The 72,089-nt window shown below is 47.4% G+C and overlaps 1 long non-coding RNA gene across 4 annotated transcripts; it reads right to left on the bottom strand.

The window, feature by feature from the left end:
* Positions 1 to 36,325: 36,325 nt before the first annotated feature.
* Positions 36,326 to 70,241, bottom strand: LOC109570054 (uncharacterized). Of its 4 annotated transcripts, none has more exons than XR_011570923.1 (4): positions 68,532 to 70,241; positions 67,684 to 67,749; positions 63,089 to 63,722; positions 36,326 to 61,909 (listed from the first exon to the last, which is right to left on the bottom strand). It is a non-coding gene; the product is annotated as an uncharacterized lncRNA (long non-coding RNA). The 4 variants fall into 4 exon arrangements; XR_002182423.2 differs by having other exon boundaries at positions 36,326 to 63,269; positions 63,650 to 63,722; positions 68,532 to 69,331; XR_002182424.2 differs by having other exon boundaries at positions 63,650 to 63,722; positions 68,532 to 69,324.
* Positions 70,242 to 72,089: the final 1,848 nt, after the last annotated feature.

Raw genomic sequence — 72,089 nt, 5'->3', positions numbered from 1 at the left:
CGACCCCAGAGAAGGCAGCCCACCCGTCCCTGTGATTCTCCAGGCAAGAACACTGGAGTGGGTTGCCATTTCCTTCTCCAGTGCATGAAAGTGTAAAGTGAAAGTGAAGTAAAGGTTTGTTATCTTAAGATACAGTGTGAGGGGGACTTCCCTAGTGGCCCAGTGGTTAAGACTTTGCCTTCCAATGTGGGGGGTAAGGGTTCAAGCCCACATGCCTCATGGCCAAAAAAACCAAAACATAAAACAGAAGCGATATTGTAACAAATTCAATAAGATTTTTAAAATGGTCCACATGAAAAAAAAAAAAAAGGTGCAGTTTGGGGATATGGTTACACAACAACAGCTAGCTAACACACACTCCCCTCCGCCACCAGCATCCCTGGGTCAAAACAAATGCGGTCGTTTTCTGCTGTCTACCCCTCAGCAAGGCACTAAATTCTTTGGGCCTCAGCTTCTTCAGCAGTAAAAATGATGAGAGAGAGGCTTTCTTCTCAGAGCTGATAGGAAGACCTACAGAGATGAGTTCACGCCTGCATGCTGTGAAAATCTCATATGCAGCTGTCATGCACTTAAAGGTCTCATCCCACAAGGCTTCAGCTGCCACTGTGGACATACAAGTCGTGTCGCAGCAAAGGTGAGCCAGGCAGCCATCTCATTCTGGTTTTCTTTTTTTTAATTAAACTTGGCTTGGCGGCAGTGGTGGTTGTTCTAGAATCACGATATGCTCATAATAGAAAATTAAAGCAGCTCAAAAACTATGACATGAAAAGCCGGTGTCTTCCCTTACTCTCCACTCCAAACTCTGGCCCACTCATAGAGATAACATTATAAAGAGTTCATGTTCTTTTACACAGAACATGTTCCTATGCACAGACAAGCATATCCATTTGTTTATTTTTAACACCAAAGGGATGGTAATATGCATACTGTTTTTAACTTTGCTTTTTCACAATGTGTCTCGAACTTCTTTTCTTATTGGTACATGTGGATCCACCTCATTCTTTTCAATCATTCAACAATTACTTAGTGAGCGCCTGTTCATCAGGCTCTGTTCATTCATCACATATGAAGTAAATGTCTCCTTTGTCCCAGGCACTGTTCTAGCCTAAAGATTCTCGAGCTCAGCACTATCGACATATAGGACCAGAGAATCCTTTGTTCTTGAGAAGAGGTGAACTCGAAAAAAGACACTAAGACGTAATATTCCTAATTTGGGAAGAACCAAGAGAGTGTGATAAGGAGAAAACCATCTTGCAGCCTTATTATATTCCACGGTATGGGGGGACCACAATATATTAGGTCATTTCCTTACTGTTAGACATTTGATTATTCTGATTTTTGCCTAGCATAATTAACACTGTAATGGACATCTTTATTTTTCCATCTCTGCACACAGTTCAGGTATATCCATGGAAGAGATTTCTGGGAGGGAATTTGCCTCCATCAAGGATACATGTCTTTAAATTTTTGACAGATATTGTTAAACTGCCCTAAAAAAATGATGATCAAATTTATACACCCAAAAAGAGTATATAAGACACCCTGTTTTTCCACATGAAGCTAGCAGTTGGTCTTTTTGGAGGGGGAACAAGGTGGGTACAAAGAGGGGATATGTCTGGAGAGAAACAGCAGCCCCACTGACCACTGCCTGGGCCATCAGCTCCTCACAAACGCCCACAGGATCGTCCAGGAGAAGACCTGGGCAAGATGGAGACAGAAAAGGTTACAAGGGAGAGTCTTTTCTGCTGCATCTTCTCACAGCATCAGCACAAGAGAATGATTCCCTCATGTTTGCATTCATTACGCAAATGCTTAGAAGGTTTCTACTTAGGATAAGGCTTCAGGATTCTCAGTTGGATGAATTTGTATCTTAATAGGTAATGAGATAGAATCTTCCCTGCCTTCCTGTTTTTTACACTTCCCAGGGAATCCTCTTTTACCCTCTCAACCACACACACACACACACACACACACACACAACACACACACACACACACGTTTGTGAGGGTCTCTACCACCCACAAGTGAGCTCTGAGCAGGCCAGTATGTCCTTCCAAATGGACGGTCTTGAAATATTTCTGCAGCATTTGTTTAGCGGGGGAGGAGAAAAACCAATTTCATACATGTGAAAAAAATTATTCACCTCTGTTTTGTGTTTAAAACTCATTTATTCATTTATCAATTTCTTCCACAAATATTTGTTGAGCACTTTCCACAGCTAAAGATAAGGAGCGATAGTGTAAGGACAGAGCTAACGTATTTGGACATGTTTACCAAGGCTTGGTCAAAACACGTTTCAAACTCCTTCCTAGCTGTGTGCTAAGCGCAGGGGGCAGAATCATGAGCAAAAACAGATGTAGTCCCTGCTCTCAAGGATGCTGTGATGAAGTAGGGGAGGCAGGCATGACTTAAACAAGCTTAGTAATAAATCCATAGTTAGGACCACTAAGTGCTACGAAGAAGTGCCAGTGTCAGAGCCAGCGGCAGGGGATTTGGCCTAATTGATGGGGGGTCAGGGGAATATGCTGGTTGAGCAAATGTCCAGGCAAGAGGTGAAGGCAGCCTGGGCTAAGTAGGTTTCAGGGGAGATGGGGAGATGGGGGTGGGGTGGGGAAAGGGAGGTGTAGGGGATTGCTGGGTTTCTTTCTCCAAATGGTGGAAAGATTGGAAGAGCCCCAGATTACACGCCCTGAGGGTAACACAATATTTTAACTTATTTGGACTTTTATTCCCCAGCTTTTCCATCACGCAAGTTGCCGAACTTGAGTCACCGTTTCAACGACTAAGGCTAGAGCTAACTTACATGGACATGTTTATAGATTTTTGTTAAAAATATAGTGCAAACTCTTCAATCTGGGCTTTTGTGTCAGCAAAACCTCCCTCTGTTGTTCATACTTCTTGTTCCCCCTTATTTTTCCCAGTTTTCTTTTGCTGTTTTCCCAGACCAGATAACTTCTCGGAAGGCATGGAAATGGTTCCAGGCTTAGATAACAAATTGAATCCATCGCTCCTAGCTTTCAGCACCATGTATGATTCTGTCTCATTGTTTTTCAGTGTTTGTTTATCTGTTTGGCCGTGTCTGGTCTTAGCTGCGGCACGCGGGATCTTTCGAGTGGCACACGGACCCCCTAGCTGTGGCTTGTAGGCTCAGTAGTTCTGTTGTTCAGGCTTTGTTGCTCTGTGGCATGTGGGATCTTAGTCCCCTGACCAGGGATCGAACCCACATCCCCTGCACCCCATGGCAGGTTCTCAACCACAGGACCACCAGGGGAGTCCCCTCTGTTTCAGGTTTGACTCCCTGGAATTGACCACTTCGGGGCAGTATCGGGTGTATGCTTGTGACCTGCCACCAAGTAACACGCAAACAGAGCAGACCCACTCAGCAGAAAGCTCAAGCAAGACGGGAGACCCTTCCTCTCACATCATCCACGTAGACAGGAGGGGGGAACTTAAACTCTGCCAGTCATATACTGAGTCCTCTCTGAAAACTCAAGTTAACCATGTGTCCACTTTATCTTGAGGACATTCATTCCTGTATCCAGCTCCCAGAACAGTGCCTGCACATACGAAGTGTTCAGTAAACATCTGCTGAGTGAATGAACCAGAGGATGTTTTGTTATCTCTCATTTACATCTCAGTCTCCTTGGTCTGGTTCTTCCATCAACAAACATTTGTTGGAAGCAGGCAGCCCTGGACTCACACTTAGCATCACATAATAAAAGACCTTTATGGCCAGGAAAGACAGAGGGAGGAGAGAGCAGAGGGCCAAGGACAGTGATCTGACCATTCAGAGAAACAAGGATGCCTCATCTGTGGGCAGCCAGAGTCCCTAGATTCCAAGACACACATTTTAATAGTGCGGATATCCGATCGGGCTTTCCAATTGATATGCACATATAAAAGGCAGCATTTTTTTTTTTTTTACTCCCCCAAAGAGCTAGGATAAAATCAATGGTTTATCTTACAACTGATGGGAATACTGGGTTGGCCAAAAAGTTTGTTTGGGTTTTTCTATTACATAGTATGGAAAGCCCAAATGAAACTTTTGGCCAACCCAATCAACAGTAGCTTCACTTTTAAAAAACACTATCCCATCAGTCAGCACATCAACTCTACAAGACCTCTTGGTTCCTCACTGAGAATGCAGGTGTGCTGGCCCCAGTGGTCAGCTCCATTGTCTGCTCCCCTGACCACTCTCATGCCAGGCACTTGCCCAGTGGCTCTTGCGTTTCCAAATTCCCTCTTGGCTGCACATGAGTGTTAATAATAAGGGTTTTGGGGGCCTTCGACCCAGACACTGATGGGGTTGCACTCCCCTGTGACCCTGGCCTCCAGCTGTCTTTGCCCACCAGGGACTTCTTGGAGAGGGGCTTTGCTTAGAACTCACTGGGATGCAGCTGAGACTCCCTCATGGTTATCATCTCCAGGAGGGGCCTGAGTCCCTCTAGACCTTAGAAGGCTGTAAAACAGGAAAGGTGGAATGTGCAGTCTCATCAAGGGGGAAGGCGTTCATGAGGGTGTCAAGACTCAAGGCTGTTTTGGAGGCACCAAAGGCCAGCCCTCTACCTTCATCTGCCTATGCATTCAAAGCTTCCCCTTAAGCCTGGGCATATATTTTCACTCAACATCAAATATGACCTTACTGATGGCAGGACCATATGGCTCAGTCTCTAAGTGGTATTGGAATCAAATGACACAATTCAATGGTTCACAATTCATCTAATAGATATTTTCCAAAGCTCACATTTTTTTAAAGGGTACTTAAGAGGAACCAACTCACAAGTTCTGCAAGATACTATTCACGTACAGTTTTGTCTTCCTGCAATTTTGTTTCACACCTGTGTTCAATGGCACTCTTCTCTTAATCCTTCTCCTCCATCTAAGTCCTGGCCTAGACCTAAGGAACTGGCTGAACTCTCACAGACCCTCCTATGTGGTTGGGGAAGGAGAGAAATGTCAGAATCCTCTTCCAACAGCAAAGGCCTGAGGACACTGAAACCACACCAGTCTTTCCTGTTCAATAACAAGGGAGGCTCCCATTCACGGACCCTTGGTGGCTCAATGGTACAGAACTCATCTGCAGGAGACGTGGGTTCGATCCCTGGGTCAGGAAGATTCCCTGGAGAAGGAAATGGCAACCCACTCCAGTATTCTCACCTGGGAAATCCCAAGGACAGAGAAACCTGGCAGGTTACAATCCGTGGGGCCATGAAAGAGCCAGACAGGACTTAGCAACTAAACAACAACAAACATGGCATTGTGCTTAATTTCAGTAACACAACAGCAAAGATAAGAAAACTGCCATTTATTTGTTAAGCATGTGGGCTCCGGAGCCAAACCCTTTGGTGCTGAATCCTGGCCCTGACACTATTTAGCTATAGGAACTTGGACCTCAGTGTCCTGGTCTGTAAACAAGGGCTGATGTTAGCACCTACTTCCAGGTTCGTTGGGAAGATGGAATTCGCTGATACAGGTAACTTGCTCGGGCACTGCCCGGCACCCGGGAGTGCTCCCTCAGACCATTCAAAGCAGCAAAACTAGGAGACAGGTATGATCACCACTGCCATACCCCGTGGCCCAAAGAGGCTAAAAACCTTGCCCAGGTGGACACAGATCACATGTGGGAGGTCTGCACTTAAAACTCACGCAGCTGCAAATGCCCTTCCTTTTGGTGGCTAAGTAATATTCCAAGGTATATATGTACCACATATTCTTTACCCGTTCATCCATCATTGAATTTTTAGATTGTCTCCGTATCCTGGCTATGGTGACTAGCACTGCAATGAACATTGGGGTACATGTGTCCTTTTCAATTATGGCTTTCTCAAGGGATATGCCCAGACATATATACACTACCATGTGTAAAATAGATAGCTAATGGGAACCTGCTATAAAGCACAGGAAGCTCAGCTTGGTGCTCCTTGATGACCTAGATGGGTGGGAAGAGGGTGGGGTGGGAGGGAACCCCGCGAGGGAGGGGACATACGTATGCCTATGGCTGATTCATTTCACTGTATGGCAGAAACTCACACAACATTGTGAAGCAATTATATTCCAATAAAAACAAAACAAAAAACTCCTGTGGCTGACCCCAAGCCCACCTTCTAAACTCTTGCACTCAATGGACAAACTCCCCTTTTACAGATGAGAAAAACAAGGCTCAGAGGAGCCCTGATCACCCCAATGACAGAGTAAGAATGGTCCCCACAGTGCTGATCTGGGCCCTCAGCACCGCTCTGAAGGAGGGCTAAAGGAGCTCTCTGAGAGGTAAGCTGCCCGCTGACCAGAGCGTGATCAGGCGCTGTGGTCCAGGCCCTGACCCTGGACCATGCGGTTCATGGTGACTGTGCCACCTCAGCTTTCTGCGGGGAGGAGGGGTCTCATTCCCACAGCAGTCAGGGTCCCCAGCAGCACCTCCAAGAGCAATCACTGAGCATCTGTGTATGGCCTGGAGTAAGTGGCAGCCGCAGAGGATGACTCATCTTGGGCTGAGAAACCTTTGGCAGATGTCCTCTGGACACTGAAGTATCGGCAGGTCCAGCTGGATGGGACAATGAGACAGAAGCCTGGCAATTGGCCTGGAGAATCTGCCGCCATCTCCCTCTCCTGGCTGGACCAGAGTCTCTTGTACACAGTGCTGGGTGGATGCTGTCTGGGCAAGAACTTCCTTTCTACATGCAAGCGCCTGATGCCCCTCGAGGGAGAGGTGAACCCTACCGTGCTACTTCCAGGAGCTGAGACAGATATCACTATACCATCCAAACTCCCGCCTGCACCATCTTGTAACCAAAGGAATAAAGATGAGCGTGCACAGAAGGCCTACTGTGTGCCAGCCCTGGACTTGTTCATTCCATCCCACCATTGTATCTTGTGATCCTGACCACAGATTGTCAAGGCATGCATTATTATCCCCATTTACCAGAAGGCCAGCCTGAGGCTCAGAGAAGTTGAGTGCCTAGCCCAAGGTCACTCAGCTTCTGATGGCTGAGGCAAGTTTCAAGTGCTATCTTTCCCACTACACTCAAGTGCCTTTTCCTGGGCTAAATCCAAGGCCTGGTCTCTGTGAAGAAACCAGGAGTTGGTTAAGAGGAGCTGGGGGGCCGATGACTGCCTAGCCACCTGGAAGACTATTGCTAAGGGGGATCTTGAAGTCCTGGCTTTTGCTCAGACGCTCCCCTGAAGAAACAACTCTAAATTCCACATCCAAGAGGGACATCTGGGAAGTCTCAGGCCTTGGGGCCTCCTTCTTGTCCAGGCTCTGGTGTGTCTGGCCAGGAAGGGGGCCTGGAGCCGGGGGCTGCTTCTCTTAAACTGATTTCCAATAAAACTCAGCCCCCAGAGAGCCATCAATCTGAGGGAGAAGGAGCATGTGACACTCGGGGGCAGCCCCAGAGCGGATCTGCAAAATCCCAGAGCAGGCCCGAGGCAGTCTGTCCCGAAGCTCCTGCCCCCAGGGGCTACCAGGTGGCACCGACTCTGGCCTTGTATGGGCAAAACTGTCCTGGAAAGCCTGGCTTTGGAGTCGGCTTTGTCGCTATTTTAGTCCCCGGGGTGGTGTCGGTCTCTCCCCTGGGCTCTCATTGGCTCAAACATCCAGCCAGGCCTGCCAGGACCCTGATGCAGCCTGGGGGTGGGGGTGGAGGGGTGTTAGCTTGAGTCCCCAGCCCCAGGGAGGAGGAGAGCACTAAAAATAATAACAACAATAATAGCAACAACTAGCTGTTATTTCCACCAGGCATCATACTGAGAGCTTTCCATGTACTGTCTCTTTAAGGCCGTCAAGCGGGGGGCATCATTGTTATCCCCCTTTAGGAAGCACCTTCTAGCAGGAGTTAGGTAACTTGCCCAAGGTGACAGAGTCAGCTGAGGCGGCAAAGCCAGGCACACGGACTCTCAGCCGCTTGGATGAGCTACATCCAGCTGGCAGGCAGTGCTGGAAGGGGCTTCTGCCTGCCGGCCTTCAAGCCAACCCCTCCTCCCCACAAGGGAGGCTGGGCCTCCACTGTGGCACTTTGGTGGCACATCCAGGCTGAGACCACCCAGGCTCCGAGGCCAGGGCATTGCCCCTTCCCTGAGCTCGTTGTCCCCAAGGTCCAGTCAGGTCCTGGCTCTGCACTGTCCACCCCCACTGAGTCTGGCCCAGTCCTAGGGCCCAGGAGAGACGGTCTGTACACAGAAAGGTGGAAACTCTATGGGCAGCCGGGTGGGTGGGGACCCCAGGCCTCTGCCAGGGTTCAAAGAAAAGATGGGGCAGGGCAGGTGAGGGTGGAGGGGAGCATTCCACAAACTTGAGTGTGAGGACCTGCCCTCCCCTGCTCTTTGGCATTGGGGAGGATTCCACGCCCTGTGGATCTTTGGAAGCAGGTAGGCCGGGGTCCAAGTCCAGCTTCTGGCACTTAGCAGCTGTTTCGCCCTGGAAAATGCTCAACCCCTCTGAGCTTTGGTTTCTCCATCTGTAAAATGGGGTTAGTGGCTCTGCAGTCTCTTCAAGTTGTTGAGAGAATTACATGTAGTGTGAGCATCTGTCCAGGTTTGCTTGGAACTGGTAGGGGGTGGAGGACGGGTTCTGGAAATGCGATAAAACTGGGAGCGTCAGGAATTCCCTGGAGGTCCAGCGGTTGGGACTTGGTGCTTTCACTGCCGGGCCGGGGTTCAATCCCTGGTTGGGGAACTATGATCCTGGAAGCCGTGCGGCGCTGAGAATGTCACAGGGAAATTGGGGTGAGCTGATCACTCATGAAGTCTGGTATACAAAGCACAGAGCACAGACCCTGGCTGGGAACATACCCAACGCATGAAAACTCTTTTGCGTTACCAGGCCCTCTTCTGAGCTGTGGCTCCCTCCACCAGCCTGGCTCATCACAGACAGTCTGCCTCTGAGCCCAGAAGCCCAAGACCCCACCAAAGCCCAGTGCTGCCCTCTGGGCCCTCCTCCCCACTGCAAAACCCTTTGTCCTCAGAACGCTCCCTTCCCCCACCCAAGGCAGGCTGGGTGCCAGCAGTAATTACAGAATCACTTATTCACAGGAGCTGGCACGTGCAAACCCTGATCAGCGGTAATTAGGCAGCAAGGGGCTTTGAAAGCCTGTCAGCCAGTGCTGGGAGCGGGTGCTGAATGGGACAATCAGCTTCGCCAGCTGGGGGCAGGGAAAGATTGGGAGTCTTGGGGAGGCTGCCATTGAAATGGCTTCCCCCCACCCCTTCTCCAGCTGCTGTGTACAATGAAGGGTGGGGGTGCGCTTGCCGAGGACTGAACAGCACAGGGCAGGCTGGCATGAGGGAGACGTGTTGGGCTGGGAGGGACGTCCCCCCCTGGAGGGAAGGGTCTTTGAAGACAAGGCCACCCTCATCACCCCAGTGTGGCCCCATAAAATAGACCTTCTGAACACCCTCCTTTGGGGGTCGACCCTGTGGTATCCCCTCTGGGTTGGGAGGTTGCATTATTTTAAGGGAAAGAACTTCTTTAAGGCAGTGCTTCTCCAGCTCTAAAGTGCTTGCAAATTACTAGAGTTCTTGCTAAAATGTGGATTCTGGTTGGGAGTCCAGGGAGAGGCCTGAAATTCTGCATTTCTAACTAGCTCCCACACCGGTGCCCTTGAGTCAGACCACACTTAGAGCAGTGAGGTTATACATCTCTGGGGAGGGGTGGGTGAAGGGAGAGGAAGACCCTGGGGTCATTTTCCTGCTCTGTGACATTGGGCAAGCCCCTCAATTTCCAGAGCCTCATTATCCTAACGTAGAAAAGAGGGACATCATGCCTGCATCACAGGGCAGAGAATGAATGGGAAACGAGGGCTGTGGACAAGCCCCGCATTTATGGGGAGGGGGCTGGACTTCAGCTTGGCCCAGAAAGCCTCGGGCAATGGGGAGTGAAGGGGTGAGGGGGAGGAGGATAGGAATCAGCCAGAGCTCAAATTTCAGAACAAGATGGTGAAACTGCTTCTCCCACCTGGGGTCTGGATGTAGTTTGGGGGTCCCCCAATGGTTCAGCAAGTAAAGCATCCGCTTACAATGCAAGAGACTCGGGAGACATGCATTTGATCCCTGGGTCAGGCAATCCTCTGGAGGAGGAAATGGCAACCCACTCCAGTATTCTTACCTTCGAAATCCCATGGACAGAGGAGCCTGGCGGCCTACCATCCATGGGGTCACAAAGAGACATGACCGAGCACATGGCACCCAAGGGAGGCACGCAGGTGGGCAGACACCAAGAAGAAGAGACTGGCCCAGAATGGCCTGATCTGGGCCCCGCCCCTGACTGCCCTTCTGCTCTGGGGTCCCTGGGCTCCCAGCCTGGGACACTTTTCCGCCTGCACCCGACTCACTCCTGGGAGCCCTCAGCCTCTTTTCCCCGCCCACCTGCAGACAGCCCCATCCCTGGTTCTCAGCACCAGTCAGAACCAGAGGTTGTAGATAGCTGGGCAGCCTCTGCTCAGGGTCCTGGATGTCTGGTTCTGGTGACCCTGACCCCAGCCTCTCCCAGGAGCCCTACCTTCCTCCTCCATCAGGGAGGAGCTCCCTGCTGCAGGCTGCTGCTCCCGGGGCCAGGGTCTTCCAGGGCAAGGCACTCACCACCTGGCGTGTAACAGGTGCCCCCAGCAGAACCCAGACCCACAGCCCACGGGCAGCAGTCAGGGTCAGAGCTCCCGGAAACTTCCCGGGCTGCCTCTCCATGCTGATTACCTGAAGGGCAGGTGGAAAATCAACAGGGAGAAGCTGGCAATGGCTGAAGAGGCCCTGAGAAGTTCCTTCCAGGGCCCTTCTCTGCCAAATCCCGAAGTTCGTGCTATATTTTAAGTTTTCTCTTTTCTTCTCACTCCTTTTAAAAACAGGTTTCCTAGCCATTGGATTACTTTTCTGCAAAAGTTAATAACATTTAACCATTTACAAACATTTGTTAGTTCACTTGCTCCTTGGAAGAAAAGTTATGACCAACCTAGACAGCATATTCAAAAGCAGAGACATTACTTTGCCAACAAAGATCCATCTAGTCAAAGCTATGGTTTTTCTAGTGATCATGTATGGATGTGAGAGTTGGACTATAAAGAAAGCTGAGTGCTGAAGAATTGATGTTTTTGAACTGTGGTGTTGGAGAAGACTCTGGAGAATCCCTTGGCCTGCAAGGAGATCCAACCAGTCCATCTTAAAGGAAATCAGTCCTGAATATTCATTGGAAGGACTGATGCTGAAGCTGAAACTCCAATACTTTGGCCACCTGATGCAAAGAGCTGACTCATTTGAAAAGACCCTGATGCTGGGAAAGATTGAAGGCAGGAAGAGAAGGGGACGAGAGAATGAGATGGTTGGATGGCATCACTGACTTGATGGACATGAGTTTGAGCAGGCTCCGGGAGCTGGTGATGGACAGGGAGGCCTGGCATGCTTGCAGTCCATGGGGTCACAAAGAGTCGGACACGACTGAGCTACTGAACTGAACTATTTGTTATGAAATAATTCACGTGAACTATAAGGTCTTATCCGTGTACACCCACCCAGCTTATACATCATCGACGCATGCCTCCTGATGCCTGTATGGGGTCACATCTTCTCCTCCCCTGATCCCAGAGGGGCCACCATCACAATGCCCCCATCCGATCCTTCCAGCCCCCAGCAAGGCCATAGCAGCCACGCCCTTTTTATGGAGTCACTTCTCCACCAGGAGCCTAGATGGTGCTTTTTGCATATTATCTCACTTAGTCTCCATGACAAAAGTCACTCTAGGTAAGGTGACTATCCCTTTTACCAGGGAGGATTCTGAGGCTCAGAGCGGTTAAATAGTTTGCCTGATGACACACAGCATTCAGGCCCATGGAAGGTAGGTTCCCAGATAGCCCTTTGCCAGATGCCAGTTAGGTCTAGGAGAGCCCCTCCCACACAAGTAAGGGCAGGGGGAGGGGGTGGTAGCCCTTAGGGAGTGACCACCTGACTACAGTCTCTAAAGTCACTGGCAGTTCCCAAAGTCCAGTCTCTTGGGAAGTGAGCGGTAAAACCATGGGCTGGCCCCAGGGATGACTTTTGGTCTTCCTCAGATCAGATCAGATCAGATCAGTTGCTCAGTCATGTCCAACTCTTTGCGACCCCATGAATCACAGCACGCTAGGCCTCCCTGTCCATCACAAACTCCTGGAGTTCACTCAGACTCATGTCCATCAAGTCAGTGATGCCATCCAGCCATCTCATCCTCTGCCGTCCCCTTCTCCTTCTGCCCCCAATCCCTCCCAGCATCAGAGTCTTTTCCAATGAGTCAACTCTTCGAGTGAGGTGGCCAAAGTACTGGAGTTTCAGCTTTAGCATCATTCCTTCCAAAGAAATCCCAGGGCTGATCTCCTTCAGAATGGACTGGTTGGATCTCCTTGCAGTCCAAGGGACTCTCAAGAGTCTTCTCCAACACCACAGTTCAAAAGTATCAATTCTTCGGTGCTCAGCCTTCTTCACAGTCCAATTCTCACATCCATACATGACCACAGGAAAAACCATAGCCTTGACTAGACTAACCTTTGTTGGCAAAGTAATGTCTCTGCTTTTGAATATGCTATCTAGGTTGGTCATAACTTTCCTTCCAAGGAGTAAGCGTCTTTTAATTTCATGGCTGCAGTCACAATCTGTAGTGATTTTGGAGCCCAACAAAATAAAGTCTGACACTGTTTCCACTGTTTCCCCATCTATTTCCCATGAAGTGATGGGACCGGATGCCATGATCTTCGTTTTCTGAATGTTGAGCTTTAAGCCAACTTTTTCACTCTCCTCTTTCACTTTCATCAAGAGGCTTTTGAGTTCCTCTTCACTTTCTGCCATAAGGGTGGTGTCATCTGCATATCTGAGGTTATTGATATTTCTCCCGGCAATCTTGATTCCAGCTTGTGTTTCTTCCAGTCCAGCATTTCTCATGATGTACTCTGCATATAAGTTAAATAAACAGGGTGACAATATACAGCGTTGATGTACTCCTTTTCCTATTTGGAACCAGTCTGTTGTTCCATGTCCAGTTCTAACTGTTGCTTCCTGACCTGCATACAGGTTTCTCAAGAGGCAGGTCAGGTGGTCTGGTATTCCCATCTCTTGAAGAATTTTCCACAGTTTATTGTGATCCACACAGTCAAAGTCTTTGGCATAGTCAATAAAGCAGAAATAGATGTTTTTCTGGAACTCTCTTGCTTTTTCCATGATCCAGTGGATGTTGGCAATTTGATCTCTGGTTCCTCTGCCTTTTCTAAAACCAGCTTGAACATCTGGAAGTTCATGGTTCACGTATTGCTGAAGCCTGGCTTGGAGAATTTTGAGCATTACTTTACTAGCGTGTGAGACGAGTGCAATTGTGCAGTAGTTTGAGCTTTCTTTGGCATTGCCTTTCTTTGGGATTGGAATGAAAACTGACCTTTTCCAGTCCTGTGGCCACTGCTGAGTTTCCCAAATTTGCTGGCATATTGAGTACAGCCCTTTCACAGCATCATCTTTCAGGATTTGGAATAGCTCAACTGGAATTCCATCACCTCCCACTAGCTTTGTTCGTAGTGATGCTTTCTAAGGCCCACTTGACTTCACATTCCAGGATGTCTGGCTCTAGGTCAGTGATCACACCATCATGATTAACTTGGTCATGAAGATCTTTTTTGTACAGTTCTTCTGTGTATTCTTGCCATCTCTTCTTAATATCTTCTGCTTCTGTTAGGTCCATACCATTTCTGTCCTTTATCGAGCTCATCTTTGCATGAAATGTTCCCTTGGTATCTCTAATTTTCTTGAAGAGATCTCTAGTCTTTCCCATTCTGTTGTTTTCCTCTATTTCTTTGCATTGATCGCTGAAGAAGGCTTTCTTATCTCTTCTTGCTATTCTTTTGAACTCTGCATTCAGATGCTTATATCTTTCCTTTTCTCCTTTCCTTTTCGCTTCTCTTCTTTTCACAGCTATTTGTAAGGCCTCCCCAGACAGCCATTTTGCTTTTTTGCATTTCTTTTCCATGGGAATGGTCTTGATCCCTGTCTCCTGTACAATGTCACGAACCTCATTCCATAGCTCATCAGGCACTCTATCTATCAGATCTAGTCCCTTAAATCTATTTCTCACTTCCACTGTATAATCATAAGGGATTTGATTTAGGTCATACCTGAATGGTCTAGTGGTTTTCCCTACTTTCTTCAATTTAAGTCTGAATTTGGCAATTGGTCTTCCTATGTCAGGACTAATTATAAACTGAAGCCAGAGAGACCCTCACGTCATAAACTTTGCTTGAAAACCATCTGTGCAACTTCTTCCTATAAATGAGTCATTCCTGGGGGTCCTGTGTACTCCACTTGGGTGCAAACAGGCCCGGGGTGGAGGATGGGGGGATGAAGGGTGGGGGGTGGTCTGGGGAGGACTCTGAAGGGATGAGTCTTCAAGGCCAGGTTCAAACAAAGCCCAGAGCAGTGTGGAGAGGCTCCGTCCCCTAGCCTGCCCCAATCTCCTACCTCACTGGAATGCACCCCTGCTCCTGGTGGTCTGGGGTCCAGGACACAGGAGAGAGGAGGAGGAGAGTCTGTGTCACCTTGGCCCAGGAACAGGGACCAAGGAGCAGAGACAAACCTTTCCCTACCTCCTATGCCTGCATATAAAAAACAAACAAACAAACAAAGATGATAATTGCAAACCCATTTCCTTTACCCTGATCAGCTGCTACCAAGGCACCCTTCCTGATCCATTAATACTGGGAACAGCCATTCTGGCCCTGCGAAGACTGTCCTACACCTACCAGGGTGTAGGAGATGCTGAGGAGAAAGGGACTGGGTCCCTCCTAGGCCCTCTCACCCAGGGGATAGGGGAGGGAGCCTGTGGGGAAGCAGGGCTCGGCCTCCTTAAGCACACACATATACTCCTGCTCGCCCCTGTACCTCCACCCGCTCCATCCCACCCCAGCCATGATTCCAAGGCAGAGATTGAGCCTCCGTTTCTATAATTCCTCCTGCCTGTCCTCTTACTGTTTAGATGTATAATTTGGCTCTGGAAGCAGGTGAATAGGATCTCCTATTTTCTTGAATGAATACAGGAATCTATGAATGATTCCCATTGGACAGATGGACAAACTAAGGCTAGACTCTGCCACCAGCAAGTCATCGCAGACGAGGCACCCACTTCCATTCTTTTCTATACAGCTTCACCCCAGAATCTTACAACATTTCCCAATTTTAATAATTTTGATAGTTCTGTTCCATTTTTTTTTTTAATGTGGATCTCTGTTGCTGATGGTAGCATAAGACTGAACAGAAACAGCAGTTAAAAACTGATGGGGAAGCTCAGAAACAAATCACCAGCCAAGGCTGGACAGCTTGGGTGGCTGGGTGTCTTTGTCCCCGGATGCAAGAACAATCCTTGTTTGTTATTTCATTTTTCAGATACAAATAATGAATATCATTTGCCAATCTTTCTTCTGGTAAAATGGTTCCTGGTTTCCACACAGCTCAGCTTTGTGTTTGTTTCTGTCTCCCCCACAAGACTGGGAGCTCCCTGACGGGAGGGAGTGTATTTTATACATGGATCTCTGTGACCCCTGTGACCAGGACAGGCCTTGGCCAAAAACAGGTGATCAGCTAATGTTTGAATAACAAAAATCATGGCGGCTGTTCCTTGAGGAGGCAGCTTAGTTAAGAGTTATAAGGACGAGCTCTAGGATCACGTTTGCCTGGATCTGGGTCCAGACTCGATTTTCTCAAACTCTCCGTGTCTCAGGCTCTTCATCTGTGAAATGGGCTGATAGTACAGTCATCCCCTGATTTCCACAGGAGACTGGGTCCAGGGCTGCCCCACCCCCACCTCCATCCCTGTAGATATCAAATCCCGGGATGCTCAAGTCACTTATATAAGTGGCCCTGTACCTGTGGACTCTGGATCCGAGCATATGGAGAGCCGGCTGCATTTCCTTCACAGAGCTAAGTATAAGACTGAATGGCTGTGGCAAGCCAGCTCGAACCAGGCTCACATCCGTACACCACAGCAGGAGGACACGGTTCCATTCAGTTGCTCAGTCGTGTATGACTGTTTGTGACCCCATGGACTGCAGCACGCCAGGCCTCCCTGTCCATCACCAACTCCCAGAGCTTACTCAAACCCATGTCCATTGAGTCGGTGATGCCATCCAACCATCTCATCCTCTGTCGTCCCCTTCCCCTCCTGCCCTCAATCTTTCCCAGCATCAGGGTCTTTTCCAAGTGAGTTCTTCACATCACGTGGCCAAAGTATTGGAGTTTCAGCTTCAGCATCAGTCCTTCCAATGAGTATTCAGGACTGATTTCCTTTAGGATGGACTGGTTGGGTCTCCTTGCAGTCCAAGGGACTCTCGAGAGTCTTCTCCAACACCACAGTTCACAAGCATCAATTCTTCGGTGCCCAGCTTCCTTTATAGTCCCACTCACATCCACACACGTATTTGTTTAGCCTCTGCCTTGTGACGGTTCCTGGCTAAGCTGTCCACGTACTCCGGTCACTCCACCACCACAACCCCTGTTCAGTGAGGTCTACTGTCGCCCCTTTTGCACATGTGGGGAATTTGAGGTTCAAAACGGTTAAGAAACTGCAGAACGGGATTTAATTCAAGGTTTGCCTAACTCCAAACGCCATGCTTTTAACCAGCATGCAAAGCTGCTGGTGATCTGGTAAGCGAGTAGAGATGCCATTGGATGGCATCCCTGCTGCTGGTGGTCTGGTAAGCGAGTAGACATGCCATTGGATGGCATCCCTGACCCGGCACATCCCATTCCTTTCCCAGTGTCCCCATCCCCACCCTCTGTAGGTGCTGGAGAAGGGAAAACATTCTCTCCACAAGGCAAGGCCAAGAACAGCAGCCACAGGCACTGCTGAGCCTCTGAACCAAAGTCTTCAGCTGCCAAAGTTAGCCTCTTGTGTGGGATTAACAACCCATTTGTTTTAGCCGTTATTCCTTGGGTTTCCTATTACACACAGCCAGGAGCCTTCCTGATGATCCATGGCAACAGGTGATCTGTATTTCAAGGTGTTCACACAGGTTTCTTGGCTGGATGAAGCTTAAACACATCCATCTACTTTTGAATCTGCCCCAAACCACACTGAAACGATAGTCAAGGGATGGTTTTGCAGCCATGAAACTACAAAGGTAAGGAGAATAGGAGAGGGGAAAACAGCATGAAAAAGCCTGCTGCTAACCGGCAACCAGACAGGTTGTAGCTGACTTAGATCCCAGACAGCTGGATCCTAAACCAACACTTGGGGAAAAGCAGACATTTAACCTGATTGGCGCTGCAGAATCCCCTGGGGGATCAGGAATTGTCAGCCCCCAGGATCTCTGGAGGGCTTCACAGGTGGCTCAGTGGTAAAGAACCTGCCTGCCAGTACAGGAGATGCAGGTTCGATCCCTGGGTCAGGAAGATCCCCTGGAAAAGGAAATAGCAACCCATTCTGGTATTCTTGCCTGGGAAATCCCATGGGCAGAGGAGCCTGACGGGCTACAGTTCATGAAGTTGCGAAAGAGCCAATCATGACTGGAAGTGGGAATGGTGGGCTGAAATAAGGGGTTTGGTTGAAAGTTCACAGAAAAGCAGGTGGAGTCACAGGTCCCCTTCCCATTCCTTGCAGTTGGGCAACCCCACTCGGACCCTGCCCCTCCCGCTCACCCCCACCTGGCAGAAGATGCTGAGAAACTGAAAGAATCTTGTCTGGAACTCCCAGGACCCCAAAGAAACCGACACCAGGGGTTCCCAGAAACATGGGTTCACTCCAACCCACCCACAGTGAAGCTGCAACACGGCACCCTCTGCTAAGCTAAAAAAACAAACAGAAAACAAAAACCCCTGACACTTGCATCCCACATGAGAGATTCCAGTTTAATGGTCTGGGATGTGGCCTGGACACGGGGATTTTAGTCTCCCCACACGAGTATAATGTGAAACCAAGGCTGAGAACATCTGTTGAAGACACGTGTCTCCCTCACTGAGGTCCATCAAAGCCGCTCTAGCTAAGTCCCTGAGGCAGAGGCTTCTGGAAACATCTTAGAAGGAGAGCCCAGTCTTTATCTCCGGTCCAAACTTTCCTGGGGGCCAGAACCGGCAGCTCCACTGGATGCCTTAAAAGCACCTCAGATCCAGACACACACCACGATATTTACCCTCAAACCTTGCCCTCATCACCCCTCATCCCAGGGACAGCCACTGCCATAACAGAAGGCAGCATCCTAAGACTCATCCTTGACGTGCCCTGTAAATTCTGTCTTCTGAGTGTCTCCCACGACTGCCCCAGTCACACTGAACAACCATCAGCTGTCAGTAGAACGGTAATGTGACTGTCTCCTCCTGACAGATCTCCCCACAGGTCCATTCTCTATGCCATCCCAAGCAAGACCATCTCAAAACACCAGCGCTAGTCATGCCGGTCATTCCTCTGCTACAAGCCACCCATGCCGGATCAGTTGCCAGGGGCTGCTGTAACAAAGAACCACAAGCCAGGGGCTTATGCGGCCGAGCTCTATCGTCCCACTACTCTGGAGGCCATAAGGCTGGGACTGGGTGAGGCAGGGCTGATCCCCTCTAAGAGCCGTGAAGGAGAATCTGTCTCACGCCTCTCCTTGGGCTTCTAGTGGCTTGCACACGGCTCTCCCTGTATCTCTCCATGGTCTTTCCCCTGCTTGCATCTGTCTCTGTGTTCAAATCTCTCCTTTTTAAAAGGACATCAGTCATATAGGATGAGGGCCCACCCTCATAACCTCCTCTTGATTATCTGCAAAGAGCCTATTTCCAATAAAATCACTCTCACAGGGGACTTCCCTGGTAGTCCAGTGGTTAAGAATCTGCTTTGCAATGGAAGGGGACGTGGGTTTGATCCCCGGTCAGGAAACTAAGATGCCACACGCCATGGAGCAACTAAGCCCGTGCCCCCTCTGCTGAGCCCACGTGCTCCGGAGCCCACGTGCCCCAACAAACTCGTGTGCCACAACCAAGACCCAATGTAGCCAGCTAAACAAATAAATGTAAAAACTCACTTTCACAGGTACTGGGGTTAGGGCTTCAGCATCCTTCCGGGGGAGGGAGAGACACGATTCAACCCGAACACATGGCTTCTCACTGTTTTTAGAATGAAGACCAACCTCATCCCAGGGCATCCTATTCCTGCGAGGGCTGGCCCAGCTGCCTCTCCCACTTAATTCTCTCCCTTGCTCTCTGGCTCCAAATGCTCTGGCCTCCTTCCTCTTAAATGCAGCTCACCTTTCACCGTCTCCTGGGGAGGGGAACTTTCTCCTTCCTGCCCCCTCACTTACTGGCTTCTACTAGCCCCCTCCACCCCCTCACAGTCTCTCCCAGGTCAGGTCATGTTCCCCGGGACACACTCTCCTTTGCCCTCTCCACCCTCAAAACATCTGCATGGCAACGAGCTACTCATGCTGTCTTCTCCACCAGGAAGAAGGTAAGCTCCCTGAGGACAGGCACTAAATCAGTTCTGTTGACAGCATCACCCATGCACGTCCTCCATGTGGGCAGAGAATCCTATGCCCGACAGGAAGATGTCATCCTCCAATACGGAGGCACGATAGCCTTCATAGTCGCTGTGGAACCAGAGTCTCAGGTTGGAACCCCAATGCCACAACAGCCATGGTAGGTCACCTAACCTTCCAGAGCGCGAGTCTTCATTGACCAACGGGACTAAGGACACCCTCCCCCATAACACCTGGCACCCTGCCCTGCAAGTTCTAAGTGGGGGTTCATTCTCCTCTGCCTGGAAAATGTATGAAACTGGGGATCACAGCAGGAGCAGAGGTTCCCAGCGCCACTGTGCCCACATCACTGTCCCTGTCTGGGGTGTATTTTATTCTGTCCAGGGTGGGAGTGGGACTAAAGCAGTGGTCTAACCTCTGACGCAGTGTCCCCCCTTTTATAGTAAATATTTAGTAACATCCCCTTTACCTCCCAAGATGAAATTCTTGGGAACAAAAAACAACCCATTCACTAAACTAAAATACAAATACTCACACACACACACTCTGCTCTAATGCTAATACAAAGGAGAAACAAAAGAAAAATATTTTATACTAAAATCACAGACATTTCAAAACTATTTCAGTAATGGTATGACTACACCAAAGTCACACATTTGAGAGATGACCGCAAATGACCCAGCTACAAATCCAGACCACACTGGAGCCTTAAATCAGCCGCTCAGACACCTCCTGAGGCATTGCCAGGGAGGTCTCTATTTTCTGAGCTGGTGAAAAATGCCTGGTAAACAGTACAAAGAGATTAATGTAATTGCAATCTCGAAAAATGAACCAAATATAAAAAGGCAAAAAATACTGTGTATTTAGATGTCAAACAGAATGATATTCCAGGTTCAGATACTTAAAAACAGATTTTCCCCCACAACAGCGGTTTTCAAAGTGTGGTCCCCGGACCATCAGAGTCAGCATCACCTGGGAGTTGTTAGAAACACAGACTCACTGCAGACCCACTGAACTCACTCAGGAGTCGCCATGTGATGGGGTTTTAGGCAACAGGATAGGAGTAGAGGCGGCCTGTATCCCTGTAGAAGCTCAGGGATCTGTTTTCAGGCCCTGTGTGTTCAGGTGTGGAAGCGCTGCCCTGCAGGAACGTGGGAGGCAGGAGAGTTTCTGCCCAGCCCAGAATCCGCAGCATCCTTGGCCGGTGGGCCGCCTGTCACTGGAGTCACCCAAAATGCACCCACTGAGTTCTGAACATCCCTGTTGAGAACCACTGGACCGTCTATGGTCAATAGGAATCCTCTCTTCTCAGGTTTCCTGAAATCCTTGACTTGGCGTGGGACCACTGAGAGGGGGCAGGCGTTGGAATGAGCAGGCGGCAGGGCACGGAGTCGCGGAGCCAGCTGGGATGCCAGGTGTCCTGGCCCAGCCATGCTGCTCACCCCAGCAGGGCTGGCCAGGGGACTGGTTCTGCTTCCGGTGGCTGGAAGTGTTGGGGGAAAGGGAGGCTGAGCTTCCAAAGGGCCTTTCAAACCGCAGCTGCACGCGCTTGGCCGTGGAGGCAGGCCTGGTCTCGGCTCCCTGGCTGGTACAGGGGGTGGCGCAGAGATTTGTCCTCCAAGCAGAGGAGACCATCTGAGAGTCTGAGACATTACCCACAGCCCAGCCCGGCCCATTCCGCAAAGGAAGGGGAGGGACAGCCTCCTGGGGTCTGGGCTCCTGCAGCTGTAAAATTTGGTCCTAGAATGCTGAGAGTCCCAGGAAGGGTGCTGGGCCTAGAGCCACGCTCCCACCCTCCATGAGCTCTGCCCGCCCCCGCCCTGACCGATGGGCAGCCCCACAGACCAGGAAGGGTGGGGATCCATGAACGGCTCCAGTCATTCCAGTCCAGCGTGGTCTGGACTGTGTCTATGCCAGCACGTGGGGGTGGCCGGGAGCCCATCTCCCTCCATGGTCAGGGGTCTGCCTGTTGGTCTCCATGCACACACGCAGGAGCTAGCATCACACTGGTGGTTGCCTTGGCAGAGATGGTTAGTGTTCACCCGAATCCACATCCTCCCCTCCTTCTGGGGCACACACTAGCCCCCAGGTCTCACTTCCTCACTCAGGAGTCGCCATGTGATGGGGTTTTAGGCAACAGGATAGGAGTAGAGGCGGCCTGTATCAATTCTTTTAAGTGTAGCTGGACTTCCTCACAGTCTCACTTTCTCTTTCTGCTCATTGGGTGCAGATGACAACAAGGACCTAAATAATGGTAGAGCCTCAAAATGGAGGGAGCTTGGGTCCCCTGATCACTGTGTGGAGGAAGCCATATGCAGACCAGAGCATGCCTCTCAACCTTACATGTGAAAGGAGCATACTTCCAGCATGTGGGTACCATCAGAGTGTGTGTGGTCTACACTGGCTAACATATCCCATTATACCAGCGCGTAGAGACTCTCAGGTCTTCTCTGTTAGAGTTGGCAGTGGGGATGGCATTTGTCAAGGTCTTTCCCTTACAGTAGGGTGTGAATCTCTAACACTGATCCCGCCTTCCACTTGGGTAAATTGAGGTTGATCATCAGAGGTGTCTTGGCAGACATGAATGCACTCATCAAAAGTCAGTGCTGAGTCATATGCCAAAAGTTAATGATTGTCAACACGCCAAGCCACTACTAGGCTCTCAGGGCACCAGGTAAACGCAATGCATTCCTGCCCAGGGGCTGAGGGGATAGACCTTGGCCACGTGATAATGATCACCACGGGGAGGGACACAGTGGGGGCATGAACACCTGGCAGGTAGAGCCCAGATCCAGGAGGGATTTGTGCTGTCCAAGAGGCTGGGAAGACTCTACCCAGCAGTGGCAGGTAACTGGGACAGCCCTGAAAAGAGGAGGGAGAGGTTAAGAAAAGAAGGGGAGGGAGGGAGAAATTCCAAGAAAGGAGAAAGGCTCGTGCAAAAGCAAGACTTGTGAAAGGGCTGAGTTGTTTGGGAAGTAGTGATGGAGACGAAGTATCCTCAGGACCAAGTTAAAGACAGGGTTGGTGGGGGATGGGGAAGGCATCACTGGGACCAGATCACAGAGAGCCTGAGTTCAGCATGAATGTTGGAAAGTTATGAGGAATGGAATGACAGCATCCTTACCATCCTCATCCCAGGGTTTCCACTTGGAAAATATTTCACATACTGTGATCGAAGAGCTGTGTAGTCTGCTGACACTCACAGCAAGCCCATGGGGCAGGTTCTCTAGGATCCCATTTTGCAGATGACAGAATTGAGGTTCCAAGCATTTAAAAACTTGCCCAACGCCACCCAGTTGTAGGGCTGGGACTTGCACTCACTAGAACATAAGCTTCCTACTTCATTTAGGTTACTGCTGCAGCACAGAGTCAGACCGCAAATATTTGGGGGATGGCGGTGAATGAATAAATCTAATTCCAAAACTCTACAGCGCTAATCAGACTTTTTATTTAGAAAGATGCCCTTGGCTCTAGCGGGAGAGCAGAGGCGGGAAAGCCAGCAGGAAGGTTTGGCAGCGCCCCAGGAGAGGCTGGCCCCGCACAGCAGTGGAGGAGACGGGAGTGATGTAGCAGAGCTGGGCTGGGCGGACTTTGCAGAGCAATCAGGTAACAGGAGCTACAATTTACTGAGGATAATAAGATGAGACGGTTGGATGGCATCACCGACTCGACGGACACTGAGTTTGAGTAAGCTCCCGGAGCTGGTGATGGACAGGGAAGCCTGGCGTGCTGCAGTCCATGGGGTCGCAAAGAGTCGGTTGGACACGACTGAGCGACTGAACTGAACTGAACTGAATAGGAGCTACAATTACTAAGTGTCCAGCCCTGTCCTAAGCACTTCACCAGTGTTAACTCAATATCTCTTCCCCGCAGGCCCATGAATAGAGGGATCTCCTTAGCTCCATTTCACAGATGAATAAATTGAGGCACAGAGAGATGAAAGGCCACGGATCTAGTAAATGAGGGATGTGGCACACCAGGGTCAGAGCTCTGTGCAGGGAGGAGGAGGGGCAGGGGCGGAGGCAAGGGCGGCTCCCAGGTTTCTTGAGGGGTGACTGGGGCAATTAAGACCAGCCAGGCAGCAGGCCAGGGGACTGTCCGGCCTCCTGGCCGGGCCAGCGCTCTGGGTGGCTGTTTCTCTAAGGGCCCCTGAGGTCACTCTGGAGGAAGCCGTGTGTGGGACTACAGATGACTCCACCCAGTGCGCAACCTCAGCAGTGATGACTGCTGCCGGGGGCCTGAGGGTGCTGATGGCCACGAGGGGCCAGGCTTGCAGAAGAGGGGGCCTGGGCGGGCAGGGCTGAGCCCTGACAACGGGGGGCCAACCCCAGCTCCCCACTTTCTCCATATTTCCAACAAGTGACCAGCCCCCACCCCAAAGCCCCCTTTGGGCACCTGACCTTTGCCCCTCTTGGCTGAGGGTGTGGTGCCTGAGCTGGGAGTCAGGATGTGGGGGCTCAGGCCACATGGAAGGAAAGGGCTGGGGGCAAGGAGCCAGGGAAGGACACGGTCCGGCTTGGAGTCCCTCCCGTGAGAGAGACCTGCAGCCACCACATGGCCCCAGGCAGCAGAGGAAACAGGAGGCTTCTCAAAATAGACCAGGAGCGTGCAGCTCAGCGGCATTTCCCTGCTCCCACCATCTGGCCGAGCCTGGGCCGGAAGAGAGGCAAGGGGGTGGGGGGGCGGGGGGCAGGGGGTGGGGGGAGCAGTGTGTGGATGGGCTCCCCCTGAGCCAAGCAGACGCCCAGCACCTCTCCCTGCCAGGTTTGCCCTTCCTCTTCTGTGGACTCTCATGACAGGGCTGCCAAGGCAAGGATATTGCCACGCAGGAAATGAGGCAGGTGCGGCTCAGAGAGGTGAAGTGACTGGTCCAAGGCCACACAGCTGGCAAACGGCAGAGCTGAGTGGGTCTGAGTCCCGGGTGGAGGCACGAGGCAGCCTGCTCACCCCGGAACCTGCTAGGAGTCTCCAGCCTGTTGGCTCAATTTCTGCTTAGACCAGCTCCCCTTGAAAGCCAAGTTCATAAGGACCCGCCTGGTGGCACTGGCCTGCCTGCACTGGGTGGGCCAGGGCAAAGTGAGGCTCGGTGCCAAAGAATGGTAGGGGCACGGTGGGCAGACCCTGCTAGGGTTCTGCGGGGGAGGAAGGCAGGGCCCCCGCAGAGCCTTGAGGTTCTCCCATGCTGGGTGGTTTCCTCAGAATCGCTCAGCCCAGAACGTTTGATCCCCTTCCAGCCCCAAAGAAGGGGCCCCGCACAGGCCTCTCCCGCCATCACCGTCACAACCTGCCCGCCTGGAGGCACCGTCACACCTGCTCCTCTCAGCTGCCCCTAGGGGGTGGACAGGGTCGGGCAATTCCTCCTCGTTTTAACCGAGGGTCCTGAGGCTCAGAGAGGTGAAGGGGTGTCTCTGAAATGAAGCAGTCAGCCAGGACTTAAGTCTGTGGCTTTCATTCAGTCGCTCAACAAGCATTTGCTGGATGCAAGCTGTGTCTGGGGATACCGCTGGGGCCACGCACTCAGGGAATGCAGTCTTGAGACGCCTACTCCAGGGCGCTTTCCTTGGCCCCCGGACTCCTTCCTGCACTTGCAGGGAGGAAGGTGGAGGGGGTGGCAGTGTCTTGCTTCCAGCGCTGGCCCAGCAGGGTGGGTGGCAAGGGTGGGGTTGCTGGGTGTCACCACGAGGCCGTGCCGCCCCGACACTCAGCCCAGAGGAAGACCCACAGCGCCCAAGCCTGACACTGCACTACGCAACCCGGTGAGCAGACATAGGGCCGGTTTGAACGCCCAGGGGTCTGGAGGTGAGCTGAAGGCAAAAGTGGCCTCAAATCTTCCATGAAACAATGCTGGAGTGAAGGAAGGAAGTGAGGAGATGGAAGGAAGAAGGGAATGAGACAAGAAGAGAAAAGAAGGGAGAAAAAGACAGAAAAGCAAGGATGACTGAGAGAGCCTCTTCGTGAGAAGAGGGGAGAAGAGGACAGAAACCATGATCTGGAACTGAAAGCCCAGTTCTGAACCCTAAAGAAGCCTAAGTCTTGCTCTCCCATCTTCTCCCCAGAGCTGTGGCCTCGCTGAGCTTCCTGGAACCCAAGCGAGCAGTGTAACAGGGCGTGTGGGTGGGGCGCAGCAGGGAGGGCTTCCTGGAGGAGGGGAGCCAGGACCCAGGTGACGGAGATGAGCGTGGAGGCTGTGGCTAGTGGCTGGCGGCAGCCTCTGCAGGTATCTGTGTCCTGCGGCTGTGTCCCTTCTCCGCGTGCTTCCTTTTCAACAAGAAGTCTAGGTGAAGGCCAACCTGGTTACGGCCTTCCTCCCCGCTTTGAGGCTGCTGAGAGAGCTGGAACTGGGGGTCCCTGGGCTCCAGGGCCAGCTCCTGGAGCAAATAGCACCAGGCCCTGCGTACCTGCCTGGGGAGCCCCTGGTGAACTACAGATCCTGGTCTTGTGGAGCGCACCATCTGATGGCAGAGATGAACACCTGTGCAGAGTAAGCCACGAGGAGGGCAGACAGGGGACCTCTGAAAAACAGGGGCTTCAGGCGAACCCAAAGTGAGGCTCCCTGCCCTCCAGCAAAGGCTTGGCTTCCCTGAGCCTTTTCCAGGCCCGCCCTGAAGCTGGGCATCCCAGGGGGATGGGATCCCAGGCAGGTGGGAGCGGGAGAGAAGGTAGGGAGGAAAACCGCATCCGTGGATGCCTTCCGGTCCTCTCCCGAGTCACTCTGATCGGGATTTGGTTGACGTCTTCCAGTCCTCTCCCGAATCACTCTGATTGGGATTTGGGGACTTCCTGAAAAAATAAAACAGAAACCCACACTCATAGAAGCCTAAAATTCATCATTAGAGATATTTGGGAAGAGGAGGTGTTGAGTGTTTTGTAAAAGAAGAACTTCAGATCGAGCCTAATTAACCTTGGTCCAAATTACCTAGCTTACTCCGTTAAGAACGTGCATTTGGGAGTCAGGTTGCCATGATTTGAACACCACCGCCACCGCTTTAGATTCCTGGATAAGTTATTTCACCTCCCCGAGCCTCAGTTTCCTCCTCTGTAAAATGGGGATAAGTACAGTACCTACCACATCTTCACCAAGGTGAAGATGAGATAAGGTAACATACATAAAGCCCTTACCTGATTCTGTGGCATTTAGAAGACATCCAGTAGTTGTTAGCTGTTATGATTTATTTTTGTTATTTCTGTCTTCTTTATGATGATCCACACAACACCAACTCTGAACCAAACCTTGAACCTGGCACTGCAACCATGAAGAGGAATAAACCAGTCCCTGTGCTCCAGGAGCTCATAGTCAGATACACAGGGCAGGCGAAGGTCAGCAGGCACTTGTTCACATGTTAGTATGAATTAGCTTCATAAACCACTTGTCTTTGAAAGGGGGAAGGTTGTGAGATGAAGTCCGTAGGAGAGAGAGGTTCACACCGTGGAAAACACTTGCCTGCGCCTAGAACATCAGGGGATTTCATCTATCCTGTTTTGTTGTTTTGGGATCAGAGTGGGGATGCAGAGCTGACCTCTGGGACAGAAACCAGGGAAATCAGCTTCCAGGCAGATTCTTCCAGATTTTGCTGGTGCTTGGCCTGAGGAAGTTCCCTGCAGGAGGCGGGGGAGCGGGAAGGCATCCGCCTAAAGTTCCAGAAAGGAAAAATCTTCTGGGCCTGCCAAAAGCACATCATTGTTCCCACCATACCCCAGCCTCAGACCCACCTCCGCAGGGACCTCCGCCCTGCCTTGGCCTTGAACTTGGGAACGCTGGCTTCTCTGCATTCTGTTCGCTTGGGAAGAGCTGCGGGGCTAATTCTGGGAAGTTGGCTCGACCTCCTGCCCTGTGTTCCCCGCTCTTCCCCTAGATGGGGACAGATACTGCATGGGCCCTGGGCCACCCCCATGGTCTGCGAAGAGGCTCGGTTCAGAGGCAGGCAGAGCAAGCCTGGGAATGTGGGTGGTGGAGTGGGGAGGCTGGGTGGGCTGGTGACCCAGATTTCATTTCCTGTCCCGCTTCCCTCCATTCCCAGACACCAGCTGGGGCTGGACACAGACCACAGGCCAGCAGGGAACCGACAGTCATCTCCTCGCTGTGAAGCCAGGACTCAAGTTTTGCTCCAGCCTGGAGTCGGGCGTCCTGGAGCCCACCTGGACCCCGCCTGGACGGCGTCCCCAAGGCCTTTCTGATGGAGGCGAGGAGTGTGTCCACCAGTCCACCATCCCCACCTCCGCTTCGGCACAGGAACAAACTGAGCCCGGGGTGCAGCTGAGACCTGACGAAAGTGACACAGTGGGTTGGTGGCAGGGGTCGCATCCAGGCCCAGGTCTTCTGACTTCACGTTGCTGGGAAGTTCAGGATAAACGCAGGCGTGAATGAACAAATGTATGAAAATCCTGATGCCTACGCCCCTGCCACAGTAACAGGGGAAATTAAGAATCCATTAGACAGCTCGTCATGAGGACTCGAGAGGACCAGGACACCAGAAAGAGGGAAGAGGGTCCGGCAGTGCCCACACCATGCCAGTTCTTGGAGTGGGGACATCCCTAGAACTTATTTACCTCTTCTGGGATGGGAGTGGTGAGGGAACTCTTTCCTTCATTTAGTTAACAGAAGTTTATTGGGGGAATATCAAATGCTGGGGGCTTCCCAGGTGGCGCTAATGGTAAAGAATCCTCCTGCCAAAGCAGAAGACATGGGTTCGATCCCTGGGTTGGAAAGATCCCCTGGAGGAGCAAGTGGCAACCCAGTCCAGTATTCTTGCCTGGAAAATTCCATGGACAGAGGAGTCTGAGGGGCTACAGTCCATGGGGCCCCAAAGAGTCAGACACGACTGATCAACCGAGCACACACCTATCAGCGTTTGCTGCCATGAAATTTGCCCAGCAAACCCCTCAGATAAGGTCCCTGCACTTGTGGGCGAGACAATCAAATGACAAGCCAGCAAAGGAAGGTGGGATGACCAACGGCAACACCCATGTGACGGGAGCAAACAGGGCTGGGAGGCACTTGACAGAAAGGAGGGTTTGGAGGGCTTTGCCTCTCTGAGGAGGTGGCATTTAGGCTGAGCCCACGGAAAGAGAAAGAACCAGCCTGGTGGAGCTCTGGAGAAAGGGCTGTTCCAGGCAGAGGAAACAGCAGGTGCAAAGGCCCTGAGGTCAGCATGATCTCAGCATTGTCACCAAAAAAGATAAAAGGCCACGACAGCTGGCTGCAGCTCCATTAGGGAGCAGGGTCGGGGGTACCAAGAAGGTCTGTGATGTGGGCCAGGTCACACAGGGTTTTGTGACCAGGGTGTGAAGCTTGGGTCTTATTCTGAAAGCACCAGGGATCCAGGGAAAGGTTATAAAGCAGGAGGGTTGATGGGATCCAGTTTATGTGTTAGGAACATATTTTACTCTGAATGGTCTTCCCTGGTGGCTCAGACGGTAAAGACTCCACCTGCAATGCAGGAGACCCGGGTTAGATCCCTGGGTCAGGAAGATGCCCCTGGAGAAGGGAATAGCTACCCATTCCAATATTCTTGCCTGGAGAATCCCATGGACAGAGGAGCCTGGCCAGCTACAGTCCATGGGGTCGCAAAGAGTCAGATGTGACTGAGAGACTAACACTCGCACTTTCAACTCTTTACTCTGAATAAAGGGTGGATGGGCACGAGACGGGAGAGAGGCGGGCAGCAGGGAGACTGGCTAGGCGGCTGTGCAACGGTCAGCATGAGCGATGCTGTCACCCGGAGGGAGGCAGTGCGGATGGTGAGAGAAGCGGGCTGCCTGAAGGGAGCTATAGGCAGCAGGAGTGCCGGAGCTGCTGAAGGAGTTGATGACTGAGAGGAGGAGAGACAAGGCTGCTTTCTGGCTTTAGTGACCCGACAGATGGCGCTTCGTAAGCCTCGGGGAGAGTGAAATGAAGTGCGTGGCTTCAGACACGCTAAGTTAGAGACGCCTTTAGACATCCAAGGGAGATGTGAAGGAGACAGCTGGATGTTCACAGCAACGACAAGAATCCTGATCCTCATACATGGTTTGTGTTTCTATTTCCTGTTTGCCGTGTGTCTCCCCACCAGGCTTTGCCCTGCAAGGGCAGGAGCTGAGCCTGGCTTTGCTCCTAACCCTGTTCTCAGCCCTGAGGCCGGTGCTGGGCTGGAGCCTGGTGGGCGGGGAGGTAGGGAAGTGCTCAGTAAATATTTATAAAATAAACTGAACAGAGAGAGGCTGCTGGGTGCGTAGCCTGTCTGCTGGGTGGGAGCTGGAAATCGAGCCCCCCCCACCCGCACCCCAAGACAGACCCTGCCCGAAGAAACTGTCCACGTTGACCCCCTGGGAAACTCGGGTGGGTAGCTGGGTGTGGAGCCTCTCTCTGCTGGGTGGGAGCTGGAAATCGAGGCCCCCCGAGACAGACCCTGCCCGAGGAGACTGACCAGGTTGACCCCCTGGGAAACTCGGCTGCTGGCTTCCAGCTTTCCTATCTCTCACTGTGGTCTCCTTCCCTCCTGCCAACTTCCTGCCAGGAAACACAGCCCCTCCAAGCATAAATCATTAACTAGCACCACCTCTTAGGCAGGCGCTGTGCTTCGGTTCCCAAAGCACTTTCCTGCCATTATCTTGAGTGATCCTTCAGACTACCGTGGGAGGTGGGCAGAGGCAGGCCCACTTGATGGCTGCTCCCCCCAGGAAACGAGGGAAGTGTTTAGGGCCTCACTGGCATGACCGGAACTCACCAAGAGTCTGGGGGGTGGTGTTCTGTTCTCCTGGGATATTGCCCTGAAAACAGAAAGGCATAGAAGCCCCTAAAAAGAGTGTGGCTGGTGGCGCTACAGGCTTTGTGACTGCTGACCAGAAAAGCGTGCAGGGCCGGGGGGAGTACCCTTGGGGACCCGCTCCACGGAGCCTCTCCCCATTTTGAACAGGAGCCGTGGGACAGCCAGCCTCCCTCTATGTTGCTCCATGTTCACAGCCCAGGCTCCCCCTCTTCTGAGGACGACGCCCACCAGGGGTCCTTTCCAGCCTCCTCTGCAGAGTCACCCATGTTCCCAGGCTCAGTCTGCCACCCCCTGAGCCGAGTTTCCCTGCAGGCCACGGAGGTGGCCCAGGCCCCATGTAGTATCTGTGTCCCCATCCGTGAGAGGAGGCTAGAAAAAACCTGCTGTGCTGCCTTGGCCAACTCCCTTTTTTTTCCCTGGGCCTCAGTTTTCCCATCTGACAAATGGGAAGTTGGATGAACCTGGACGGGTCCCTGGAGCCCCTGCAATTCTTTGAGTCTCTGTCTCTGATCTGAAGGTCCCTGGACCCCAGCTTTGAGTGGTCCCCAGAGTGTGAGCTGAAGTCTCTCACCCAACCCCCTCCCCATGCCCCCGCCTGGGTCACCCCTCTGGTGCCCCTTGCCCGGTGCCAGGAGGTCCCCCAGGAGTCCCTCCCATCTCCGAGCAGCCTCCGCTTGGTCCAGCAGACAAGCGCCACCTGTTCTCCACATCGAAGGCCCGTGGCCCAGGCTTGGAACAACTTCCCTCGGTTGGGCAAGGCTGTGACAGGAAAGGGACAAGACCTGACCCCTGCTTGGAAAGCCAGTTGTGCAACACAGCCCTGTGAGGGGAGGCACGTGACCAACGGGAACAGCCGCCGGAAGGAGCCAGGGCCTTCTTTGAAATGAATATCTTGGCAAGACTGACGGAGAAAAGGTCCTTTTGGACGCCACTGACTCTGGGTCACTGCTAATGCATTCAGAGCCTGGCCGTGGCGCCGTGTCCCGGCCGCATCCCCGAACACGGAGCCTTGCTGGGTCACCATCACATGGGACATGGTGACCCATGGGGAGCTGCAGGAACATATAATATAAGCTACCCTTCCGGCTTCTGCACACCCAGACCTCTTGTTTGTACTTACAGGCAGTCTAAACCTGCAGTACATTCCTCCGGGCATCCTCTCCCAAGGCAAGCGAGCAGCATATTTTTAGTAACAAGTGAAAGTCTTTTGTATCAAGCCTAATAGATAAAGTAGATGATGTTTTTGGATGCTGGGGGGGTGGAAGTAAGTACAGAAGAGAGTTTAATGGTGAAACAGATTTTTTTTTCCCCTTATAATGTAAGGTGTTTCTGAAGATGATGAAATATTGACATCATTGTTTGGAATAAGTGCATGATAATGGCTGTGTGTATTAGACACCTACCTACCATGTGCCAGAAACAGGGCTCAGAATCAGATTTGTTTTTTAAACTTCTTTCAGTGATTAAAGGCATTAAACTATTCTTTTCCCCCTTGAATCCATTCTTGCTGTTTTTGCCTTTCAGAGAGCTTTTCGTACGCAAACGTTCACTGCACTGGCACAAAGTTGTTTATAACACCCCCTTCCTCGTTTGGTGTCTGCAGGGCCTCTAGTTACGCCTACGCTCGTTCCAGATACGGATCGTTTGTGCTCTTTCTTCTTATTAGTTTCACAGATGAGGAAACTGAGGTTCCAGGAGATAACAGGGTCACCTGAGCGATAGTTAGTGGGTTAAGAAACTGGAATCCAAACCACATCTGATTCTCCCTGCCCCCACCAGGCCCTTTATGATTATCTTTAAGCACAACATTTAATGGGTGATTTACAAGTGGCCCACGGAGAAGGCAATGGCACCCCACTCCAGTACTCTCGCCTGGAAAATTCCATGGACAGAAGAGCCTGGTAGGCTGCAGTCCATGGGGTTGCGAAGAGTTGGACACGACTGAGCAACTTCACTTTCACTTTTCACTTTCACTTTTCACTTTCACGCACTGGAGAAGGAAATGGCAACTCACTCCAGTGTTCTTGCCTGGAGAATCCCAGGGATGGGGGAGCCTGGTGGGCTGCCGCCTCAGGGGTTGCACAGAGTCAGACACGACTGAAGCGACTTAGCAGCAGCAGCAGTCATAACACCTCCATCTGCTCGGCATGTTCCTCAAAAAGTTACTCCTGTTCCTTCGCATCCCCTTGTGACCTCAGGCCGCCGCCTTCCTGTGCCCTCCGTCTCCCGGGCGGCCCAGAGCACGTCCTGTTTCTGTACCGCCTCCCTCCCTCTGCTCAGCATCTGAAAGAATTCCCCAGCCTTTGGGAATTCCCCAGAATTCCCACTGTCTTCTCTCCCCTTCATAGCGGTGACCGACACCCAAACCGACCCTATACACCAACTTAGCGGTCGTCCGTCTCCCCGGCTAAGATGGACACTCACGTAGGCAAGGACCACATCCCCTGCTCCAGGCACATAGAAAGTGCGTGACAGATATTTCTAGATGAGTGAATTAAGTGAAAGCGATGAAATTCTGCTCCTCAGTCCCCCTCTTGATATCGTGGGGAAGGCCGCCCACCTTCAGGGTGACCTGGGGGGTGGTACCCACTGCTCTGCTGCCCACCCCTGCTTTCTCCCTCCCATCCCACAGCCCAGATCCCGAATCACTGCCTGACTGTGCCATGCACACTTATCTCCTTCTCAGAGCTGGCTCCAGGGGTCCCTGACCATGCCAGGTGGGACTTACAGGCCCGCCAGTAAACCCAAGGCTGAGTCTAGACCAGAGACCCGGACCCCTGGCTCCCAGACCCCTACAACAGAGTTCAGGCTACTGTGCGCCTGGTCCAGGCCCGAGCCCTGGGGACAGGTGTTCTTGGAAGATGCATCTTTACTCCCTCCCCCGTCCCAGAGCTGCGTGCACACATGGGCACCCACACACAGACACACACACACAAGAGCAATAAGGATAAAGAAAGCCAATAGTTTACAGTGGTGATAAGCTGTTTGAAAAAAAAAAACAGTTTAGGAAGCGGTCAAGAGGGTCTTGGGATGGGAGAGGCCAGTGAGATGGGTGGTCCTGGGAAGGCCTCTCTGAGGGAGATGAAGGGGAAAGGTAGGGCCGCTGAGGGCACCACCCGCCACCCACAGCCCCCTGGGCACCGTCGTGCAGGCTCTGTCACCCTGTGAATTAGGAACGGGCGTTGTTGGAGCCCCCCAGGCCCACCCACCGTCCCCGTTTCTGCTCCAGTGAGCTGTCTACATCACCAGCGTTAAGCAAAGCTTTCTCAAAGGCACTGTGGCTACTCCACACCTTCAAAGCCACAAACAGACCAAGACCCAGCGACCCGCCCTCTTCTTCCAGCATCCCGGCAGGGAGAATATTTTGATTGGAGGTGAAGAGAGAAAAGGAGATGGTGAGGTGTCCCCGCAGGGAGAGGGGCTGAGGCTAAGGAAAGCCAGCCTCCCTCCCTCAACATTTTGATCCAAACTGACGATGGCCACAGGCACCAAGGCTGCACCGTCCCCTACCCGGGCATTCGGCCAAGACATCAGGCTCTTGAGCAAAGGGTCCCCAGGGCTTAGCTGCTGGGCTGGCCTCCTGGACCTCAGAAGGCGACATTCCCAGAGTAAGAAAGATGAAATTCCTTCCCATGTGACACAGTGGACGAGGGGTGATATGATAGAAGGATTGGCTAAAACTGGGAGGACTTATACAATGTTGCATGGGAAGAAAAGAACTGCCCTTTATTGTATAAGCATTCATCAAAAGTGACCCTATTTAAAAAAAAAAAAAGATAAACTTGCCTACTGTGGCAGATCCTTCTTCTCCTGCTCGTACCCCGTACACCCTGACTCGCGGCTTTGGACAGCGAGCCTCTGTGCTTCTCTGCCTGGGGCCTCCCACCATTTGCAGGGAAAACAGTGCTTGGGGGAGGTCTGAAGTGGCAGCGAGTTAATGTCCTCGGGGGGCTGACTTCAGTCAGTGCTACAGGGAACTGATGGATAAATACCCGGCTTGAGGCCCCTCTCATGGGTCTGTGTCATGTATTACCCAGTCCCCCAGGAGTTTCCCACTAGATGGAGGCCAGCTGTGTACAGCGGCCACCTGCTTGGTAATGCAATCTGTGTCAGTGTCCTTCTGACCTTATCCCGTCTCCCCGCCCCCTTGCCCTTTCCTGGGGTCACATCCCAAATAAATGGCACTCAAATCCCCTCTCAGGGTTCACCCCTGGAAGAAGCTAAAATAACCATATAGATGATGTTCTGGAAAGCAGGCCATGTAGCAGGGTCTGGGTTCAAACCCTGGCTTCATCTACTTCTCTCCAGGTGAAAACTCCTGAGCCTCGAATTCCTCACCTATTCAGTGGGAGTGATAATAACAGTACCAAGATCAACAATTTGTTGAAAGAATTGAATGAGATAATTCATGTAAAGCAGTTTTCTTAGTAAATAATACTTGTAAACACTCAAAAACTACTAGCTGTAATTAACAGATGGTCGTAAAACAACCAAGTAACAGACAACAACATTTACAACAGGTGACAAGCAAAGGATTATTATTCCTGATAAACAAGGACTCAAAGTTCTTATTCAAAGGACGTGAATACATGATCACAGAAGAGTAAATGAAAGGACCCAATGTCTGCATTAAAAGACGTGCAACCTAACTTCACTAATTAGACAAAAAATGCTAAGAAAACCATAGTAATTCAAGGACATAAAAATTATCCAATTGGCAACATTTCTTAAAGATTGTAATATCCTATGATGATAAGGGTGGGGCTAAAACAGACAGCTGATGAAAACACAAACTGTTCCAATCTTTCCGTAGGGATAGTTTGGCAAGTTCCTGTTCAAATCTCAAATTCACAAACCATTTGTGGAAATTTCTCAAACAGAAATTCCACCCTTCTGCAAAAAAGGCTCTGGGAAAAGAATGGTCAATACAACATTATGCACAGAAAACAGTTGTAAAACCCAAACGTGGTTGATAGGGGGTTAAATGACTGCATTACATCATACCCAAACAACCAAATTCTAGGAATCCATGGAAAAGAAAGAAAGGGGACTTCCCTGGTGGCCCAATGGCTAAGACTCCCCGCTCCAAATTCAGGGGGCCCAAACTCGATCCCTGGTCAAGGAACTAGATCCCACATGCAGGAACTAAGAGTTGGAATGCCCCAACTAAAGTTGCTGCATGAAAGTGTTAGTCCCTCAGTCATGCCCAATTCTTTGCCCCCCACGGTTTGTAGCCCGCCAGGCTTCTCTGTTCATGGAGTTCTACAGGCAAGAATACTGGAGTGGGTAGCCATTTCCTTCACCAGGAGATCTTCCCAACCCAGGGATCAAACCCAGGTCTGCTGCATCTCAGGCAGATTCTTTACCATCTGAGCCATAAGGGAAGATGCTGCAAGCCACAACTGAAAAAACAATCCTACATGCTCCAACTAAGCCCTGGTGCAGCCATGTAAATAAATTATTTTTTAAAAAGGAGAGAGAGAGATTTATGTGTGTTGTCGAGATGACGTTTATTATGAGGTAGATGTCACACAATTCTGTAGACAGCAAGACCATACTTTTCATTAAGTAATACTTTAGTACATCCTTGTAAATTTTTGTTATTGGATAGATAAATCTGAAAATAACATATACCAAGCAGTGGCGATTATTTCTGAGGTTCAGGATTACAAGGATTTTGTATATCCAAGATATACATTTCCATAAGGGGCTTCCCAGCTGGCACTAGTGGTAAAGACCCCTCCTGCCAATGCAGGAGACATAAGAGACTGGGTTTGATCCCTGGGTCAGGAAGACCCCCTGGAGGAGGAAATGGCAACCCACTCCAGTATTCTTGCCTGGAGAATCCCCATGGACAGAGGAGCCTGGCGGGCTACGGTAGTCCACTGGGTCCCAAGGAGTCGGACACGACTGAAGTAACTTAGCACACATGCACACACATCTCTGTAATGTTTAAAATTTTGAAACAAGCATATGATCAGAAAAATCCAGGCCAATCTGTTCTCTCTCTTCTCTTGAGCTAGCAGGACACCATACAAGCATCGCCACCCAGCTCCCAAGACCACAGGTAATTCTGAACACCAAGGAGGCACCTTACAACAGGTCATTTCAAGTGAAGAAAGCTCATAAAATAGTACATGCACCATAAAATTAATATTAATTTATATTTTTATATATTATTAGTTAATTAACCTTCAGTTCAGTTCAGTTCAGTCACTCAGTCGTGTCCGACTCTTTGCGACCCCATGAATTGCAGCAATGAATAAGGCTACTATTAATATCAAGAAAAACACTGGAAGAAGAAAAGAGCAAAATATTAACAGAAGTGGCACACTGGTGATTTGTTTTTCTTGCTACTTGTTTTGTATTTTTATATTTGTCATATTTCCTAGAGTGAGAAGATCAGGACAGTTCAGTCGCTCAGTCATGTCTGACTTTTTGCAACCCTATGACTAGAAACAAAGCATATGGATTTGAAAGAGATGTCATCAAGTTGGAGTGATCTCAACTAACATTAGGGGGTAAGTGAGGACATTCTGAAAAAATGATCACTTTATGTAGATATGTAGATCAAACAGAGGACACGTTCAGTTCAGTCGTCCCCTTCTCCTCCTGCCCCCAATCCCTCCCAGCAGCAGGGTCTTTTCCAATGAGTCAACTCTTCGCAAGAGGTGGCCAAAGTATTGGAGTTTCAGCTTCAGCATCATTCCTTCCAAAAAACACCCAGGACTGATCTCCTTTAGGATGGACGGGTTGGATCTGCTTGCAGTCCAAGGGACTCTCAAGAGTCTTCTCCAACACCACAGTTCAAAAGCATCAATTCTTTGGCACTCAGCTTTCTTCACAGTCCAACTCTCACATCCATACGTGACCACAGGAAAAACCATAGCCTCGACTAGACGGACCTTTGTTGGCAAGGTAATATCTCTGCTTTTCAATATGCTGTCTAGGTTGGTCATAACTTTCCTTCCAAGGAGTAAGCGTTAGGTGGATGTAAAGCCTCACTGAGCGCCTGCAGCTTTTTTTCTAGTAATAAAAAGGGCAAAACGGCCGTAAACAACAAGAGCTCATCCTCCGGCCCTCGTGAAAAGGTCTGTGTCTCATCAAACTTCAGTCTGGATTAGGTTTCAGTGAAATAGAAAGGGTGAGTGGCTTTACTCCAGCCAGATGTAAACCACCCAGAGCCCGCACATGAGGGCTACCCCCGGCCCTTTGCCCAGATTTAAGGGACAACAATCATAGACATCCCTTACCCAGAAATGATCAATAATAACATTAGTACCAAAAGGCTTTCCCAGTGAAACCCCAAATCCCAGCCTCTCCCACTCAGGGCTGAGTTCTGCCTAGAAATGAAAGGAATGAACCCTCCTTACCGGCAGAAGCACAGGAGGGGCCACGAGCCTGGAGAAGGGCAGCCCCCTTTGATGCCTAAGACCCCATCTTCACCAGGAAGTTTCATCCGTTTCATGTGGGTTATTCAGACATTAAGTACATGAGGTGTTTCGGCCACCCTGAGGACCATTGTCTCAAGCAGGAAGAGATAAACAAGTCTCCCCACTTCAGAAAGATGGGGTGATGGGAGATTCGGGGCCTCCCAAAGCATATGGATTTGAAAAGAGATGCCATCAAGTTGGAGTAAGCTCAACTAACATTAGAGGGTAAGTGAGAACATCCTGAGAAATGATCACTTTATGTCAATATGTAGATCATCCTGAGGACTGTAGCCCACCAGGCTCCACTGTCTATGGGATTTCCCAGGCAAGAATACTGGAGTGGGTTGCCTTTTTCTTCTCCAGAGGATCTTTCTGATCCAGGGATCGAACCATCTTCTCTTGCATTGACAGGTGAATTCTCTACCACTGAGCCACCACGGAAATCTGTGTCCATTGCTACTGCTTATTATTCATGGAGTGTGTTCTACATGTTACACAAAAATGATGTCCTTAGTAACCCACATCAACCCTACAGGCATTATCATCCCCACCTTACAGATGAGGGAAATGAGGCACAGAGGAACGAGTGAGGCCTAGACTCCAATCCAGGTCATTCTGACTTCACCACCAGAGACGATGGTTGCATTCAGGGAGAGACGTCACCAAACAGTCCTGGCGGGTTCTTTAGGCAGGATGCTCAGCATATTCATTTCCTGTGGTCACAAGTCACCACAAATTCAGTGGCTTAACACAGAAATAGAGTTCAGAAGTCTGAACGAGATCCCACTCAGCCATAGTCAAGGTGTTGTCAGAACTGCATTTCCTTCTGGGGACTCCGGGGAGAATCCATTTCTTTGTCCTCTGCAGCTTCTAGAGGGGCCCACACTCCTTGGCTCCTGGCCCCTTCCACCACCTTCAAAGCCAGCAGTGACCAATCCAGTCTTTCTCACAATGACATGTCTTTGTTTCTCCTTCTTCTGCCCCCTTCTTCTGATGTCAGGACCCTGGTGAATACCCAGGGCTGCTGCTGCTGCTGCTAAGTCACTTCAGTCGTGTCTGACTCTGTGTGACCCCACGGATGGCAGCCCACCAGGCTCCGCCATCCCTGGGATTCTCCAGGCAAGAACACTGGAGTGGGTTGCTATTTCCTTCTCCAATGCATGAAAGTGAAAAGTGAAAGTGAAGTCGCTCAGTAAGTGTCCGACTCTTCATGACCCCATGGACTACAGCCTACCAGGCTCCTCCGTCCATAGGATTTTCCAGGCAAGAGTACTGGAATGGGGTGCCATTGCCTTCTCTGATACCCAGGGCACACCTAGGTAATCCAGAGCAATCTCCTTGAAGTCTGCTGAGTAGCAACCTTTGTTCCATCTGCAACCTGAATTCCCCGTTGCAATGTAACGTAACACATTATTCGCAAGTTCAGGAGATTAGCATGTGGACACCCTAGGTGTGTGTGCTGGTGGGTGGGGGGGACACTCTTCTGCCACCACACTCAGAGACATTGTGACTGCTTGGAGTCACCAAACCCAGAGTTTCATTCTCACCTTCTCGTGGAGTTTGAAAAAACTGATTCACCCTGACCAAAAATGCCAAGAAACTGATTCCTCAGCTAGGAGCATCAGTGATTTATCACAGTGGGAAGGGCCCCTGTCCTGGTCTTGGTGGGGTTAGAAAGACCCAACTGAGACTATTCACCCATTCTTACTTACATTTACTGTTATCAAAGGAATACCTGCTCAAAGAAAACAACCAAACATCAGAGAAGTGGGTAACTGTGGGGCCCCATAGTGTGCTCATCAGAACCTGTCTCCGGCTCTCGCTGGACACAGGCTGGCCTTCTTTTCCCAGCCTCCCCTGCGGCCCAGTGTTGCCACGTGACAGGTTCTGGCCAATGGGAATGAGCAGAAGGGAAGTGCGCCACCTCCAAGCCTGGCCCCAGGAATCCTCCTTAGTCATCCTCCTGGGACACCAAGTACGGAAAAGGGCAGGCTCGGGATGCAAATGGATCACTGCTTGGAAGAGAGAGGTACATGGGCTGGGACTTGAGTTTGACATGATGAGCTAGAAATAAAGTTCTACTGTGTGTGCCAGGCAGCTTTGGCATTCAGTTACATCAGCTATCATCACCTTAACAAGTACTGAGACACTTCAGTTTCGTTCAATTTTTCAGAATTATTTCTACCAAGTAAATATAAAGCATATACTTATAAGACAAATATAGAAATTGTATCTTGATACAAATGCTGTTTTTGCAACTTGTTTTTCTCACTTAGCAGTCAGCCAAAGGCATCTTTCAGTACATGTAGATCTACTTAGCTGGTTTTTCTTTAAAAAAAAAAAAATTCTTTATTGAGGTAAAATTGATTTGCAAATAAATGCACATATTTAACGTGTACAATTTGATGAGTTTGGACATATGCAAACTCTAAAGATAATAAACATATCCAGGGGCTTCCTTGGTGGTTCAGTGGTTTAGACCCTGCACGTCCAAGGAAAGGGGCATGTGTGGGACCCCAGGTCGAGGAACTAGATCCCACGATCTGAAACTAAGTGTTCATATGCCACGACTGAAGAGCCCACATGTGCAGCAGCTAAGACCAGGTGCAGCCAAATAAATAAGTAAATACAAATAGATGTGGTTTTTTAAAAATTTTATTTATTTATTTTCGGCTGCACTGGTTCTGCATTGCTGTGATCGGGCTTTCTCTAGCTGCGGCAAGTGGGGGCTACTCTCTAGTTTTGGGGTACAGGTTTCTCATGGCGGTGACTTCTCTTATTGCTGAGCATGGGGTCCAGGGCTCATGAGCGCAGTTGCCCTGAAGCATGTGGAATCTTCCTGGACCGGGAATGGAACCCATGTCCCCTACATTGTCAGGCAGATTCTTAATCACTGGACCACCAGGGAAGTCCCCAAATAAATATTTATTCTAAACTGTTTTTAAAAAGGACATATCCAACACTTCACAGGGTTTCCTGTATGTGTGTGTGTGTGTGTGTGTGTGTGTGTGTGTGTATAATTGACATGAGAGCTACCTTCGTAACACATTTTGAAGTCCACAACACCATATTGTTAACTACAGACACTATTGTTTCTCAGACTTTGGGCTAAGACTAAGTGTAGTATCTACTTTGTCTTTTTAATGGGATTGAATTTCTTGGGGGTAAGGTTGTCCTGTATTTACCTGGCCAGTACCCACATAGATATTGGACCTTGAGCTTCATTACACTCTCAGTGTAACTGTCAGGCAAGAATATTGGAGTGGGTTGCCATCTCCTATTCCAGGGGATCTTCCCAACCCAGGGATTGAACCCAGATGTACTGCACTGCAGGCAGATTCTTTACCATTTGAGCCGTCAGGGAAGCCCTAGATATTTCAAATGACTCTAGTTTTTTGATATTATGAATGACACTCGCCATGGGTGTTCCTGCAAATCTATCTTTGCACAGCCTCGTGTAGATTTCTAAAGGCTGTGTTCCTACCTGGAGAAACTGCTGGGGCCAAAGCCTCGCTCATACGCCCATTTTGAAGGACTAGCATCAAACCGCTTTCCCCTAAGTTTGTACCAATGTCAACTCCAGTGAATAGTGAATGCAAGTGCCTGTTTCCCCAAACCCTCGCCGGTACTAGGTCCCATCCAGGTGTTTCATTTCTGCCAACATGTTAGGTAAGAAATGGTAGCCTGTTTCTTTTGGCATGCCTTGGTGCCCCTCATGAGTATTAGTGAGGTATAACAGTGGTTTGTATTTCTGCTTTCATGATGAAGTATTTTGGTGAGTGTAGAACAACTGTTTAGGGAATGGGTGATCCCGGGGGACGTCTATGTGACAGAAACACTCAAAAGACTGCGTCTGACCCGCCATGGAGCCCGCGCCTGATGGCTACATGTTCATGCTGCCTGGAGCGGGATAAAGGATGGCCACATCCTCCCTGTGGGCTTGTGACTTCTTTTAACAAATAATTATTAAATGCCTACTGTGTACCAAGCACTGGTTAGGTATCGGGGATACAGAGGAGAGAGAGACTAAGATAGGGCCACTGCTGCACTCCATCCTTGCTAAAAGACAGTGATTTTGTTCAAGCTTCAGACAGCACTGTGGTGGATCCTTCCCCATGCTATGCAGGGTGCAGGTCCTTGACTGCCTGAATATTCAACCTGATCTCATTCCCTGGGCCACGTGACTAGCTGGAATAAGAACATGTGACATCATTCTGGCCAATGAGATGTTCAGGGATGCCGGACCGGGGGCTTTGGAGAAAGTTTTCTTTGTGTCTAAAGAGGGACACAAGTCTGGACCCTTGCAGTCAGGAGCTGCTGCCAGTATTTTGGCACCAGGAGGTCAGCCAGGCCCAGAGGACAACTTGATCACTGGAGGCTGGTAGAGAGGAGAGATGGGGGCTCTCTGGACCCTGGATGTTCTTTCTGAGCCACTGGATTAGCCCACAGTAGAGTTCTTCTGTTTATTGTGATGGCAACAAAAACAATCCTTCCTGATTGACCTCTGTATATCAAGTCTCCTGTTACTTGCAGCTGAAAACAGGCTTTTTATCACTGAACCCTCAACCAGCGAGGCAACGGTTCACACAACAGACACAGACTCTGAGAATAAACAGGAGTTTGCACCACTCCAGTACTCTTGCCTGGAAAATCCCATGGACGGAGGAGCTTGGTGGGCTGCAGTCCATGGGGTCGCTAAGAGTCAGACACGAAAGACTTCACTTTCATGCACTGGAGAAGGAAATGGCAACCCACTCCAGTGTTCTTGCCTGGAGAATCCCAGGGACAGCAGAGCCTGGTAGGCTGCCGTCTATGGGGTCACACAGAGTCGCACACGACTGAAGCGACTTAGCAGCCCCAACAGGAGTGTTCCAGGCAGACAGAGTTGCACGTACCTACAGGTGATACGCTTTATGCCTGAGAAGAAGCTGTATTCAGTTGGTGTGAGGAGCGCTAAGAGATGAAAATGGAGACAAGATGGGGCTGGCATGAAGGGTTTTGTGGACCATCATCAAAATCTTGACCTGCATCCTGATGATATCAGTGAGCCACCGAAGGTCTGAAAATGGATTGAAATGGTCTTTGGATTGGCTGCCATGGGAAGGAGAGACTGGAGGGTGAAGAGGAGAGGCCGCGGGACCATTGGAAAGCTACTCTCATGCACTTTTTGCCTTGAATTTCCGTGGCTTCCTCCTCAGGGTGGTGGTGGCCTCTCTCACCTTCCGTGCTCAAGTTCCAGGAAAATAACTCAAGAACTCTGAAAGTTGAATATTACCTTCTGTGTGCCAGGCTCTGCCAGGAGACCCAACCCTGGTCCTCCAGACACCGAAGACCAATAGACAGAACCTAAGTGTCCACTGAAAGATAAAGAAAGAAAGTGGGGTGTATACATAGAAAGGGACATCATTCAGCCTTTAAAAAAGAAAAAAAGGAGGGGATTTTGACACCTCATCCAACATGGTAAAACCTTGGAGATATTATGCTGAGCAAAACAGATCAGTCGCAAAAGGATAAATACTGCGTGATTCCCCTGATACAGGTTCCCAGGGTGGTCAAACTTACAGATACGCAACGTGCAATAGTGGTTGCCAGTGGACCCGGGGGTGAAGGAAGAATGGGAAGTTAGTGTTTAATAGGTACAGTTTCAGTTTGGGAAAATGAAAACATTCTGGAGATAGTTGATGGTGATGGACGCGCACTGTGAATGGACCTAACGCCAGTGAACAGTACACTTAGAGGGTTAAAATGGTGATTTTCATGCTGTGAATATTTCACCATAAAAAAGAACGAAATGATGGCATTTGCAGTAACATGGGTGGATCCAGAGATTATCATACTAAGTCAGTCAGACAGAAAGACAAGTATCACATGATACCGTTTAGATGTGGAATCTAGAATACGATATTTATACAAATGAACTTGTTGACAAAGCAGAAAGACTTATAGGCATAGAAGACAGACTTACGGTTACCAAGGGGAAAGTGGGCGGGGGACAAACAAGGAGTTTGGGATTAACAGATACGAACTGCTTTCTGTGGAACAGATCAACAACAGGGTCTCCTGTATAGGCAGGGAACTTGGCTTTTGTTAAACGATTATGAGACAATTATACTATACAATCAAATCAACGTTTGATCCCTTGAGGAACAATAGGATCATCTTCATCTCATTTTGTTTGCTTTGTTTTGTTGCTTCCGTAGTAAGCAAACGATATCCTTGCACAAGTTTCCTTATACACTGATGAGAAAGCGTCTTGATGGACACCTCAAAGTAGAATTGGTAGGTCACATTTTAATGAACATCTTTTTACTTTAGTGAAAGTGAAAGAAAGTGAAGTCGCTCAGTCGTGTCCAACTCTTTGCAACCCCATGGGCTGTAGCCTACAAGCTCCTCTGTCCATGGGGTTTTCCAGGCAATAGTCCTGGAGTGGGTTGCCATTTCCTTCTCCAAGGGATCTTCCCAACCCAGGGATCGAACCCGGGTCTCCCGCATTGTAGACAGACGCTTTACCGTCTGAGCCACCTACTTTAGTAGGTATTGCAAAATCTTCTCTAAGGAGACTGTACCCTTCTTACATACCCACTAGCAAATATTATTAACATTTTTGCTGAATTTTTTAGCATCATTTTTGCTAAATTGATGGATGTGAGTTTTTATTGTTGTTGTAATTTGCATGCTTTCATTCCTAGTAAGGTTGGGCATTTTTTCTGTAAAGTTGCCAAATAAACCATAGGAAGCCAGGATGTGGATATACAGGGAGTGGAGGAAACACAGGACATGCTGCTAAGTCACTTCAGTCGTGAATGACTCTGTGCGACCCCACTGACTGCAGCCCACCAGGCTCCCCCACCCACGGGATTCTACAGGCAAGAATACTGGAGTGGGGTGCCATTGCCTTCTCCGAACACAGGACATACTTACCCTAAAAACTTGTGTTTTTATGTCTTACATTTTTATCTGTTAAATTCTGTGAACTGCCAACTCAACTACTTTGCTTATTTTTCTGTTGACTTTTTAGAAAATTCATTGGGGGATGGAGTTCATATATTCTGGACCCAAGAGGTCCATTTTATGAGTTCTAAATATTTTGTCCCCATCTGTGGCACATCTTTTACTGGATATGTTGTGTCTTTGGTCACATAAAGGGTTGGGTTTTTTATATAAATATAATTTCAGTGTAGTCATACAGATGTGAAGGCATTTCTACCATGTTATCTTCTTTTAAAAGAGCCTTAAATCTGTCTGGAATTTATAACTATATGTGGTGTGAGGCAGCAACTTTCACATTTTTCCATACAGATAGCCATCTTCCCCTACAGAATATGTTAGACAGTTAGAATAACTGTCCATCTTTTCGTCACTGATTTGTAGGGCTCCTCTGTTTTTTCTGTATTTCCATGCTTACTTAGGTCTAATCCTAGGCTCTCAATCCTGCTGGTCTGTCTGCCTCTGCCCCTCCAAAACACACTGCTTTACTACTACTGATTTAGCAAATAGAAATCACTCCACTTTTATCCCCAACTGTTTGCTCTTCTAGGCTAAATGTTCTTCAATATGAAAAGTTTCCCCAATGTGACAGCAGAGATTTAGTTCCAGAGGAAAAACTATTATCAGCCCATACCAAAAAAAGCCCTTTTCTTTTGTATCAGAGTGTCAAAAAGCGGTCTCGCAACATAGCCGTCAGGCACAGAGGCTTTGAAACCAGGTTACAGATTTCAGTTCCTGGCTCTGTTCCTTTCTAGTCCTCTGACCTTGAACTTAATGTGTGTATGCCCCCGTTTCCATATCTTAAAATGGGGATGAAAAATAGAATCCACTGCACAGAGCCATCATAAGGGTTAAACTAGTTAACATGTACAAAGAACTTTTTACCTACTCTTAGGTAATTTGTAAACACAGAATTAATTGACTAAGGGCTTATGCTCTGATGTCAGCCTGCCTGGAATAGAACAGCCCTCTTCACTCATTTATTAAAACAACAACAACAACAAAAAAAACAAACGAATTCTTTTGTGAAATATGTCACAGAAGAGGCTATGAAGTTAAGGTACGGTAGATCCTCTATCCAAGAATTATAAAGGGCTTCCCAGGGGGTGCAGTGGTAAAGAATCTGCCTGCCAATGCAGGAGACACAGTTTGATCCCTGGGTTGGAAAGATCCTCTGGAGAAGGAAATGGCAACCCACTCCTGTATTCTTGCCTGGGGAATCCCATGGACAGGGGAGTCTGGTGGGCTACAGTCCACGGGGTCACAAAGAGCTGGACACAACTGAACAACTGAGCGCTCAACAACTACAAAGCAAACACCCATATAATCACCATCCAGCAAAGAAACTGACCATTGTCAACAACCAGGAGTCCCCCCTGTTCCCTAACCACCCTCCTCACCACCACCCAGGTGAGTACCGTGAAGACTCTCAGTATAACCAAAATGCCAGTTGCTCTAATTACTCTCTTATCCCTATTAATTTTTTTGCATTAAAACCTACTTTGTCCACTATATATGCAACCACACCACTACTGTTTTTATTGAGATTATATTGGACATGTTGTGTAAGTTTAAGGTGTAACACATAAAGCTCTGATACATGCATGCTGCAATACGATTGCCATGGGAGCTAATACATCTATCATGACACATAATTATCATTTCTCTTTGTGTTTGGAACAATTAAGATCTAGTCTCTTGCTTCCCTTGTGGCTCAGCTGGTAAAGAATCCACCTGCAATGTGGGAGACCTGGCTTCAATTCCTGGGTTGGGAAGATCCCCTGCAGAAGGGAAAGGCTACCCACACCAGTATTCTGGCCTTGTGAATTCCATGGACTGAACACATGGGGTCACAAAGAGTCGGACACAACTGAGTGACTTTCACTTTCACTAGTCTCTTAGCAAACTTTAATATCTATAATACAGTCTTGTCCACTCATTACCTTTGAGGGTTTAATATTTACATAGGACAAGTTTTTTATTCTTGTTTTTTAGTATGACTTTACATTTTAGACGTCTTTTGTAAACAGCCCATATCTTCATTTTAAAATCTAATCTAAAATCTTTATTTTTTACCTAAAGTAATTGGCCTATTAATTTTAATGCATTTACTAATATATTTGAGTTTAAGTCTACCATCCTTTTTTAATTCTTCTTATTTAGCCTACTTGTTATGTTTCTTTTTATTTTTCTTCTTTTTTCCCCTTGGATGGATTGAACATTTTTATGGTTCCATTTCTCTTCTCCACAATTAGTATCAGGCCTTCCTTATGCACTCCTCAGACTCTCTGAGTTACTATCCTAGAAATTGTTACACGCATCCAAAACTTGCCAGGACCCACTGTAAATGCATATCAGAGCCTCTTTCTAGACCATGAAAGAAGCTTACACCTCTTTAACTCAATTTATTCAATGTTTCAAATACATGCTATTGTTGTGGTGTATGTTTTTATTCTTTTTATTTTATTCATTTTATTACAATAAAATGTATTTTAAGAATACATTCAGTTCAGTTCAGTCGCTCAGTCGTGTCCGACTCTTTGCGACCCCATGAATCGCAGCACGCCAGGCCTCCCTGTCCATCGCCAACTCCCAGAGTTTACCCAAACTCATGTCCATCCAGTCGGTGAAGCCATCCAGCCATCTCATCCTCTGTCGTCCCCTTCTTCTCCTGCCCCCAATCCCTCCCAGCATCAGGGTCTTTTCCAATGAGTCAACTCTTCGCATGAGGTGGCCAAAGTACTGGAGTTTCAGCTTCAGCATCACTCCTTCCAATGAACACCCAGGACTGATCTCCTTTAGAATAGACTGGTTGGATCTGGTTGCAGTCCAAGGGACTCTCAAGAGTCTACTCCAACACCACAGTTCAAAAGCATCAATTCTTCGGTGCTCAGCTTTCTTCACAGTCCAACTCTCACATCCATACATGACCACAGGAAAAACCATAGCCTTGACTAGATGGACCTTTGTTGGCAAAGTAATGTCTCTGCTTTTGAACATGCTATCCAGGTTGGTCATAACTTTCCTTCCAAGGAGTAAGCGTCTTTTAATTTCATGGCTGCAGTCACCATCTGCAGTGATTTTGGAGCCCAACAAAATAAAATCTGATGCTGTTTCCACTGTTTCCCCATCTATTTCCCATGAAGTGATAGGCCCAGATGCCATCCATGATCTTAGTTTTCTGAATGTTGAGCTTTAAGCCAACTTTTTCACTCTCCTCTTTCACTTTCATCAAGAGGCTTTTGAGTTCCTCTTCACTTTCTGCCATAAGGGTGGTGTCATCTGCATATCTGAGGTTATTGATATTTCTCCTGGCAATCTTGATTCCAGCTTGTGCTTCTTCCAGCCCAGTGTTTCTCATGATATACTCTGCATAGAGGTTAAATAAGCAGGGTGACAATATACAGCCTTGATGTACTCCTTTTCCTATTTGGAACCAGTCTGCTGTTCCATGTCCAGTTCTAACTGTTGCTTCCTGACCTGAATACAGGTTTCTCAAGAGGCAGGTCAGGTGGTCTGGTATTCCCATCTCTTTAAGAATTTTCCATAGCTTATTGTGATCCACACAGTCGAAGGCTTTGGCATAGTCAATAAAGCAGAAATAGATGTTTCTCTGGAACTCTCTTGCTTTTTCCATGATCCAGCAGATGTTAGCAATTTGATCTCTGGTTCCTCTGCCTTTTCTAAAACCAGCTTGAACATCTGAAGTTCACGGTTCATGTATTGCTGAAGCCTGGCTTGGAGAATTTTGAGCATTACTTTACTAGTGTGTGAGATGAGTGCAATTGTGTGGTAGTTTGAGCATTCTTTGGCATTGCCTTTCTTTGGGACTGGAATGAAAACTGCCCTTTTCCAGTCCTGTGGCCACTGCTGAGTTTTCCAAATTTGCTGGCGTATTGAGTGTAGCACTTTCACAGCATCATCTTTCAGGATTTGAAATAGATCAACTGGAATTTCATCACCTCCACTAGCTTTGTTTGTAGTAATGCTTTCTAAGGCCCACTTGACTTCACATTCCAGGATGTCTGGCTCTAAGTGAGTGATCACACCATCATGATTATCTGGGTCTTCAAGATCTTTTTTGTACAGTTCTTCTGTGTATTTATTAGGCATTGTTATATTCTCTTTATACATAATCACTGTTTGTTTTATCTCTTCTTTACCATTTTCTTTTTCATTCCTTCTTGCATTTCTAACCTTCCAGTTATAATCAACTTTCTTTGGCCTGAAATTCCTTTAGAATTTCCTTAATGGCAGAGGGTTTTGTCTGAACAATCTTTATTTTGACTTTATTCTTTTTGAACAGTAAGAAAAATTTTTGGCATAAACAATGGAAAAAAACTAGTATTATGAAGCTGTCTACCCATCACAAGTTTCATCAATTACCACCTCAAGAACAATCCTATTTTCTTCGTCTCCACCCCCTGCCACATCCTCCTAAATTACTTAGAGGCAAACACCAGACATCATACTATTTCGCCTGTGACTATTTCACAATCATATCTTTTAAAATATTTATTTATTTATCTGGCTGTGCTTGGTCTTAGCTGCGGCATGCGGGATCTAATTCCCTGACCGGGGATCACACCCAGGCCCCCTGCATTGGGAGTGCAGAGTCTTAGCCGCTGGACCATGAGGGAAGCCGCTTTATACGTATATCTTACCAGAAGGAGACTTCCTATTTTTTAAAATTGGTATTTATTTATTTATTGGGTACATCATGAAGCACGTGGGATCTTAGTTCCCAGATAAGAGATAGAACCTGCACCCCTTGCATTGGAAGCACAGATGGAATCTTAACCACTGAACCAACAGGGAAGTTCCCAAGACTCTCTTTCTAAACACAGTCATCTTATCTACTCCCAAAATATCACTGATGGATATCGATGAAACTTGTGGTAGTCATTTTCCAGTATACACACATATCAAATCAGTGTGTTGTACACCTTAAACTAATACAATGCTACATGTCAATTATATCTCAACACCAGAAAAAGAAAACAGGGGGAAAATTCAGTAAAAACTCCTTACATCATCATACATCTTGCCAGTGTGCACGTGTCCCCAGTTGTCCTGTTCATTTTTGTTTTTACAGTTTATCTGTTTGAACTGGCAAGTAAACAAGTTCTGTGTATTATTATTGGCCAATTTGTCACTTCAGGGTCTTCTATCCATTTCCTCCTCCATCTTCCTCTTTCTTGCATTTTGTGGCTGTTGTTATTGAAGAAACAGTCTGGATTTTGCTAATTGAACCTCTATTCTGTCATTTAACACATTTCTCTTATTCTCTGTGTTTCCTGTCACTGGATCTGGAGACTTAATCAAACTCAGGTTCAATTATTTGGCAAGACTGCTTCACAGGTGAGCTTGTGTTCTTCCATCAGGAAGCACATAATGTCCGTGGTTTCTCTTGGACACATAACTAGGGTCTGAGGGTCACCACCTACATCCATGAATTCCTTAGAGGTTGAAGAATGGTGACATTCTAATGCTAGTCCTACTTCACTAATTAGCTGGAATACTTTTGTGAAGAAAAACATTTCCTCATCAATCACTGGGCTTCCCTGATAGCTCAGTTGGTAAAGAAACTGTCTGCAATGCAGGAGACCCCGGTTCAATTCCTGGGTCGGGAAGATCCCCTGGAGAAGGGATGGGCTACTCACTCCAGTATTCTTGGGCTTCCCTGGTGGCTCAGCTGGTAAAGAATCCACCTGCAATGCAGGAAACCTGGGTTCAATCCCTGGGTTGGGAAGACCCCGTGTAGAAGGGAAAGGCTACCCACTCTAGTATTCTGGCCTGGAGACTTTCATGGACTGTGTAGTCCACAGGGTTGCCAAGAGTCCATGGAGCAACTTTCACTTTCACATCATTTGGTAATCCTGAAGGCAAAATAATTGATTTCCCCTGCCGGAGTCCAGCTCCAGCAGCCAGGGAATCAGCCTGAAGGGGTGAGCGGTGTCGGTGGACAATGATGTAGTTTCTGACTCATAGTACGGAACTACATGTTTATTTCAAGCTTCAGGTTCTCTTTTATACTTTGACAAAAGCATTAGGTCAGAGGTTTGACATTTTCAGTTTTCCCCACCCAGATTTACTGTCTCCAGAAATCATTGTTGTCCTACAAACAGAGTTCCTGCTTCAGCGATTCTCTCACAATCAGCTTTACTATCTATTATCTACTTTCTCTTATGTGTCCTATACTTAACTTGTGATTACATTGTAACTCATGCTACATTCCTTAGTTTATTTCTTATCTTCCTAAATCCTGTTTGCCCCTAGCATCTTAAGATCACTATCTCCTAAAAAGGTTTCTAGCTATTCTTAATTATTCTTAAACCCTAAGCTCAGCAAACTTCTTTTTCCATAAACATTCCCCTCACAAACAGGCCTCAGATAACAATCCTTCCCATGGCCTCAAGCTGTGGCCTGCGTGCTCATCCTGGAACATTCTTTGTAAAGATCCTTGAACAAATGTCAATGGTTACTTTATAGATTATTTTCTGGGCACAACTGCAAAAGGCTTTGTGCCTTCTCATGCTCCTCTCAAGAACAATAAGCACCCTAACATTCTTTCCAGCCAACTCAACCAAAGAAAGGAAAGAACAAGTCAGAATCATAAGGCCTAACTCCTTCATCCCAGGTCCATGCCTGTGGGACAAGGAGAGGCGGTTGGGGGCCGTGCCTCCATTTTGTCAGTAATGCCCAACACGGCTCCCGACATTCCCCCCTTTATTTAGCATTTCCAAAATAAGTTAGTCCCTTGCTATCTCCCAAAGGTGATTCATGAGATTTTTTAATAGCATTATAGATTTATGTATAGTCCATGGGTTCGCAAAGAGTCCATAAGGTTGCAAAGAGTCGAACATGACTGAGCGACTTTCACTCACTCACGTAGATTTATGCAATTAAACACATTTGACGTGCTTCAAACCACTGCAGTTATAATAGCAGCAGCAGCAGCATAGCCCGTGGGTTTGCAAAGAGTCCATGGGGTTGCAAAGAGTCGAACACAACTGAGCGACTTTCACTCACTCACATAGATTTATGCGATTAAACACATTTGATGTGCTTCAAACCACTGCAGTTATAATACATACTGATGCACCAACTGTTCCATCTATGGTCAGTATGAGCTTAAATAAATGGGCATCAGGGTCCTTTTGAGTTCTTCTTCTTTTTCTCCTTCTCCTTCTCTCCCTCTTTCCCCCCTCCCATCCCCCATCTCCTCCTTCTTCCCTCAGTTGTATCCCACTCTTTGCAACCCCACAGATTGTAGCCCACCAGGCTCCTCCTCTGTCCATGGGATTTTCCAGACAAGAATACTGGAGTGGGTGGCCATTTCCTTCTCCAGGGGATCTTCCTGACCCAGAGATAGAACCCAGGTCTCCTGCATTGCAGACTCTTTGCCATCTGAGCTACCAGGGAGTTACCCTAGTAGTCCTTAATAGCTTCTTTGCTTTCTGGTGAGAAAAGATATTCCAGCCCCCACCCCCACCCCCCAGTACATTTCTCAAAAGTTCCCTGGTAACTTTCAGTGGCCAGTGGTATTTAAAGGCCACAATCTGGGCAGCAGGGGTGCTTCTTACAACTGGGCTAGTCATTGTTTCTGGACTTTTCTGTGGACAGAATTAGGAAATCTGTTCTTATTTTTAAGATTAAAAAATATCACAAGAAAAATATTATGAGTTGATGTTCATATTTCCAATTCAAATTTGAGAGTACAGGTTTTCACTTAATCTCATCAAGCATGTTCTCACATCAAAGATCATGGTCCTCCCTGACATCAGCATATTTATTCACTTGCTTTATCCTACACGTGGCCAGGACAAGGGTGAGGCAGGTGAGACACAGATGGTGTAAAATTTAAGGCGGCCTCACTCTCAGGGTTGTGTAGGTGATGGGTGCCTCCTTCTATTGTGAGCCCTAAGGGTCTCACTAACCTCACCCATGGTTCTGGCCCTGATTCCATTCTATACACACAACAGTCTCAGAGTAATAATACCAACATTAGCACCGACAATATGACTAGTAGGAACAGCCTAAGGTGCTGTTGTTGTTCGGGCAGTTCTTTATTCCTCGTCTGCACTCTATTCAGGATGTGTAGCAGATTACTATGCTTAAAATGCTTAGAATAATTCCTTTCTATACCACTGGTCCACTCTGACACACAGTTGGGCTCCTCTGTTTTATTTTACTTTTAATTGGAGGGATTAGTTCTTAAATTTCATTGTGTTCTATAACTATTAAGAGATTTACAAGATAAGTCATATTTACAAGATAAAGGTATTCAAAGACATCTAACTTCCATCCACATCTCTGTTCCTTCTGCCCACATGTAATCTTTCTAAGAAAATACATGGTCGTCCCTTTTTTGTAATATAAACACATACATGCATATGTGTGTGTCTCACAATTTCAGATAAGAGGTAGCGTGCCATACATACTTGTTGTACTTAACACACCTTAGGAATCATTGCTCAGGCTTCATTTGTGGATGTGTCATGATTTATTCAACCAGTTTCCAATGGATGAATTTGGGTTATTTCTGGTCTTTTCTAATACATATAGTATTGCAATAAATAATCTAGTGCTTTTGTCTTTTTGTATTTTTAACTTTGCTTGAAGAATATTCTTCAATATGCTCGAGGGATGTTTTCACTAAGGGTATAATTGTAGCTTGACATTTAATTTCCTTCATCACAGTGAAGAAGTAACTAAAATATCTTCTGGTACAATTATTGCTAACAAGCCAACACTCAGTCTAAATGGCTCCTTTGAAGGTAATTCTTTTTGCCTTTGGCTGCTTTTAATAAACTTTTCTCTTTTTCAGTGGCTTTTTGCAGCTTCACTATAATATTTCCGAATAGAGATTTCTTTACATTTGTCTTACTTGAGATTATTTTGACTTTTGAGATTGGTAGATGGGTATCTTCCTTCAATTCTGAAAAATCCTCAATCATTATCTCTTCTAATATTGCCTCTTACTCTCTTTTTCTTATATTTTATCTATGATGAAATATAGGTTGAATCTTCCAGCTGCATCCTTTAATATTTATCATTACTTCTATAATTTTCATTTTTCCTTGCTAAAGGTTTCATATTTTTTTATGACTTGTTTTGAGTTCACAAGTTCCCTATTCTGATGTGGTTAATCTACAATTAAACCACTCATTGAGCTATTCAATTTTAGTTACTGTATTTTTTTCCTCCCTAAAATTCTATTTGGTTCTTTTCCAAATATTCTATAATACTTTTAGAGTTCTTACCTGGAGTAGGAAGTGGCAACACACTCCAGTATTCTTGCCTGGAAAATTCCATGGAGAGAGGAGCCTGGTGGGCTACAGTCCATGGGGTCACAAAGAGTCGGACACGACTGAACACATATATAGTTTTTTGTGTTTTTTTTTTCACAGATATTTTCAAGCCCACATTTCATTTCTTTAAGCACAGCAAGCATCAGTATTTTATTCTCTGGGTCTAATGATATCAATATCTCAAGTCTTTGGGAAATCTCTTTCTATTGGTTCTCACTCCTTTCACATTTCCTTATGCATTTGGTTATCCTGTGCATATGAAAAATTAATCATACAAATAACTTGAGAACAGTAGGGCAGTGCTCTTCCTCATAAGAGATTTTTTTTCCAGAAAATATTTTTGTTTACTTCTACAGAGAACCTGGAGGCACAGATAATCTGAGATTACCCTAATTGAATTCAAGGGTGGAGATTTCCCTGGGCTACCTGCTAAAGCAAATCTGAGTTGCAAGGCTGCTCAGACTACTTTACTTCTTGCTTACCCGTATAATGAAGTTATAGATATTTGAGGTTCCAACTTGGAAGAAAAGAGTTATCAGTTTTGTAACTGATTCTGCTAGATTAACAAATGACCTCACTTCTCTGAGTTTTCACCTTCTAGATTTTGGCTCAGTACTTCATCATTGTCTTGTCAACTTTTTAATGCTTTTAACAAAATGAATTTAAATTTCACTCAGCTTTTTTTAAGTTGTCACCAGTAGGAGGGCGTATCCAAATTATTTAGCTTGCCATTAACAACAATGGAAGTTTATGTGTATTCTCGTAAGTTTTAGAGATAGATGTCTACAAGCCAAGGAATTCCAGGGATTTCTGAAAGTCACCAGAAACTAGGAGAGAGGCATGGAATGGACTCTTTCCTCAGAGCCTTCAGAAAAAACCAACCCTGTCAACACATAAACTCCGGAGCTGGAGGACTCCACCACCACCGGCGGCCACGAGAAGTCAGGCCACCCATGTGCTCCTCGCTCTAGATTCAGAGGTGTGTGTCTTGAGTCATGCCTCCTCTTCTTTTTACCTTTTGGAATCTCATAATGGCCATTGAACAAATATATAATGAACACCTACCATTTGCCCTGTGCTGTTCCCAGTGCTGGGGACACACCACAGTGAAAAATGAAGACAAAAATCTCTGCCTTCCTGAAGCTTTCATTCTAGTGAATTTCAGTTCAGTATCTTGGCACTTTGGCTCCTTCAAATCCCCCCCTGTTATAATGACCCTAGACATTCCCTGGAGGAAAATTAAGAGAGTTCTGGGGTGATAATTTAATAAATGAAGAAATGCTGAATGCTGTGATACAGCCAGTTCCAAAGGAAACAAGGGGAGTGAATTATCCTTTAGGACCTCATTCTTTAAGCAAGGATTTAAGGACAGCTGCCTCAACACTCACTGAAACCACTTTAAGCTCCTTCACCTTTTCCCCTTCTTTACATGTTTCTCTTTTCTTTCCTGACCTGGGAGCTCCCTTTTATATCAACTACAATCAAACAGCTCTACTCCAGTCCACTGCAGGGATTGAAGGCAGACCAAAGTAATATTTTAGACGATTAATAATATGGAGATGGTATTGGATTAAAGCATTATTGCTTTGCAAACTATTATTGCATATACCAAGGTTTCTTTTCCAGCATATATATCAAAACCAACCAAAGAACAAGACATCTACATTTATTTTTAAAAACCTCCATGATGTATGCATATGGAATCCATAAATGGAACACTCACACATTAAACCTACCACTCAGAATCATTTTGTGCATAGAACATGTACAGCAATTACTTAGTGCCCGGGATAAATAGTCTCAGATTATCTCGCAGAATCTGTGTCCACACCCATGTATTTGGCACTGGTTGTATCTCGTTCCAGGTCACCTTGTAGAGTCTTTTCTCTAAGCTGTTGGATCTCAAAGTCCAGTGTCATCTAGATCAGTTTAGGTGGGTGCTTTTAAAAGATACAAATTCTCCTTAGAAGTTGTGATTTAGCATAATTGAGGTTCTGCGTTTAACCAGCTCTCAAAGCGATTCTGCAGAGAAGGCAATGGCACCCCGATCCAGTACTCGTGCCTGGAAAATGCCATGGATGGAGGAGCCTGGTGGGCTGCAGTCCATGGGGTCGCTAAGACTTGAACACGACTGAGCGACTTCCCTTTCACTTTTCACTTTCACGCATTGGAGAAGGAAATGGCAACCCACTCCAGTGTTCTTGCCTGGAGAATCCCAGGGACGGGGGAGCCTGGTGGGCTGCCATCTATGGGGTCGCATAGAGTCGGACACGACTGAAGCGACTTAGCACCAGCAGCAGGAAAGCGATTCTGATGCAAGGAAGCCCTGCTCCTGGGTGTTCTCCTCAGTCCTGGCTCGTTGCTTGGTCACATGTGGCCTTTTCCTTTTAATTTACATCTGGTCTGTACTTGGCCTTTTTGGTAAACCTAATCCAGAAGCTCTTTACTTGCTCCTGTCAGTGACAGCAGCTCTCCTATATCCCGGGGTATACTCCTAGTCTGCTGAGTTTAGCCCTAGCACCTACTATTACCAGGAGAGTCCAGACCTCCTGGGAGGCGTGAGATTGTCTTTCCAGAAAGGTCTCTCTGGTCACCTGCAGAACTGCAAAGCCAAGCACAGCTGTCAGTTTGGGATGGGTTCTAAGGTCACTCCTGGTATCGACATAAATCACCAGAAACACCCTGGGCTAAATTAGCTAAGTCGCTTCTGTCGTGTCCAACTCTGAGACTCTATGTACTGTAGCCTGCCAGGCTCCTCTGTTGATGGGATTCTCTAGGCAAGAATACTGGAGTGGGTTGCCATTTCCTTCTCCAATCATGTAAATTTCAAAACCAAGTATTAAGAATATAAATAACTTCATTTTACTGAGAACTACTTACCAGAGGCCTTCTGCATGGGTTTTTAGACGTCTAGAGCTATTTCCATGGGGCTGGGAACATGAACACTGAGGTGAAGGGGTGTGGGGGACACAAATCACAAAGGTAGAATGAGCTTGTGTGATTTTGGAAATAGGCCCGTTTCTTCTCGGAACAATCAAGCATACCTTCACTCTTCACAGCTGAGGATGCTCTATTGCAAAACTCTAGGGGAAAGTCAATGAAAGCGTTGATAAGAAAGCAAAGAGCTGCAGCCATTTATACATGCCCCAAGGACTTACTGAGTGCCTACTATCTGTCAGGCGGCCCAGGAGATACCATGGTAACAAAACCAGGCATGCTGTCTGTTTTCATGAGTCTCAGAGTCTACCAGGGTAGACAGACGTGAACTAACTAATCAAATAAATAAACAGTGATCAATGTCAGCAAGTAGACAGTCAATGGTCAAAGTCATGGACCCTTGGGCAGGGAGCTAACGGTCAAGGAGCACTGATGAGGGCTATGACACAGAGTTGCTATATGTGCAACCATGTCCCAGATGGTCCAGAAAATAATAATCATACTGATGTATGTGTGTGTATATATATATATGGATAGATAAATCAATGAATAACATGATAGAGCAAATGATGTAAAACGTGAACATTTGGGGAATCGGGGTTAAGGATGTACATAAGTTCTTTGTACTATTTTTGCAACTTTTTTCCCCTAAATCTGAAATTATTCAAAAATTAAAAGCTTTCCAAAAAAAATCAAGAAAAACTTCAACGCTGCCCTCATGCCTGTTCTGGGGTAGAGGGTGCTCAGAGGGAAGAGGAAGGAGAGCGATCTGAGGTCAGATCTTAGAATTGGCACACCGACCCCGGGGCTGTGCCTCCATGCAGACAGAGTCGTTTCCGGCTGGCAGGGAAGGGTGCTGACAGTGAGAAACATTATTTCTGGCCCTTTTCCAGCGCGGGTGGAAACGAGAGGAAACAGTGAAAGCTCTGTGAGGCCGAGGAGCTCGTCCCTGAGGACTGGCGCCGGGGAACGGCAAATGAGGCGTGGGCAGGAGGTGGGGTCCTGGCGGCCTCTGTGGACCAGCAGTGCTTGCTGGGCACAGCGGGGGCCTCTGCCCAAGGCTCTGCCCCACCACAGGGAGGGGGCACAGCGGGGGCCACTGCCCAAGGCTCTCCCCCACCACAGGGAGGGGGAGGGGGCGCTGGAAGGGGCTGGGAAGAAGGGAAGGGGAGAACTAACACTTGCCCGGCACCTCCTCTCTGCCACGCGTGGCTCTGGGTGGTTTACCTAGGCTACCTCGCTAATGCTCATAGTAAGTTTTGAGATAACCTCTGCTATTATCCCTCATCCCATGGAGATGTGGAAATAGAGGTTTAGAGGCGTAAGGAGAGAGATTCTGTTTGGGGCAGTCTAGGGGAATAGATCTACTGACTGACTTTTATGCTCAAAGCAATTTTAAACAGCTGGTCAAAATAATAATTTTTTTAAAATTAATCAATGATCTCACAAGAAAGTATGGAAAACTCAGGAGCCAAAAAAATAAGTGAAATCAGGAATCCAGAGTGGTGGACAGGGCAGGAGGCTGCCTTTCTCCTTGAGGGCATTCATTTGTCAAGTCATACGAAGCCTAGCTTTGGTTCTCATGGGCTGATAGAGATGAGAAACAAGAGTGAACGCCCAGAGCCCACGCAAGACGGGGCACCGCTAGAAGACCCCAGCCTCACACAAAGCTTGAGCTCCAGTGGCATCTCCACCAGGTTAGGGAGAAACTAAAGGCAGAACTCACCACTCACCATCCCACTAAAGCCTGGAAAGAAATCTTAGCACTGAGTGGAGAGGAAAAAGCATTTTCTAGAAGATACCATAAGCCCAAACTGACGTTAGGTGGTTTTGAAGCTTGAATTCACATTCCCTGGTGAAACTGAAATATTTCAAGCTGAAGTTTTAACGTATCCACCCAGAGATTTGGGAATGAATGGAGAAGCAGGAAGAAGCAAAATTTCTCTTCTTTTCCTGGATATTCAAAAGTGAAAAGGTAAACAGAAAAAAAAAATAATAATGTGGACTCTAGGATATTAACCAAGCACTCGAAAATGTAGACTAGCAAATGCAAAGATTTGCAGAAGGTGTGAAGATGAAGTACAGCAGAAATTGCTTGGTGGGGGCTGGCAGAAAGTTGAATAGCGAGCCAGCCCAGGTGTGGCCAATCTCCAAAAACTCCAGCAAAAATACTTTACCTTTAGTTGAGAGCTCATTTTAAAGAAGAGTTTCTCAACCTCAGCGCTACTGACATTCTGGGTACACAATTCTTTGTCATACGGGCTGATACATTATAAGATGTTTAGCAGCGTCCCTGGGCTCTACCCACTAGACGACAGAAGCATCAAGGCCCACGCCAAATTGTGGCAACCCGAAATGTTTCCAGACATTGCGAAATATCCCCTGAGGGGGAAAACCACCGCTGGTTGAGAACCACCGGCCTAAAATAATAAACCTAGATCCCTTGAATTCAACACAAGCTGCATACAGATGTGAGAAGCACAGAGGAGAGACGTCGAAGACTCATTGTGGTCTGGTGGGAGGTGGAGGGAGACAACTAACACACAGAGAAAATGGCATAACATCGCAGCGACAGCAGCCCTCAGCAAAAGCGAGCCAAACTACGCTGCCGGAAGAGCCTTCTACACGCAGCTGGGGGCATGAGAATCCAGCTCACTCAAGGGATGACATTTTTTTTTAATTGAGTGAGCACAGGAACAATACAAAGACCCTTCACAAAAGGATGGGAAATGCCATTAAACCTATCAGTAAAGAACACTGGCCAGGACTTCCCTGGTGTTCCAGTGGTTAGGAGTCTGCCTGCCAATGCAGGGGACGTGGGCTCGATCCCTGGTCCGGGAAGATTCCACAGCTGCAGGGCAACTAGCCCTGTGTGCCACAGCTAGAGAGCAGTGCCTACTTGCCAAAACGAGAGAAAGCCCACGCACAGCAGCACACCCAGAGCAACCAAAAATTAATTACCTTTTAAAAGCCGTGTTAACTCTTAAAAAAAAAAAAAATTGGCCAGAAAAAAAATGTTACCACAGGACAGATGAAAAATTTGACCAAACATTGCTTTATGAATTAACAGATCCTATATAACAACCATTCCAACCAGTCCATTCTCCTCACAGAAACCAGAATCATCTTTTAAAAATGCAAATCAGGCCTTGTCACTCCACCAGGTCGGTTTCTCTAAGCTAGGGCCCCCTTGAGCCTACAGAAGGAAGAACCTGATGCCCCCATTTCTTCCTGGGGACCCTCCCTCTGCATGGGTCCTGCCTGCTCACAGCGCAGAAGGAACCTTTACACTGAGGGAAGCTACAGAGACCTAGAGCTGGAGATGCGCGTGGGATGGTGGGTGCGGAGCAGGGAGGTGAAGGGCCTTCCGAGGCTCTAACAGTGGTTGTAGAAGCAGGCTTGAGCTCTGCATCTGCAGTGTAGGTACACTTAGCAATTTTAGTACATTGAGAACAACTGTGACGGTCAAGAGTCTGTCTTTTGGACAAAGCTTTTATGAATTGGGGTGTTCATTTGTTTTAATTTTTTTTCCCTAGATTAGTTTTTTAAGTTTATTTTTCATTGAAGTGTCAGGTCAGTTTATTTCTCTTCCTTTGTTCTTGTCTTGTTGCAACAAAAATTAAGAATGACGAACTAAAGGGTTTAAAACAAAAGCCAAGTTATAGCTCAGTTCAGCCCAAGGAGACAGATCTTTTATTAGACAGACACTTCAAATACATGGGAGCAGGCCAACCCCAAAGGAGTCGTCTGTTTTATGAATTAACAAATCTTAATAAAACCATTGCCTCTGTGAGGGAAGAGCACAAAGCAGACATCTAATCAGGCAGTGAAGAGATGGCAAGACAACGAGGAGAGGCGAGACAAGAGCTGGAGGAACTGAGGGCAGAAGCATAAGGAAAAAGAAAATAACTTCAGAGATGAGGAAGCAGTCAGGAGGAGGACCTAGACACAGAAAGTAGAAACAGACGGTATAAACAGGGAAAGTGAATAGAATAAGACAAAATGTAGAAAGTGTTTTTTTTTAATGAGAGAAAATGATAAATATAGGAAAAGGACATGAGAGAGCCAACATACACATAATTGGAGTCTCTAGACAAGAAAAACAAAACAATAAAATACAAAAAAAAATAGAACTAAAGGAAACTTTCTTGAAATAAAAGATATAAATTTACGTAAATGATACTATGTGTACCAGAGAAAGTTCACCTAGAACTGAAAATTCCAAGACTCCCTTAATAAGATTATTGGACTTTAAAGATAAAGAAAATATCCCGTGAGCAGACAGGCCCCCCAGAACAACACTCATTAAAGGATAAAATCAGGCTAGCCCCAGCAATTTTCAATGCCAAAACAGTGGCACAATACTCATGGGATATTTAAGGGAAAACGTGTACGCCAAGGATTTTATATGCTGTCAAGCTGTTCCTCAAGTATAAAAGCTCCAAACATTTTTTAGGCATGCAGGAACCCAGGGAATACTGTTCCCATGATCCCTTCTTGAGAAAAACACCAGAGAACAAACTGTAGACCACCAAGTGGCGACTAGGGAAACCACAGCAAAAGGACCAGGAGCAAGCACTGAATATATTTAAATGTAGAGCAGCGACAAGAAATGCGGACATCTGAGTGTAAATTCACGTATGCCATGACAACATAGAAATGACACATCTAATAAAAAATGGGGTGGAGGAGAAAGAGAAGCTATGTTCTCTGATGGTCCTGTCTATCTGTAGGAGCTGGGACTTAAAGATCATCACACACTGAGAAATCGAATAATATATTTAACACATTTATTATAACATTTAATAATACAAATTCAGTTCAGTTGCTCAGTCATGTCCAACTTTTTGCAACCCCATGGACTGTAGCATGTCAAGCTTCCCTGTCCATCACCAACTCCCAGAGCTTGCTTAAACTCATGTCCATCAACTCAGTGATGGCATCCAACCATCTCATCCTCTGTCATCACCTTCTCCTATCCTGCCTTCAGTCTTTGCCAGCATCAGGGTATTTTCCAATGAATCAGTTCTTCATATCAGGTGGCCAAAGTATTGGAGCTTCAGCTTCAATAACACAAATATAAACATATATAGAGATCATTTTGCATTGTGTTGAGAGAGAAATGGGGAGGTGGGAAATGTACCAATTTTTCATTGTTCATTCTGGGATAGTGATAGATACTGTCTATATAGAACTAAGTGTTCTATATATAACACTATGATTATGAAGGTAAACACTAGAAAAAAAAAAGAAGGCTTCCTAAATAAGAATCTTAACTGCTCTGACTGGAACTCCCAGTGCAATACCGAACAGCAAGGATAAAAGTAGGCATCCTTGTTTTGTTTCTGAACCTAGTTAGGGAAACTTTTGGTCTTTCACTGTTGGGAATGATGTGAGCCATGGGCTTTTCATAAATGTCCTTTCCCATGCTGAAGAAATTCCCTTTTATTTTAGTTACTGAGCGTTTTTATTATAAAAAGCTATTGGATTTGTGGAACTAGCTTTGCATTCCTGGGATAAATCCCATTTGGTCACGGTGGTGTTGTTGCTCAGTTGCTCAGTCGTGTCCAACTCTTTGCAACCCCATGGACTGCAGCACGTCAGGATTCCCTGTCCTTCGGCATCTCCCAGAGCTTGTTCAAACTCATGCCCATTGAGTCAGTGATACCATCCAACCATCTCATCCTCTGTCGTCCCCTTCTTCTCCTGCCTTCAATCATGGTGTATAATCCTTTTAATGGGCTGTTGGATTCAGTTTGCTAGCATTTTGTTGAGAATTTTTGCATCGATATTCTTAAGAGATATTGGTATGTAGTTTCCTTTACTTGTGGCGTTTTGTCTGGCTTTGGTATCAGGATAATACTGGCCTTATTGAATGAGTTAGATAGTGTTCCCTCCTTTTCTAATTTTTGAAGGTTTGGAGAAGTATTGGTATTAATTCCTTTTTAAATATTTGAAAGAATTCAACCGTGAAGTCATCTGGCCTAAAAATGTTCTTTGTTGGAAGATTTTTGATTACTGATTCAATCTCTAGTTATACGTCTGTATTTAAACTAATTAAAAAATATATATGTATTCAGATTAAATCTCAAAGTAAAATTAAAATCAACCCTTCACTGTACGCAAGGGCGTATGGGGCTTCCCTGGGGGCTCAGATGGTGAAGGATCGGCCTGCAGTGCAGGAGATCCAGGTTCGATCCCGGGGTCGGGAAGATCCCCTGGAGAAAGGAATGGCAACCTACCCCAGTATTCTTGCCTGGAGAATTCCATAGACAGAGGAGTCTGGCGGACTACAGTCCATGGGGTCATGAAGAGTCAGACTTCTGACTGAGTCTGAGTCAGACTTTTGACTGTTAGTCAGACTGAGAGACTAACACTTTCTTCAGCAGATGCAAGAGATATACCGATAGAAAGAGGTTGAAGCTAAAAGACAAACAAAGGCATTCTAGTCAAATATGTAATAATAATGATGGCTAACAGAAGTCATTATCTCATTATCAAACAAAGGACAATTCAGGCCAAAGCATTAAAAACAATGAAAAGGAGTTAAGCTATGTATCAGGGTGCCACTCAAATGCAGATATAACTATTATAAATATCTGTGCAGCAGATAATCCAGCAGCTCCATTCACCAGGACTAGTTACAGTCATACAAGGAAAATCAGAGCACGTGAGAAGTCAGACATGGAAATTCATCTCTCTCATGGTGGTCTCAGGGGCAGAAAAGCAAAGATCATGTATTCAGTAAGGCAGCTCTGCTCAACACAAAAGACTTACAGAAGAAATAATTTTATTTTTCTCACCTGTAACAGTCCAGGATGCTAGACAGCTCCACTCACTCAATAGTTCATGGACCCACATTCCTTCCACGTTTCCCTAAGACCACAAAGCAACATCAGCTTTGTAGAACTCAAGTTACCACCGTATCTAGGTTGCTTCTGGAGGGAGCAAGGAGAAATTGTGGAGCTGACATGCTCATAATCTCAGACCTGGGTCTGTAAGTGGGAAATACTACTTACATTCATATTTTATTGGAGGAAACTTGTCACTGGATAAACCTAAAGAGAGTGGGGTGAGCTGGTAGTGGCCCGGCTTCATGCCTAGGAAAGTGGACAGATCTCAGGGGATCACTAGCAATCTGTGCCAAAGCCCATCCCTCTGGGTGCCCACTACCCCATGAGGAGGACACCCTCAACCATCCTCCACGGGCCATACGCCAAAGTCTGTCCAGTTACAATACTGGCGATCCCTCAGTGATACACAGACCTCTCCACCTGGCCCAGATATGGTTCCTTGTAGTCCGATGGCCTGGAAGCCAAAGACAATTTGTTTGTCCCACCCTCCTGACCAATAGGCAGGAATAAAACAGAGAAAGGAAGACCACAATAAAGACCTCCATCCAGAGGACAGAGCATGGACAGTACACAGTAGTCCCAGGGCAGGGACTATCAGGGCCCCGACCCAGCAGTGGGTGCTCTGTCTGCTCTGAGACAGTCTTCTTTCTCTTCTGCCCCCATCGGAAGTGGGTGTCAGAAAACATGTCTTCCTTGAGAGCTGGCTTAGGGCCTAAACAACTATGAGGGAAAAAAAAAAAAAAAAACAGTTTCCTGGAAGATGTATGAGAAGTCAAAGTCTGTTTCCAGGACTTCCCTGGTGGTGTAGAGGGTAAGAATCCACCAGCCAATGCAGGGGACCCAGGATCGATCTGTGGTTCGGGAAGATGCCACATGCCACAGAGCAGCTAAGCCTGTGGGCCACAGCTACTGAGCTCACGATCTAGAGCCGGTGAGCCACAACCAGTGAGTCCCTGTGCTGCAGCTCCCGGAGCCCATGTGCCTAGAGCCTGTGCTCTGCAACAAGAGAAGCCACCGCAATGAGATGCCACCGCAATGAGAAGCCTGTGCCCCGCAATGCAGAGCAGCCCCTGCTCACTGCAACTAGAGAAAGCTTGCTCACGGCAACCGAGACCCAAAACAGTCCAAAAGAAGTAAATAAATAAATATAGCAGTGTGTGCATGTCGATCTCAGGCAAGGGTTAAAAAAAAAAATCTGTTTGTTTCCAGTCATCTCCTAAGCCAGTAACCACACTTGAAGCTATTTTCTCACAGAATTCTCAAGTCGGCTTCATCTTTTTGCTTCTGGGCTCCAGCCACACCTCTTTCCTCACATAAAGGCAGCTATTTGGAGTCCTTCCGAAATAAGAGGTTTGCTGAGAAGCCTTGGTCTGATCCCTGCCTTGGGGCTGGACGCCTTGAATGAATGTTTTGCTTGACAGACAGTCTGAGAAAGGCTCTGAGCCATGACTGTCAGATCTCCTGTGGTTTGGGTGACAGAAACAGATGGCTTTTTCAACCCTGTGAAGCCCCTACACTTTTACATGTTTCTCCCTTTCATCTTGGCTTGAAATCTGCCCAATATGTGTGGATGTCATCTCTTTTCTTCGAATATCTTGCTAAAAGTAACAGGGAATGACCAATATTCGCTAACAGTCCAGCTCTCTCCAACTTCTCCTTAAGTTACAGCCGTGGCAGGCACAGAACCTGCCTCTCAGACCTGCAGGAAACAAATTCACCAATGATTTGGCCAGGAGCCCCCAGCTTTCCAGCATACAAACCCACAACATCTGTGTTCCTGCCACCTGCCCACTGGGGTTTCGGTTACGGCAGTGTCCTACCCATGGTGCCAGTTTTGATTATTCGTTAGGGTGAGGACTGGGGCTTCCCAGGCGGTGCTCCTGGTAAAGAACCTGCCCGCCAATGCAGGAGATGTAAGGAACGTGGTTCAACCCCTGGGTCAGGAAGATCCCCTGGAGGACAGCATGGCAACCCACTCCAGTATTCTTGCTTGGAGAGTCCCATGGACAGAGGAGCCTGGCGGGCTACAGTCCATAGGGTTGCACAGAGTCGGACATGACTGAAGTGACTTAGCATGCCGGCATGCACAGGGTAAGGATTGCTGCCTCTGTGGGTATGTGTGTGTGTGAGAGAGAGAGATAGAGAGACACAGAGACATAGAGAAAAGAAATGACGACTTAAAGAACCAAGTTTCTTTCTCGTGTAGTAGAAAAAGGTAAGCATTCCAGGCTGAGGTTCCTTCCAAACGTCTAGTCCGCCACCTCTGGAGCTGTGTCTTCATCAGCATGGTGGAAGCTGAGCCACCACCATATACAGATTTCAGCTGACAAGTAGAAAACAGAAAATGTGGGAGAGGTGTCAGCCAGTCAGTTCAGCCGCTCAGTCGTGTTCGACTCTGCAACCCCATGGACTGCAGCACACCAGGCTTCTCTGTCCATCACCAACTTCTGGAGCTTACTCAAACTCATGTCCATTGAGTCGGTGATGCCATCCAACCATCTCATCCTCTGTTGTCCCCTTCTTCTCCTGCCCTCAATCTTTCCCAGCATCAGGGTCTTTTCAAATGAGTCAGTTCTTCTCATCAGATGGCCAAAGTATTGGAGTTTCAGCTTCAGCATCAGTCCTTCCACAGAACACCCAGGACTGATCTTTAGGATGGACTGGTTGGATCTCCTTGCAGTCCAAGGGGCTCTCAAGAGTCTTCTCCAACACCACAGTTCAAAAGCATCAATTCTTCAGTGCTCAGCTTTCTTTAGACCCCAACTTTCACATCCATATATGACCACTGGAAAAACCATAGCTTTGACTAGATGGAATTTGTTGGCAAAGTAATGTCTCTACTTTTTAATATGCTGTCTATCTTTGTCATAGCTTTTCTTCCAAGGAGCAAGCGTCTTTTAATATATACAGTCATTAGACCTAAATGTAGAAATGGCACAAAAGTTTCTACCTACATTCTATTGGATGGAACTTAGTCTCATGGGCACACCTATCTATAAAATCTGGTAAATGTAGTCTAATCCTATGCCCAGGTAGAATAGTAGAAGAGATTACAGTGAATATCCTATTTGTCCATATCACAGACACATAGTAACATACTAACATTATAATTTATTGGGCAAATCTGACATGAAAATTGTAAACACATTGTATTTTCATGTGACCACGGAACTTTCACAAGGTCTTTTTTCACAAATAATCTCAAACTTTCCAGAAAGAGGAGTACTATGGAAAGCATTGCCTGGCCACAATGAAATTAAAGAAGAAGAAATTAATAACTATATCTGAAAAAATAAATATTCTTCTGCATGGAAAAATTTTAAAGTGTTAGTCACTTGGTCGTGTCCAATTCTTTGTAACCTCATGGACAGTAGCCCTCCAGGCTCCTCTGTCCATGGAATTCTCCAGGCAAGAACACTGGAGTGGGTAGCCATTCCCTTCTCCAAGGGATCTTCCCAACCCAGGGATTGAATCCCCATCTCCTGCATTGCAGGTAGATTCTTTACCATCTGAGCCACCAGGGAAGCCTAATATTAAACTGATAGTTAAACGACTTAGATCAAAAAAGGAAATACAAACTAAAACTACAGTATTCCCATAAAAGAGTAAAAATGAAATACAGTTACAGGAGTAGTTGGAGGAAAATTTATGGCTTAAAGATCTACATAAATTTTTTTAAAGGGTGGAGAGAAGAAGAGAAGTAAAGTTAGCTTCCAATTCAAAAAATTAGGCAATAAGTTGAAAAAAAAGACAATAAATTGAACCAAGGAAAGGAAGAACTATTAGAGATAAAAGCAGGCATTAATAAAAGTTATAAAATAGAAAACATTACATAACCAATATACAAACACAAAAGCTAGTTCTTTGAAAAAAAATTCAATAGCAAAAGGCAGGTGAATGCAAATACGCACAATAAGAAATGACTGGGGGATCCCGCAGAAATGGAAGAGATTAAGAGGTTCACATGAAATTGATTTGTTTACCTTATGTGCGTGAACTTGATAACAGATGAAATGGATAATTTCCTCAGTAAAAACAATAGGCAAAAGCTGTCCAAAAGAAATAAAAACATTTAAACAGATCATTTCTAATAAGGAAATGGAGAGCTATGTCAAGAGTTATCAATTTCAGGTAGCACCAAAAAAGGAAAATTCACAGCCTGATGTCATTTGTAAAAAACAACCTAAAATACCTAAAGAAAATACCTAACAGAATCCAGCTGCATGTTAAAGAGCAATACATCATGCTGACATAAAAATATTCCCTTGGACTTTAAGGATGGTTGAGTATCCTTAAAGCAAATCTATTCATGTAATTTATTTTATTAATTGATCTAGGACGGGGAAAAAAAATCATGGTCATCTCCATTGATGCCAAAAAGGCATTTAATACTCACCTCCATTATTTATAAAAGCATTCAATAAAATAGAGATTATTGATATTTGCTCTAAAGGATCCTTTTGAGTCTTGCTTTAGGATTTGTTGCACAAGACCAGAGCTGTTGTTGTTTAGTCGCTGAGTCGAGTCCAACTCTTTTGCTACCCCGTGGTCTGGGGCCCACCAGGCTCCTCTGTCCACGGGGTTTCCCAGGCAAGAATACTGGAGTGGGTTGCCCTTTGCTTCTCCAGGGGATCTTCCCGACCCCAGGATTGAGCCCGGGGCTCCCGCACGGGCAGGTGAGTGCTTCACCCCAGGCCACCCGGGAAGCCCCATGTTTAGGGTCAGGTTAATTGTCCCCGCTACTGAGGCAAGCCCTTTGGAGTACTCTTTCCAATGCCCTGAGAATTAGGAGGTTTTCCAGTCTGGCTGATAGAACGGGTGTTATTCTCACCTCTGTGTGAGCACCAGGTAGGGTTTCCGCTAATCCTTTCTGGGTGTTTCTCTCCCCAGCCTCACACACATTCACTGATCAGGGCTCTGTTGGATCCTGGAGCAAGACCCTCTGCAGACATCTGGAATTCATTCTTTTGTAGCTCTCTCCTCTCGCACACACTGCCCTGCCAACTCGAGACGCTTTGGTCTGCCCAGGCTGTCAGCTCCTGCTTCTCAATTCAGGGAGTGTGCCAGGATCCATCTAAGTTCCTGACGCTTCCTGACCCGCAGTCTTGGAAGTCTTTCAAAACAATGATCCAGAGCGATGCAAGGCTCACATGACTTACTTCCTATGTCAAGAATCACTGTCCTTCACTGCCTGATATCTAGCGACTTGAAAACTGCTTTTTCATAAATATTTTGTCTGACTTTTTTTGGCTGTTTCAGGCAGGAAGTTAAATCCAGTTCCTGTTGCTCCATCCTGGCCGATAGCACCAAAGCTTCGGGTTCTGCAAAGAAGAAAGAGAAGCGCAGGCAGCACCCTCTGTGTAATTTGCATATCATCTGCATAATATGAAATACACAGAAAGACCCCATACCCCTACGTCCGAGTCCCTTGTCCTCTCTTCCCAACTGAGGAGAAACATACGGCAGAGCCCACCCAGAGAAACCAGGGCTCCCCTATAGTACCTGCAACTTGGCCTTTGTCCTCTTGCTTCACCAAGAATGTGGAAACATTTTCTCCAGGCTACTGAGCCAAGTTTGTGCTGGTTTTCAGTTATCTGAACTGTGCTTAGACAGCCAGTTCACCAACTGGTGCCTCCACTTCCCATCTTTGCAAGAGGGCTAACTGAGCAGCCTTATACAGCCTCAGAGAATAGCATTCCAAAGGCACTCCATGCATACGCAGACTTCTAGATTCCCTAACAGATGTGCTGTTCTTCACCTTGCTTCTTTTACATAAAAATATATCTTAAGGACTTTTCCATATCAGTTCATAACCTTGTTATTTTTTTGCTGTTGCATATTACTCCATTCTTATGAATGCACCACAATTTATTTAACTCTACTGCTAACAGTTCCCAGTCCTTTATTGAAGCGAAACATGCTTCAGTGAGTTACTCTGTAAATACAGCAAGAATTTTTTTTTTTTTAAAGCAGGTATTGTGTGGTAGCCAGGCTCCAAGATGGCTCCTTATAATCCTTTTCTGCTGGGATTCACACCCTTGTGTAATCTTCTCACATACAGGCTGGTCACTTGCCCTGGGGAAAGCCAGCCACCATGTCATGAGGACACTCAAGCTGCCCTCTAGAAGAGACCACAGGGAGAGGAGCTGAGGCTTCCAGCCAATGGCAGTACCAATTTACCAGCTGTGTGAGTGTGTCAGCTTGGACCCTCCAGCCCTAGTTAAGACCTCATGTGATTACAGCCCCCAACTAACGTCAGACTTCAGCCTCATAATTGACTCCAAGTCAATACCACCCAGCCAAGGTGCTCGCGAACACTGACCAGAGACCTCATGAGAGATACTAAATAATTATGTTGTTTTACACCAACCACCAACCTTGGGAATAGCTATTGCAACAGCAATAAAGATTGGAACTGGAAGTAGGTACTACCATAACAAAGACCTAAACATTTTGGAGTAGTTTCAGGGCTAGGTAGTAGACAGAAGTTGAAAGGATCTTAAGGACAGTCTTAGTAAAAACTTAAAGACTCTGTTAGGAGAAGCCATATTTCAGAAGAGCTACAGACTGATGCCTTGGTGTGCCTTCCATTTTTCTTATATTTGAACAAAAAGGTCTATATCAATTATCCTATGCTTATTCTACCATTGTATGTTGGATGTGTGATGGACAAATAATTTGTCCCCATGGTCGACATGTCTTCAGATCAAGAGGAACTATAGGTTGGGGAGCTGTACCTCAGGGACTGTACCTAATAAGCCTCATTGAACTTGGATATAATTTAGATGAGATTCCTGAACTTTGAGATGATGCTACAATGGGATAAAAGAGAGTTCTAGGTGAAGGTTCTTTGTTTGCTAGGACCATCCTTCCTGCTGGAAGGCTGATGTGATGCTGGTACTGTGGCAGCCATCTTGTAACCATGGGGGGCGGGGGGGGCGGGGAACGTTGTCAAAAATGGCAAAGAACATTGTCAGAATCTGGATCTCTTATTTTCCCCCTAAGCCTTATTCATCTTTACTGCCCAGTCCTTAACACCTGGCTTTTTCCCCCTCTGGAAATGGAGAAAGTGGCTTAGCTCCAGGTGGCTTTCTGATGCTCAGATCTGCCTTTCATTAAGCCATGTCTGGTTGTATTTCCTATCCTTGAGATACTCTTTGAATCTGGGTCTTTGATGGCATCACTGAGCCATTCAACCCTCCTTCAGATGTCTTTTCTACAAACAGTAACTATTGTCTTTGTAGTTTGAGCCATCACCACTCTGTGCTACATTTTTTGAAGCCAAATACAACCTAGGGGACTCAGAGTCAGTATTTAAACCCCCATGGACTATAGCCTGCCAAGGCTCCTTTGTCCAGGGAATTCTCCAGACAAGAATACTGGAGTGGGTTGCCATTTCCTTCTCCAGTGGTTTGCTCCAACCCAGGGATCAGACCTGGGTCTCCTGCATTGCACGCAGATTCTTTACCATCTGAGCCACCAGAGAAGCCTCTTTAAACCCCCACTTCCACCCCAACTCAAGTTGAGAGCTTCTTCCCCATCCTGAACTGTTTTATAAATGTCTGTGTGTGTGTGTGTGTGTGTGTGTGTGTATGTCCCTATCAGACTTCTTTAGGGCCAGGGACCAAGCCCTGCAGAGGGCTCTGCAAGTCCTGGTCCCACACATGGGCTACTCACTGATGGTTCAAAGAAGATTGGGCATGGCCAGCAGCTTTCTGTGGGATTACATTCCATAGCAGACCAGAGAACAGCTAACCAATAAACCTCAGAACACATAAAACAGCCAATAAAATGGGTTTTATGGGGCATGGATCTGGGAGTAACAGGCTGACAGGGTCTGGCCTTTCCTGGAATATCACAGGTTCAGAGCCACGGGGACAAGGGTGGCTCTGTCAGACTCCTCTGCATGAGATCAGAGGGAAGGTCAGAGGTTTCCTAAGGGCCAACCAAATCTACCAGAACAAGTTCTGGTGGGGGCAGAGCAGGCCCATGGGGCAGTGCACATTGGCTGGGGTTCCAGCCCACATCAGGTTGGCTCTCAGGCTCTCGTTTTGGGTTTGGCATGAATTATTCTGCACCAAACAGCCCAGCCCAGGGTTTCTGGGACTCTACCCAAGGCTGGGAGAGAGGAGCTGGAGGGAAGTGCTGTGCCTCTGTCTCCCAATCTTTACGGGACAGGGTTACAGGTCTAGTCTCGGTCCCTGCTGCCTGCCCACACGTCCCCCAGGGTCAGGGTTCTCAGGCTGTAGGTGCTCTAAGGCGATCCATGAGGGTCTTTGATAAACTTCAGCAATCGAAGCTGGGAGGGCTCCAGGGACAGAGGGGAAGTGATCTGCCCGAGGCCACAGGTCAAGGAGCAGAGCTGGGTGAGTGTATGGTGACTCCTGAG

Source organism: Bos indicus, chromosome 15 (assembly GCF_029378745.1).
Source record: "Bos indicus isolate NIAB-ARS_2022 breed Sahiwal x Tharparkar chromosome 15, NIAB-ARS_B.indTharparkar_mat_pri_1.0, whole genome shotgun sequence".
NCBI classification, from domain to species: domain Eukaryota; kingdom Metazoa; phylum Chordata; class Mammalia; order Artiodactyla; family Bovidae; genus Bos; species Bos indicus.
This window is presented reverse-complemented; position numbering and strand designations above follow the sequence as displayed.